Source organism: Apostichopus japonicus, chromosome 8, assembly GCF_037975245.1.
Source record: "Apostichopus japonicus isolate 1M-3 chromosome 8, ASM3797524v1, whole genome shotgun sequence".
NCBI lineage: Eukaryota > Metazoa > Echinodermata > Holothuroidea > Aspidochirotida > Stichopodidae > Apostichopus > Apostichopus japonicus.
The window spans coordinates 40,743,858-40,807,419 of record NC_092568.1 but is presented as its reverse complement, the minus strand read 5'-3'; the positions used below and the strand labels follow the sequence as shown (position 1 = coordinate 40,807,419).

Genomic DNA, 63,562 nt, shown 5'->3' with positions numbered 1-63,562 from the left:
GTGGTCGAGTGGTACGGACTTCGGTCTGTGACACAAAGGTCCGGGGTTTGATTCCTACCTTCGCCTGCCTGATCGGTCCCTAAAGGACGTAACCGGTCATGAAGTGGAATTTTTCTGGTGTGTAAAACTGTTCACAAGACTTCCACGCAACGAAGTGGAAGTTCGAACAGCACTGGTGTGAAAACCAGACAGCAAAACTGCAGTGTGGTTTCGATGATGCTACATGAATACTTTTATATGAATGTGACACACTAGGCTGTAGGGAATAACCAGGATGAGCAGCATACAACATTCTAAGTGGTACAACAAAAAGCAATGAGATATGACAAACAATATTCACATTGGCAGCTGATGACCGAGATGGAAACTTTTCATGTATTCCGGATACCGATTGATCTCTACCTGCAAAGACAACAGGCTTCTTTTACTCAGCGTGGTACACCGTGACCCTACGTAAACGGCGCCTGGTCGTTTCCCCAACGTTAATATATCCAAACTTTTTTATTTTTTTTTAGCACTCAATCTCGGCAACGTGCAGCGACGTGCATGGTAACTCCATAAGTTACCGACACACTTAACTCAATGGTGATTTGATCGAGACTTCTGATTCTTATCTACGGATGCCCTTAAATTAATTTCCAATTGCCAACAGCCTCTCCTATTCTTATGAGGCGTAACGCACATGTTATCTAACAAGCTGGTCGGTGGGAGATACGGTAGATTGTAAAACAAGGTTTCCACAATTTGAACCCCGGTGACCGCAACTGACCTTTGACCTCCACCAAAAACAATAGGCGTCTTGTACTTAAAGTGTCACAGCTACATACTAAATATGAAATGGTCCAAGTTTGCCTTTTAGATATGAGCTATGTGTATCGGCTGGTAAATTTTGTCAATAAACTTGGCCTACCGCAGCAGTCACAATTTCAACGCAAAATAACAAAATAATACTGCAGTTATGCATAATTACTGAACTTTGACTTGATTCAAATGATAATAGATAAATACATTTCTTTTCATTGTTTGTAATTCTTTATACTGTAGCCTTATACTAACAAGCATGTATAAGTCATTGCAAAATATTCGAATATTTATGCTATAAAAGAAACAGTGTGAATTTCAAGTGGTTTGGCTACTTCCAAAAGCTGTAAAATCTCGGACATTCCGGGGCTTCGCTCCATGCACGCCTGCGATCGCTTCGGTATCGGAGTTGATGGTTGTTTGGTGGAGTTTTAGTTTGATACATGTGTAATCTCAGCTCTTCCTCTTAGATGTATATCATTTGTTGGATAGGTAATTGAGAAAACGAAGTACTAGTTGCGAAATCGCTGGCACTTTTAAAAACAACATGAATGCAGTATACTCTTTTTTATGTGAATATCGATATATCAGTATAATTATTCCATTTACACAGGAATGTTCAACCTACAAAACTGAACTGTACAATGCATTCATGAGCTGATATATATAGCTTAGTCTTGAGGGTGGGAGCATTCTGGACTGTCTGGCGGGCATTCCCACGTCTGAAATGTCTGGCAGTGGTCCTGCATGGTACCTGCGATTATGCCAAACATTTTCCAGTAGGTTCCATACGGTTAAGTCATGAGCTGATCTAGCTCATAGTTGGGTTTTTTTTTTTTGGGGGGGGGGGGCGGGGTCCGAATATTTTTTTCCCAAACTGAACTGACACTGAAATTAATTCCCTCGATTTTGATTGGCTCTCATGCGAGCCAATAGGTTTCCGTACGTATAGGTTATCAGGATATATACAATTAGTTAACAAGTAAAAAGAGACAGACATATCGTCAAATGCCTTTTTTTGTGTACACTCACTGGCTGGCACACACTCGCTCGCCGTCTTTATGGCCACTGCATATTTGACTAGGCCTATCATGATTCATTGACTGAATACATTTTGAATATATGATTATTAAACTAAAAGTATCGCAACTCCGAGTGTACACAAACACCTCGTACATATGTACATCGGCTACATGCATACAATAACAAATGCACTGTGTTTTATTGTGCTGTATACTATACAACACAAGCCTTTGAAGAAGATCCAAAGTCAGGCCATCTTACTTTTACACATTCTCCTACACAGGCCAGGCGCGTAGCCAGGAATTTGCCAAGAGAGGGGCGAAACTGTAGATTCGGCACTGCAAACTATCTAAGCGTAGCGCCACCATGTGTTGGCGCGAAGCGTACAAGACAATTTTGGCTGAAAATGCCTCCCAGGTCGCTGGAAATGGCACTTCCCAGGCCTTGTAAGTTGCATCTTAGCATTTTCTCTTTTGAAAATACTAGCGATATCATAAAAACATTAACAAAAATATATAAAATATTGTCAAGGGGGAGGGGGGTTTGCCCCCTTCGCCCCCCACCCCCCTGGCTACGCGCCTGGCACAGGCTCTCTAGTCGATAAGCAGTTTGCTAACAGTTTTATTTTATTTTGTTGTACAATAGGCTACATTACATGTGTTGTGTAGAGCATCGAGTACTGCCTATAATGGGCCCAGTAGTTGGGAATAGTTGCTTCATTGTGTTAAGAACACTATGTACTTTCGTTCATATATACCTACCACTGAAAGTTCTGGAAAGTTGCTAATGTGAATATCTTGTATTTTTTCGTGTTGATCATACTGATATTGACAGAGTATGGAGGGATCCATGTTGAATACTAAAGTATATCACGTGCTCGCTGAGAGCCAATCAGAATCGAGAAAATAATTTCAGTGCCAGTTCAGTTTGGGAAAAAATATCGCGGGCGGGGTGGTTGCATTCCGCAGAGCCTGGCGAGCTATAGCACTGAAAATGTATGACAGTGGCTATTCATGATACCTGGGGCTATGAAGAACATTTTCTAGTCGGTTTCATCAGTTTAACCCATGAGCTGATCTAGCTCATATTTGGGGACCCTTTCCTGTGACCCACCTGGCCACACCCACCAGAATGTGCCCATCCGACGTCCATTTCCGTATATGGGCATGTACATAAACCATTGCTATATACATGAATATTGGTTAAATTTTCAGATCGGCTGACCCCCTCTGGCCTCCCGGTCTAGTTAGTACCAATGTCATAATCGCTTCTGTTTAGGTGCTGAAACAGGCAAGCTAAGGATTATGTAATTATGTAGTTGTTCCGACCGCGTATCACTCACTACACAATGGTCAACTATTCCATGGAGTTTAAAACATGGAGCTCCATGTTTTACCTCCATGACTATTCCAATACACACAAATGGTCTTGAGACCTGTGCCGTTTATTGAGGTGGCGACTTTTAGGAATCGATGCGTTTGGTATCTAAGCAGCTCACTGTGAATCACAAAAACCTCTTAATCTGATGGTGAATTGATGGATGCTGTTAAAATGTTTTGATATAAGGGGCATACCCATGGTGTAGCAATGTCACGGACACACAGCTTTTGTTCAGTCGATGACATTGGAGAGGTCAAAGGTAGTATATAGGTCTGATAACCCCTGTAGACCACGAGGTAATAGGTCCCACGAATACCACAGGTCTGGCTGATGATGGTTACATTATTTGTTCTAAAAATGCCACTCACAATATACTGGATAGTGACCATTTCGTCCTATACACGATACTTCGATATTTGAAATATTCTTAACGTTCGTTGTGTAAATATGGTCCATAATAGAAGACGTATTTTCAGTTACCCTTGTGGGAACATTAACCCTCTGTGTAAGACTCAAATGGTATATTATCTCATCCCATTTCTTCCCCTGTAGTATATGTAAGAAGTCATGTACAAGTACTACAGGTATCATTGGCACCCGTACACAATTACAGCACAAATGTAAGCTCACATTCTCCATTACATTTAAAGTCATTAGTTTGTGGACAAATGTGCTGCCTATGTCAGTGGCGGAGCTAGGGGTATTGGTCGGGGGGGGGGTGGAATGGTCTGTAGGGGCGCTTGCGACACTATCTAAGAGCGCCACCACAGGTTGGCGCGGAGCATACAGAATTTTTTTGAGTGAAAATACTCCCTAGATCGCCGGAAATGTCCCTTTCCGGACCTTGTTAATTTTCAGATAAACGAAGAATAAATAGGTGTCAGAAAATTACACCAACAAAATGTGAAAAATGTCAATAGGTATTTGAGAGCGCAATAAAAAAGTCCATAATCGCGAATAAGTAAAAAGTGGTAAAAAACTGGAAGAGGCGCCAGCAGTCCATTTGAGTCCGTCAGGGAGGGGGGGGGGCATACGCCCCTCTGACTGTATGGACGCTCCGCCACTGGCCTATGTATTGTTGTGATATCAGAACTCACGCTGAAGCACAGACACAGATAAGGGAATAAGTACGAAACTAGCACATTGATGGTAGTTTTCACCAAGTGTCATCAACATACCAAGTGACCAATAATAAGTTCCTTTTTAACAAATTATTTTTTCTGTACCTTGTACGGTAATTCATTTACTGTAAAATATTTCTTATATATTTTCTAACTGCTCACTGATTGGATAGTATTCATGTGTACATTAAATCGACTTATATTGTCCGCATTCCTTCGCGAATTATGTCTACTGTGGCTTACCATAAATGTCCTCATTAATAGAGCTGCTAACATATAAACTGCGCATTGATTGGATAAGATTTAATGTCTACATGAAATCAAATTAATGTCAACATTTAATCGATTTAATGGAATATATATCGGCATATATTCAATATCTGCCAGTATATATTCGATTTAATGTCCGCATATATTCGATTTAAAGTATACGTTAAAGACACTGAAGACTCGCCCCAACCGCGTGCCGCCCTCAAAAAAAGTTAACTTTCCGTTCCCTGAAAGTGAAGTTTTTTTCTGGTCGCTACAAAATGCAGACAGTAATGAAACGTAATACCTGGTTATCTTTTATCTAGACCTGAGATGTCCATCGCTGCTATGTACACTGTGTTGTGGGTATTGACCGTATCTGCATGTATTGACTGTGCACTAGTGTCTAATTACCGACGGTAGCAAGCTGTGTGTGTATTTTCTTGGATCGATGGCGGTGTCTTACACTTCTGTTACACCTCATTCGAAACTAGGTCAGATTACCGGCATCAGACTTTTCTTTGTGCGCGAGTCTTCACTCCCTTTAAATAGAATTAAGCAAGTTCGTAGGAACCGGGGGGGCTGGGGGCGCCAGCCCCCCAGTGAAAAATGTGGAGGGGCGGAAGTATCATTCCCCCCCCCCCCCCCGCTCCGCAAGTCAGAAAACCCCTTTTTCATTTCCAAATGAGAAAAAAAATCTCATTTGGAGCACCAAATTGCATCTAAGGCCAGGTGAAAATACAAAATTAAGTTTACAAAATGGAGTGGGTGTTGAAGTGTGCTATATTGCACCAAATTGCATCTGAGGCCACCTGGAAATGCAAAAAATTCCAAAGGGGAGGGGGACACCCCCTCCCCTTAGATCCCTCCCCCAGGCCGGCCATCAGTCTTCAGCCCCCCACTCAAAAGTACCTTCCTACGCCACTGGAATTAAGGAATTGTCTGGTGGAAGATTTTGCTACATTTTCCTCATAGTTCTTATATTTTTCTTTCTAACCATGTGAAAAATGTCCCATTCGCATTTTCTTCTTATAAAATTGCCCAGTTTCTCACCTAAAGCACCGTTTGTTCGAATTTGGTGAAGGACGTAATGCGGACAAATAGGCAAAACGAACGACTTGAAGTTAGCACTCCCATTTCCGCAACAAATACACCCTCGCATGTACACGCACAGGTGATTGCCTATCCTATATTACGTGCACATCGCGAACGTATGTATACTGCGCCGCTTACCATGCCTAGTTCGTACGTAAATAGCATTGTACATAATACACTCTCACACTCAAACCACAGTTCAATAACTTGTATGGGCTACCAAACAATTCTTTAAATTCGTTATAATCGAATATATGTCCGCATATAATGGGTTTATTGTCTGTATAGAATTAATGCAGACATATAAAATGCCCCCAGATTGAATAACATTTCATCGAATTAAAGTGTAACGCGAATTATGTCCTTGGTGGCCTTCAATAATCGTGATCTAGATACAAAGTGCTGGGGTCAGGCCGGGTTAATCAATCCGAGGTGCTATGTCCACCAGAACCCCGGGAGACAAACAACTGTAACTGATTGTCGAGTTGTCATTTGATTGTCACTATATTACCAGGGAGCTGCTACTCTTATAATAACACTAACTCCCTGCCATGGTCACACAATATTCGCGTTCGTCATTAACATCAGGGTCAAACAAGAGTTAAATACAACAGGTAATCACTTTGCACTAAAGCATACACAGAGATACACGTGTCTTTGTCATTAATACATCATGGCGGCGAACAGTACTAATGGAGAGGTTCAGAAATCAAACTATCTTGACTCTATTTCTGGAATAATCAAGCAAGACCAAGATAATCAGGGCCAAAAAGTAGCTCAATTATATGACGACTGGACAACATCATATGATAAGGTGAGGTATAAAAGCAGAGATTTGAGAATATTGTATTCACACTTATTTCAAGATCTTTAATTATGACTATTCCAATATAAATAGTTTGTTCATTAAAATCTCAATACGTGTTTGCTGATGAATTTCGGAAAAAAACTTCCGGAGCAGATTGAATGTTTCTTATTCCAATGCACTCTGACCAGGTGGGTTTAATGGGGAAACGCTGTCGCACTCGAAAGAAAGAAATTTATTTTCTGTTGCCCTAATGAGCGAACGAGTTACCGTAAAATCACAGCGACCGTCCATATCAGCATGTTCATTACACAAATATAACCTGTAAATACTTGTATCGTCCACTTGTCTGTTTGACCCAATTTCACGGAGGGAACGTCTGAAAACAACTGCTAGCCACGAAAGTGAAAGTAGTCATAGGCCTAACGGTCGTAAATGAAACATAGAGATTTGATTGGCGCGTGTTCTGTTGGGCGGGGCTTGCAAATTCTGATTGTACATTGTGGACTCTACGGACTCGCTAATAAACCTGGCGAAATTTATTCAGCTCAAAATGTGTGACGACAGATAACTCAATAAAAATTATGAGCCTAGCAAATGTTAGGTCATTCTCTTGAATAGTATATTTCTTTCGGCTTTACCGACGTAGCTTGCGAAATTTTGTTTTAGTTCCTTTCATTGCAAGGTATAAACAGGTGTTTTCAGACGTTTCCTCCGTGAAATTGGGTCAAAAATACGATACGAGTATATATATATGGTGACATTTGTGTAACGAACATGTTGATATGGGCGGTCGCAACAGAAAATAAATTTCTTTCCCTCGATTGCGACAGCTTTCCTCCATGAAACCCACCTGGTCGGAGTGCATTAAAATAAGTAACATTGAATCTGTTTCGGAAGTTTCTTTTGCGAAAGTCATCAGCAAACACGTATTGAGACTTTAACAGAAATTGCAACGATAATGCCGCTGAACCCCATTTGGTAATCTAACCATTGTTTTCATTTTCCATGTCAGATGCATAGATTTAACAAACTGGTGTCTTGTTTTTGGCATAATCTCTCTTGGTTTCCACAATTAAAATTCGAAAGACCGAAACGTTATTAAGAAACTGTACTTTCCATACTAGTAACATACTCGAGGAAAATATGATGTGATCTATATAAAAGAATTTGACACCTCATCACCATATCAACCGATTGGAACTTCAAATTGGAAGATTCAGTTTTCTGCAATCTCCACAGAATTTCCTCTTTTTCGAAACATTTCATGTTGAAGACTGAATGACTCATGTTATAGAATATTATATAAATCCCGTCACATGGAATGTTTACAAATGTTTACAAATGCTGTTCTGTCGTTTATATGAACAGTTGTCGTTGAGATACTAAAGTTTGTAAGACAACATAAACATTTAAACTTGGCTTGTAATGAGGAGCAGACGTCAACACCATCATTTTAGCCTTACATGAGATTTCCAGAGATTTGTCAAATTTTAAAAGTGAATATGGTGGAGACTTCAAAGAATATATACTATAGCAACCAAACAACGTTTCTCTTGGACTATCAAATTATCAAGGTAGAAATTCTGCCTAAGGTTACAAATAGATTTCATTCCAGTTTGCCAGTGTTTCGTGAAGTTTGCTTATCACAAGCATTTCAACCACACAAAGATAATATTCTGATGACCCGATTATGATTCTCACGCTTAATTGCGATACAAAATATGACATATATATATGAAATCTTTGCAGGACCTCGAAAAACTTAACTACCGAGGACCACTCAAAGTGGCTTCTATCTTGGCTGAATTCAGCGACAGTAAAGATATAAAAGTACTGGACTGTGGATGTGGGACTGGTTTAGTCGGAGAAGCGGTGAGCTATACAGTTTTAATAATGTTAAAACATTTGGTCGGAGAAGGATCTGTAGCAATCAACTCCATGCAGTGTGACTCCGTTATCAACTTCCTGGTCATAGTATTGTGTGTATGTGTATGTGAGAGTGCTGTGACGGCTATAGCTTTTAAGCATGGTATGTCATCACCACAAGATGGGTCAATGTAAGGTTGATGTTTCATGATGTGTAGATGTGCCCTATCGTTTTAGGCTCCCATCTCACGAATATTATGATGTATGGGCGGGCCTTAGCAAAAAAGTCTTAAAATGGCATACTTGGTATGGTGATGTAACTACGCAGTAAGTATACATGTTCATGAGATCATAAAAGTTGACCTCATGAATATTCATGAATGTATATGTTTCTAAACTATGTCACTAAATGGACTTTGTCAACATGATAACTGATTTCTGGTACCTACCTTTACATGTTAGCATGCTCAAAAGATAATCCTCTTCATTTTGGTGTGCACAAGTTCATCAACATGTACGGCTTCCCACACTATGAATATGTGTTAAAACGATATCTCAATATAGGTAACCTCTGCAGTTCTCATATGTGGCATGTGGCTTCCCCATAATTAGTACCAGAACCTGATTGTTTTGGGTGGAGGTCAAAGGTAATTTGGGGTCAGCAGAAGGCAACATATGAAACTCTCAAAACGTTGTATATCCAGAACATGAACATCAAAGGAGCTCACATTTGCATGGTAGGATAGACGTATGTAGTGTTAAGCTTTTCCACAAGTTGGTGTAGGTCAGAGTTCATTTAACGTCACCAGGGGTCAAAACTTGAAATCCTTGTAAACACAATATAACAAGAGAGGGAACTTTATTGGCTTTCATATTTTGCATGTGGCCGCCCTATAATGAGTACAAGAACCTTATTGTTTTCTTTATAGAGCCTTATAAACAAGAACCTTCTTAACACGTTATTCCAAGATAGGTTACCGTACATCACAAAGGCCTAATGTGGCATGTAATTTTCAAATAGTTATAATGATTACAAGAACCCTATCATTTTGGGTGGACTGGTCAAAGGTCATTTGGGGTCAGCAGAGGTCCAAATGTCAAAATCTCAAATGGATCTCATCAGGCTAACGATTACAAATGCAAATTTAATTGTTTTGTGTGTGATAGTGAGCATGCAATATAAATTACCAACAACAAACCATGTCCCTCTTTCTTTCTGTCATCGTTGTGGTATTATCACACAGGATTCCCAGTCATCAAACCTTGTAAGTCAGGGGTTCCCTAACTGGGGTGCATGAACCCCAGGGGGTGCGTGAGTCCATCCCAGAGGGTTCGTGGACTACTCTGACATCCACAGGGGGTTCGTGTGTGTGTGTGTGTGGGGGGGGGGGGGGAAATAAAGTTAGGGAAACCCTGATGTAAAGGCTGAGTCACTTTAGATTGTTACTGCTCTCCATCTGCAGTATGAACTTCAGCTAGGGTTATAGCTTTCAAACTATACCCCTCTGCTGAATATGTAATGTATTTACAAGCAAGAAACCGCTAGATGGGGTTTCTCCCTGGTATCTTTTGGGAGGGTGGCATCACGCATATACCAAACTGGCCTAAATCCAACAAGTATGTAGAATATCAATCTCCGCATGTTTGCTGTGCAGTCACTTATGTATAACGCCAAAGGTCTCTTGTTGTTGGCCATTGTGCACACACCAATATAATAAAATGTCAGAAAGCCATATATACTATCCGACTATACATGTCTACAGTGCTTTTATTGATACAACACTCCAAAGGTCACTTGATCATAGCCGGTTCAATGTCTGACTTGTGCACGTGACCGAAATGTCAGGCTAGCTTCTTTCAAGTTGAATTCTAAAAGCATATTCCAGGGCTAAAGTTGAATACTTAACAAACTTGCTGTAAACACCCGTTTTTTGGCTATTATATGAACATTATAAACAACGACAGAAATAGCTGCCACATGAAAATAATGACTTTTGCACGAATCGTTTGAACTTTGAAGGAATGTTTAGCGCCTTTTAACATAAAATGTCAAAGGTCATGAGGATGGTAATACTCAAGGCGCATGTATACTTCGAACTTGGTGAGTCGGAGTGGTGTCGTCATAGTAACCTGCAGTCATTTGTAAAGTTTGCGATGAGATCTGCATCTACATGAATTCCCTACTTGTTCAAGTATGTTTTCCACGTTTTTAGTTGAAAGATGCTGGCTTTACCAACGTTTCTGCTGTGGATATATCGCAGAAGAGTCTAGACATTGCTGAGAAGAAAGGGATATACCAAAAACTTGTTTGTGATGAAGTTGGAAAAGAGTGCATGCCGTTCATAGACAGTAAGAAAGAACATTTCAATGATTCGTTCACCGTATTATTCGATAGAATGTATATCTGATATACTATTGTTTTCCGACAATAAATATTAAACTCTGATCATAAGCAGACCTCTACCAATATATATTCTGCTGAGTCTGTTTTTGTAAATTGTAAATTGCTAATCTTTGAACGGATGATTATAGTGCTCTGCTGTTCATATAGGAATGTAAAAAGAACATGTTTTGGTTGAATTTGAATTTATGAAACAAATGGATTAACATTAAAGTTATAGGCCTGCTGTCAGGAACAGACGTCATAATTCATATAGCCTTAAATGAGCACTTTAGAGATTTAGAGCTGAATGGTTTGAAAACATAAATAAACCGGAACTGTCAAAGATATCCTTTACACATAACTTTTATAGGATCTGAACATAGTTCCGGGGTTGGGTTCTTCTCGACAGTGGTGTATTAGCCATCCAACTACCCCAGTGTGATCATGGGCGGCGATCCTGGGGGGGAAGGGGGGGATATATCCCCCCCATGAAAATGGGTGGAGGGGATGTAATACACCATATCCCCCCCACCAAATGCCAGGGATAAGAATATTTTCATGCCTACATTTATGCATCATCGTGAATGTACGGCTCTTTTTTAGCTCATTTCTCGCCTACCATAAACGCAGTGCGATCTTTTCAAATAAAGCGTCTTTATAAAGCAAGAATAGTTGACTGTAGGCTTCATTGGCCCATAACAACAAAAGGTATTATTGCACCCACGGTATTGATATAGTACATATATGCACCCTCATAGTATTCATATAGGCCAGGGTTGTCCAACCTTTTGCAGAGGAGGGCCACATGGAATGATTATGATGAAGGAGGGGCCGCATGAACCCTACGCTCGATTTTTCGCACTGATTTATTTTCCTTCCTGATAAAACAGATGAATAAAGTCCAGCCGCCCCCCCCCCTCCGCTGAGAGTGTCACACAAACTGACCTGTATGCAGTTTTTTGGACCCAGAATGTTCGAATGATTGATTATATAGCTTCAAATTGTTATCAATAAATCTGCTCACTAAAATTTCGCACCGTACAAGCATCTCTGGCGGGCCGGACGCAACCCTGCGGCGGGCCGGACTGTGGCCCGCGGGCCGTAGGTTGTACAACCCTGATATAGGCCCTATAGTAGGCCTACACACGTACATGTTCCCTCGAACAGCATGTTACCAGGGTAATGCTTAATACACGTTTCACCTGGATGCCCTAGCAATCGGTACCTAGGAATGTAACTATGTGTAATTGTGTATTGCATGTGTATAGGCCTATAATAGCCTGCATGAGGCCATTTTCTTCATCGAATAATATAAAAGGGCTCTCGAACATTCTAACGTAGCGCCTGAAACAAGATTGACAGGGGCAATTTTCCCAAAATAACACCCGAAATTAAAAAAAAAAAAAAAAGTATTTTGGATCCTGATTATGAGATATTTCGGACATGATATCCCTATTTTAAAGTTGGGTATATGCCGCTTGGAAACCTCGAGAAGTGCCGTTTCCGGCCATCTAGAGGGTTTGTAAATCCCAAAATTTTCTTGTACGCTTCGCGCCAACCGATGGTGGCGCTACGCTTAGATAGTCAACAAGGTCATATCCCCCCCACTCGGAAGTACGGATCGCCGCCCATGAGTGTGATCATGGAAGGCAACTTTCAATAGAAACAGTCCTCCCATTGCTCTAATCTTACACTCCTTTCATGTGTAGGTTCAGAAATGTTCAGAAATGTTCTCCTCATAATGGAGAGGCAAACTCATTTCCTAGATCCATCAACGTGCCTCAAAAAGTTGTCCTTCTTTATTCAGATAAATCTATTGCTATTTGAAGGCACTACCTTATTGGTTGCTAGGGAGCAATTTATTCTAGTACTAGCGGCGAGCCGTGAATTTTCGTACAAATGACCTTAAATGGCTTTGCAATCCGTACATTGTATTCGTACGACTGCATGTTGAATTAGCTGACATGTCTAACTCGTAAAATGATAAGACTTTATACATTGTTACTATGGTTACCTGAATCTGTGTTATGTCGCTTTTTTCGTTTGTTTTGGTAATTTCTAATTGCTTTTAAGAAGGTAACATTTATGCCTGTGCTACCTGGTCCTACCAGGCTAAGCACCATTCGCCTACAGCCTGTACTCGGCATGATTCATTTTTCTGTTAAGGCTACCACGTGTAATTATTGTAGTGCGGCGTGTGCGCTGCAATATTGGCATTACTTGACAAGTGAACGATACCTATACATGACTGGACTTTGACACTTAAAGTTTCATTTTGTCTCTGTATGCATATTTGCAGTTTCAGAGGCCTAGCTGCCTAGCCAACTTATTTAAGCCTCTCACGGCGCTCACAGGCGCCCTCACTTTGTAGGTACCTACATGACCACACCCCCCTGGTGTGTTGTCCGCCCCCCCCCCAAACAACACCATGAACAACTGAAAAGTTCTTGCTAATACTGTAAGCACTCCACGCACAATACGATACTGCGTATTTATTTATTTATTTGTTTGCCACAAAAGTACAAAGTGGAGGAAGTCTTCCATAAAGCTTAAAAGCTTAACAATGTGGAAGACTCCCTGAAGAAAGAAAAGAAAAGAAAAGAAAAAACAAAATATATATATATGTGTATGAATACATACATAGATATACAGGCGCGTATCCAGGGGGGCGTTGGGGGCGCGCGCCCCCCGGGTAAGAAAATGAGGAGAGAAAAAAAAAGAGAAGAAAAAAGGGAAAAAAGAGGGAGAATAAAAGAGGAGGAAGGAGAGGAAGGAAGGGAAAAGAAAAAGAAGAAAGAGAGAAAAAGGAGAAAAGGAGGGAGTAGAAGATAAACGCCAAGATACCGGGAAGAGAAGAGGAACAGTCATAATTACAGCACTGATCACTATCATATACACAGGGTAGCCAGTGACGAATCGAGGATTACGGAGGGGTTGTGCGCCTCACCCTTCCCCTTACACCGACCAACTCCAATTTTGACGTTTCCATTTTTCCTCTCTCACTAATGTAGATATCTTTATATATACCGGTACTATATATGATAACGAGAGTGTGTGTGTATGGACGCCTTAAATTGTACAATTGTGCTATGAAACCAACTGTGGCTGGTCTCGAACTCGACCGAGTCGTCGGGGAACATGACGAACCCATCACTTCTTGAGATTGTTCCCATCTGCATGAAAACGCGCGCCCACAAACATACGCCCACCCCTCTAATCGCTTCCCGATGAGTTACGAAACTTAATTAATGACCTTCGCCCGTAGTACCAAGACCTTGACAAAATCCGACAACACCCCACTTCATCGATAACAAGTGATCGGGTATATTAGTGACGTCTAGAGGTCGTGCAACTGACCTACATAGAGTGTGACCACTTCCGACTTTGCAATTTCCCAAGATCAGGCCCCGAAAAATCCAAGAAATCCCAAGGGCACTGTACTGTATGGATATCTAGCAATATCTAGCGATAGGGATGAAAATCCTAAGATCTTCCCTTAACTGAAGGCAGATAAAGAATCGAAGCCTTCAGTGTGTAATGAACTTGAAACTGTGCGTCTTTCGAAATGAAAAGAATGTGGGGCAAATTAGCCTAACTCCTATGGGCTCAGACCGTGCTAACCAGGTGGCCCCGACCAAAAGGGGGCCCCGCTATACTGAAGCACAGAAAAAGGGTATACCTCTTTGGATAGGGAGGGCCCGTTTTACTGGGAAAGAAAAACTCATGCAAAGACTGAACAAGACAATATACATATTTTCACGTGATACGGAATACGGACATCATGATCATGGGCTCATTGGGTATTAATGTCTGTGTCGAGCTAGTTATGTTATTTATTATTATAATCGAAAACGAAGTATATTATTTAAAACCCAATTCCAGCCAATGTTGTACTGAGTACAACATCGGGACATATGATTTTTTGAAATATTCTAAAACAATAACCCACCACCCAACAGACTTGAAACTGCGTTCATTTGAAAAAGAAGGCAGGGCTTGCATATAAATATAATATAAAAGGTAAGAATAAAGATGCCTTCGGTGTATCTGGTAAGTAAATAAGCACGGGAAATTAGGCTTAGATGGAGACAAAGTTTCAGCCGAAATTAGGTTTATGCTAAGGTTTGATTACTGTATTTGTACAGTAGTCTCCATTTTACTCCATACAGTATAGAGGGGCACTTGTCCACTCCCCCTGGAAAATCACAAATTAAAAAAAAAGTTAAGCATTTGACATTTCAATGATTTCCCCCAACCGACAGTTCTCTAGTTATGTTCATTGCATACGGACCCATAATGCATTACTGAAATTATTGAAAGTCAAAATCCTAAGACATGAGATCTCAAAATAACCGATGTGTAAATGCAACTTGAACGGGAAGTGTCTTTTCCGACGATCTAGGAGTATTTTTTGGCAAAGAAATCGTTGTTCGCTCCGCGCCAACCGATGGTGGCGCTCCGCTTAGATAGTATCAAGTAGTGTGTTACACCTTTATGACCTACTGACTCCCCCCCCCCCCCTTGTAGACATTTCTGAGGACGCCCTTGCTTAGACCTCCTGATAGGGGCCCCTTTGGGCCAGGAGCCCGCCAGGCTCATCGTTACACCCGGGTGGAGCATTACACTATAAACAGATAATAGTTACTTATTTCAGTCTCCTTTCAACTATTCGAAATTTTAAAGCAAACAGCAGATATCACATCATATCAGTGAGCATGAAAATGGCGCTCCGGGATGAACAGCCTCCAACTGTAGATATGTGTAGTGTTCGGTTTCGGAAATATCTGGTATTTTTTCATTTCCTTCAACGAAGTTTATTAGTAGCCGTTATAAGAGGTTTTAATAGATGTACACCAATAAATTAACTGTGTCTGAATTTTCGAAAATTCCCTGACCACCATTCTTCATCATTATTCCCTCCTTGCAATTTTGACCGGTCTGTTAGGGGTTGAAGGTTTTCCTGTATTGGTTGTCCACAGATGAAAGTTTGTGCAACATTATGGGTATGTTTTGAAGTGAATTTATTCACGAGAATTTGTGAATTTTCAAATTCTGAACAAATAATGGGCTTAAAACCTTGAAAAGTGGGGCTTACGGGTATTGTGGGCCGCGACGTAGAATCACCTACAAAAAGCAATGATCCACAGGAGATGCGGTAAGGTCGAACATGATGTGTGACTGGTGACATCTTCAAAACGGTTATGGATGAAGAAAACTATTGGGAAATTCTTGGTTCTCAGGCAGAAGTGTACATCTGGTTGGTCATTTCAAGCCCGAGAAGTGCCATTTCCGGTGATCTGGGGGGGGGGGGTATCAAAACCAGAAATTATCTTGTACGCTGCGGTGGCGCTCCGCTGAGATAGTAATTCGCGCCCCCCCCCCGGGTTAAAAAATCCTTGATACGCCCCTGATTACCATTGACATAATCATGATGAACACCCTTGCTAGCTTGGTAAATTTGGAACTATTTAATTATTCGCCCGCCTTGTCAGGTGACTGCACGTGATGTATCTTCACATGTCAATCATCACCAAAATTGGAATTTGGAATATGTTAATGAGCTACATCGATGATATGTCGATTTAAATTGGTATATGTCAAATTGAGTTGCTAGAAACTGGTTTAAGTCCAAGGCAATTGACTTCTACCGATTTAATTCGACATATCATCGATTTAAACTAGTAGATGTCGATTTAAATTGACATATACCGATTTATTTTACATATCATCGTTTTAAATTGGTATATGTCGATTTAAATATGTCGATTAAACTGGTATAAGTCGAATTAAATTGGTATATGTCGATTTAAATTGGTATATGTCGATTTAAATTGACATATACCGATTTAATTCGACATATCATCGATTTAAACTGGTATATGTCGATTTAAATTGACATATACCGATTTATTTTACTTATCATCGATTTAAATTGTATATGTCGATTTAGATCGATGATATGTCGAATTAAACTGGTATATGTCGATTTAGATCGATTATATGTAGAATTAAACTGGTATATGTCGATTTAAATCGGTAGAAGTCAATTTAAGCTGCTGGAAACTAGTATATGTCGAAGGAAATTGGTATATGTCGATTTAAATCGGTATAAGTCGATTCCCCACAATTTGAGACTGATTGCCCGCCATAGTGCTGTACTATTTTGGTAGGTTCTACTGCATACACCACTGCGCATAAACGTAAACAGTATACTGTATTCAAATTTCAATCATCTATACAAAGGATTGGAAGAATTTTGGTTCTTTTGAGAAGTTGCGTTTTTTTTTTTAAAGAAAGAAAGAAAGATATTATTCCAAAAAGTACGAAAACATGTTATTGGAAACCTGCTCAAATACCGAATCCTGTGTCGTTGTACTCTTGTTTACACAATTTACACGTTGACACTGAGGGTTATATCTACGATTTGTGCAAACAGATGAATATTTTTTTCAACTCCCTGGTTTAAAGTTGCAGGTAAAACGGCATGTCTATTAAGTGTTTATATGAATGAGGAATTGTTATAACGGAACGCCATTACTCTTTTAGAGATGTGTAACCATTTTCATTAAAACTTTCCTAGCTTCCAAAATTGTTATTATTTTGAATTCTTATACAATAACTCATACTTTCATTTGTGGCTTCATCATCTGTTACTAACAATGTGTTCAAATTTGTTGTATCACAGTGTTCTTGTGTTTAATTGTTTCTACCTGCAGGGTAAGTTGCATCACATAATTTAAAAAACAAAAAAGCACCCAAGGTTACAGTTTACCGTTAATCAATGAATCACAGGTAGTGATGTGTCTGTTGTATAAAGCTTTACAAGATTGATTGCCCTACACAACAAACAATAACAACACCACTGAACTGAACAATGTGGCAACAAACACGTATTTAATGTAGATCCCACCCGTACAGTATACCCACAAGGAAATGTGTAATACCCACACGTGTATAGTACGCGAGTCCAGTTTTCTGCACTCGGACTTTAGACCAATTCCAATTTGGTATATCATCTTGCTTGGCAGATCTCTTATTTCTTAAGTTTACTCTTTGAGTGTCCAGAATGAGCACTTATGTAAGGAGTCAATGCAGTCTTACACATTTAGCCACACATACAATGAATATCTTCTTGTTTAAAGCAAATCATATGAAGCCAATGCTTTGATTGGTTGCTGCTATTCGTCATATCGTAGATTCTTTGGCATAAACGATAGTGGCTTTGTAATTTATATGGAGACTGTGTGTAAACGGTAATTCTCACAATATAACTCCATTTCAATTAGATCCTTTCATTGTTCAAAGCTGTTTCAAAGTTATGGTTACAAAGATAAAACGGTGATCATTAGATGTCATTTTGATCTTAGTAATACAGTGAAAAGCAGTGTGATGTGACAAACAATAATTCACAATGACACAGACTGTCCTGAAATGACCATTGACCTCAACAACTGGCTTCTTGTACTAAATGTGATACATCAAAATACTAAATATGACATCTGTCCTTGTTAAAATATAGTGATAAACAATGGTTTCCACAATTTGACCCCTGGTGAACTCAAACGAATATACGACCTCCGCCCACAACATATCACAATATCACAATATTGGGACTACTAGCCCCCTTCACCATCTACATGGCTGGCTGGTGAATGCCAGCTGAACATACACTCTCAGGCGCGTATCCAGGGAGAGGCGCTGAGGCGTGCGCCCCCCCCCCCCGGGTAAGAAAAAGGGAGAGAAAAGAGAAAAAAAAGGGAAAAAAGAGGGGGGAAATGAGGAGGAAGGTGAGGAAGGAAGGGAAAAGAAAAAGAAAAAAGAGAGAAAAAGTAGAAAGGGAGAAAGGAGGGAGCAGAAGAAAAACGCCAAGACATCGCAAAGATGGTGGCGCTCCGCTTAGATAGTACTTTGCGCCCCCCGGGTTAGAAAATCCTGGATACGCCCCTGATAAAAGTACAAATTAAATGTTCGATATATATATATAGTAATTACATACAGGTATAATTTAGTTTTAGTCGGTAACTAGCTATTATTTCCTTACACAGCCACTTCTTAAAGGATGTGACTGACTTTTTACTCTTTAAATCGTTCATTAGAAGATTCCATGTTTTTGTTGCACGGTTTTGTAGGCTTAAAGTTCCAGGCAAATGCCTGATAAATTTACAGGCAAATGCACGTCCAATTGCATTTGGAATTACCTCAGGAAGTAGTAGTGATGTAGGGGTTGACGGCAGTAAGGCATCAAGTCATTCTGACAGTGGCGCCTGACTGAATCAATGTTGGTTATCCAGGATAATACAAGCGCCATGTTTATTCACTGGGAGGGTAATATTCACTGTAAGTTTTAGGAGGTCATTTTAGAGACAAAACCAGAGTGTAAACATTGCAATCCAGAGTGTTAAACATTGCAGTGTCGGTTCCGTTGTCAGCTTTATGGAAATTGCAGGCTTGTTTGATTCCTTGTTCGAAGGCAACATGAATCTATGCGGTGGTGATGGCGTGTGTGTGTCCGCTTGTATGTGTATGTGTGACGACTGAGGTTGCGAACATTGTTACTAAAACAAGAGTAAATTTTGGATGAACTCCATACTTTACGTCCGGTTCGTTTGATGTCAAGATAGATGACTGCCCTCAGTTTCGTTTGGACGGCATTTCTTCAATCCACGTGCTTGGAAGATCTTACTTAATGAGGTTTTTCCTAATTCGGTCAGCTTTGTTGCCTGAGTATGATCTGATGACTGCTATGCCATCGTCCCTCTCATAACTATACTGGTGACGTCGACCTGTTACTCAAGTTCATGTACTATAAACAGCCCAACTAGCTCATACACCTCTGCTCCGTCAAAAGCAAGCATCCATTGAGACATCGACTTGGTTATGGCAATGCCTTTGTAGTTATTTAAATAGTGATATGCTACATATATATCTGATACTTTTGAACATGTAAATCAGTCGTTCTTGATTCTTCATTCTCAATCATGACGTCATATATCAATACTTTGTTAAGCTGGGATAAGCCTACACATTTATAGTGTGTGGATTTGTATTGATAATCTTACGGTGGTCCTAAAGGGACAGACGAGTTGTAGACTAACTGTGCAACGACAACACTACACATTGCGATATCATTTTCGAGTTGTCAAGACACGCCGCGCGCAACGCAGCTACTCGACAATTTGATAGTTTCGTTAAGATGTCACGTTAGCGCGTCACTTGTCAACTACATGCACAGAAGCATACACATTTGTCGAGCTTTCGCGTTATTATAACACTCTAAGACTATAACTCGCCTGTCCCTTCAGAACTACCGTATATTCTACTACGTTAGGTGTATAACAAGCAGAATAATCACTAATGGGTCCCAATTACGGTGAACGGCGTCAATGATATAAACTGTGGTGGAACGTTTCTCCGAAGTAAAACATTCTTGTTATTATCATTATTTTATTTAATTTATTATTTCCTTTAGATGAGTTTGACGCACTGGTTTGCATTGGATGCGTTGGGCCGTCTCACATCAGCCCCGTTGCGTTTCGCGAATGGGCTAGGATCGTGAAACCTGGTGAGAACGTCAAATTTGTCGTTATCGTGTTGAAATAAGTTCTCCGGTCAGGGTGGGAGGAAAGCTGGGGAAGGCATTTCGGCGAGGGTGTGTGGGTTGAAAGTTTGGTATATTTTCCCAACCTCCTGCGACGTGCAGGATTAAAATTTAAACAAAACACTTGTCCGCTGCCTCGTCACTTTGAATTCCATCCCCACTCCCCATCCCCCACACCTACGATTACCCTCATGGAATACTCTGGTTATCTTGATAGGCTACTTCAATTTTCAGAGGAGCTCATGCGTAGATAAGACAGCTTGCCCTTGATCGTTGTTCTCTATAATACGCACGAAGGAGAAACTAAACTGGGAAGTCTTATCATATATGAAATAGTTTAATGCATAAATATCCACGTTACATAGGCATAGGGGCCCAATTTGTTTTTGGGGGAGGGGGGGGGGGAGCTGTAACGACTTGCCCGAAAAATATAACCAAAATCTTCATGTGCATATCATATAGGCATGCATCGGTTATTACACCGCATGCCAATAACATACAATCATTTGCCGTGTTATTATACCCTCCCATATTGGTTATAACTATTGAGGAAGTCGTTACAATAATAATGATAATAATAATATCAGTTTAACCGTTGAAAAACACATGCAAATTATATTTCTTTCAGTAGGTGCCCGAAAAATTCTCAACATATTGCCCGAATTTTCACAAAAGTCTTGGTTTGGGGGGGGGGGGGCTGCATCCCCCAGCCTCCTACGCCTATGAACCTGCATGTAGCTAACTATACTTTGACTAAAAAGATGTATTAAATAAACATATGGAAACTTCTGCGCCATTGGTTTTGTATTAATCGTCTCATTCAAAGTTAAGAACTGAACAATTAAAATAATGATCTAGCAGGAGGTTTGGGGCTGGGGAGGAGACAAGTCACATGATGTACATCACAATGAATTCATTATCATCGCTCCAGATCTTTGTTACATTACAGTGTGGTTTACTAAGGAAACCAAGGGTGAATAGCGTACTGAAACACGATTACTTTACTGGGTAATAACCCCATCTCACCCCTGCTCTGAAACAAAACAACAACTATGTACTGTTATTAATGGTTCAAACGAACTTTATCGTCTGCATTATGAAAGAATTAAGAGTGACGACATTTCAACTTGTTTTTTCCCTTCTATTTTTAGGCGGTGTTACCGTATTTTCCGTACGTCATTGCTACCTCCGGGTTACTCAAGGGGAAGAAGAGTTGCATTCAGAAAGGTTCGCCGAAAATTTCAATGAGATGTTGGAAGAATTAAGAAGCACCAAGAAAATGGAACTAATGTCCAAAACAGATGTGCCCAACTTTATGGGAACCACGGCTGCATGTATTTACGCTATGAAAGTGCTATAGGATGCATGACGTGTTCATGAGTAACTACATACCTGAAACGAAACGAATGCTGAGCTCCTTGATATGTAATTTTGTTTTGCTCTGTACCATGTACGGGGCCTCCAATGTAAAATTAAGATGATAACATTACTCTCCTTTTACACGACTGCCATACAATCCTATTTAAGCAACCTAAATTGCATTCCAATTATTTATCATTTCAATTTAAAAAAGTCTAGGGATGGTGATATTTTGGTTTACTTAAACCAATCTGGCTAAGCCCATGTTGTACTAGCCTAGCATGACTATATGAAATAGATGTGTTTATGTTGAGTTCAACATTTTCTGTGTCACATAAAGTACATGGTATATGAATCAATCGGTCATTATCTAAATACATGACATCATTCCAATCACCGCCAAATTCACCGATTAGATTAGTCAGGTAGTACAATACTCATTTCATTTCATTTTCATTTCTTTATTCCAGTATAAATTTACGGAGAAATTTATAAATAGGATAAAAATATAACAATATACAAAACATCAAAATACAGGTTAAGACATATAAAAGTTTATGACACACCCCTCCCAATAAATGACTCTGGAAGAAAATTCCTTTAGATACCTGAACAGCAGCAGAGTCCCCATTTAGATACTAATCTACATCACAGTGCATCTTATGTGTAAACAAAGGTCTATGGAGGTGTTCATTTATGATATAGGGATTACCACACACCATCACATACAGGATCCATCCAGCTTGTGGCTAAAGGTGTCGTACCACAACTTGCTCCCATTGACTTACACCGTAACTCGTCGATTTCCAAGGCCACTGGAGTATAGATAGACGTCTTCAACAAACATGTCCTTCCCATCACATGATAGCTGTTGGCTTGGGGCTTGGACTACCACAGCACGTCCAGATTTCGCCACCATGACAGTTTAGGTTTTGAGCTAGAAGAGCACAAAGGTTAGCATAATGCTCCCCAACCCATATGTCCGCTTTCGGTGCAGAATCTGATTGTTTCATGGTCCATTAGCTTTCTAAGATGCCTTAAATTCCCTTCGGTTCTCCAGATGATTTGACCATCTGTAGTTTTATTTCATCCTCATCAAATATCCAAGCATAACAAATGATGATGAATCAAAAACTGCCAATACAATACTAAACTTTCAGACTGATGTACACTTACCTAATTGTGGTACGTTACCTATACAGAGTGTGAAGCCATGACCTTATATATACTGAGTGAACAGAAAATAAACAATGGAAAGAATGATCATGTGACACCCGAGTTTAGACCCCGAGTTTAGAGTTCACCCGAGTTTAGAGTTCAGCCCCCCAATAAAAAAGTTGAGGGGGCAAATGCATGATAAGCCCCCCCAATATTTACCAAGGCTCCGAAACGTGCATCTGCCCATTTTTCAATGCATACTTGTCGATCTGTCCGATGCACACGTATACTCTATAGGTGTAATAATTTTAGTAATTGCTGGGGGACCCTCGGCCCGTCCCCTGGCTATAGACCACATTGTCACCCCAACCGCGTCTTCACGCCCCGTGAAAAGTGGAAGCAGTCAGTGTGAGTACCGGTAAGCGTAACACAACTTCGTCTTAGGCCAATGACTTGCCTCATTTCGGCCAGTTCTCCAACATCCCCTTACTTAGTGGCGGAGCGTCCATATATACAGTCAGGGGCGGATGCCTCCCCCCCCCCCGACGGACTCAAATGGACTGCTGGCGCCCTTTTCAGCTTTTCACTACTTTTTAATTATTCGCGATTTTTGACTATTTTATTGCGCTCTCATATACCTATTGACATTTGTCATATTCTGTTGGTGTAATTTTCCGACAAAATGGCGACGACACCTATTTATTCTCCGTTTATCTGCAAATGAGCAAGGCCCGGAAAGGGTCATTTCCTGCAATCTAGGCAGTATCTTTACTCAAAAATTCTCTGTACGATCCGCGCCAACCTGTGGTGGCGCTCCGCTTAGATAGTGTCGAAAGCGCCCCTACAGACCATTCTTGCCCTCCCTGACCAATACTCTAGCTCCTCATCCCCTTACTTAGTGGCGGAGCGTCCATATATACAGTCAGGGGCGGATGCCTCCCCCCCCCCCGACGGACTCAAATGGACTGCTGGCGCCCTTTTCAGCTTTTCACTACTTTTTAATTATTCGCGATTTTTGACTATTTTATTGCGCTCTCATATACCTATTGACATTTGTCATATTCTGTTGGTGTAATTTTCCGACAAAATGGCGACGACACCTATTTATTCTCCGTTTATCTGCAAATTAGCAAGGCCCGGAAAGGGTCATTTCCTGCAATCTAGGCAGTATCTTTACTCAAAAATTCTCTGTACGATCCGCGCCAACCTGTGGTGGCGCTCCGCTTAGATAGTGTCGAAAGCGCCCCTACAGACCATTCTTGCCCTCCCTGACCAATACTCTAGCTCCGCCACTGCCCTTACTACACTCAAAAACATCTTTGCGAGTACACTACGAGTAATAGCTACTCTCTTAAAAAACCATCGAATATACAAATTACAATGTTTTTACAGACTTTTACGTGCAATCTGAAAAATTGCAGGCTTGAGACCCATATTTTAGGGCTAGTAGACCGGCAGCCCAGTGCACTTTGATCAACGAACGAGGTACCAATATCTGAGTTTTGGAACATTTGTGGAAAAACCCAGTATATCCAAAAGTGGTCGCTCTGCTGCATGTGGCCCCTGGGGCCGGTTAAAGGGGGCCCAAAAATGCATCTGATCAAACGAACGAGGTACCACTTGAAACCAATGTCAACTTAATGCATGAATGCCACAAAGTACTGAATGGCCCATGCCAGACAAATTTTCTGCTGCTAAGGGCCCGCCAGACGCCCCTAAATATGGCCCAAATGCCCATTAGCGTAGCATTGACCCAGATTAAATATGCAAGGTATCACTCAAAACCGGTTCGGAATGTTTGGGTTGATCTTACAGACTATGGAAATCATCATGCCAGACAAATTTTCTGCTACAAAGGGCCCGCCAGACGCCCCAAAAGGGCCCCTAAAAATGCATTTGATCAAACGAACGAGGTACCACTTGAAACCAATGTCAACTTAATGCATGAATGCCAAAAAGTACTGAATGGCCCATGCCAGACAAATTTTTTGCAGCTAAGGGCCCGCCAGACGCCCCCAAATATGGCCCAAATGCCCGTTAGCGTAGCATTGACCCAGATTAAATATGCAAGGTACCACTCAAAATCGGTTTGGAATGTTCGGGTTGATCTTACAGACTATGGAAATCATCATGCCAGACAAATTTTCTGCTACAAACGGGCTAACAGACACACTAAAAGAGGGCCCCCAAATGGGCCATGATCAATCATAGTTGGTACCACACAAAACCAATATTAAATGCAAAGGTACTTTCCACAGAGTAAAGAACTGTCAATGCAAGACAAATTTTCTGGTCCCACCAGATAGAAAGTATAGGTGGCCCAATGCGGCCCTATATGGGCCTAATGAATTGTATATCGATGCAGACTATATGTGCCTTGTGACATGACATTTGTAGCATTCCACAGAGTAAAGAAATGCCAATACAATACAAATTTTCTTCTGCAAAGTGCCCACCACATGTAAAAAAAAATATACAGTTTAAATAGTTAAGATACCACAAGAAACCAATCTATAACAATCAAGAACATCCTGAATTATTCAAATTCCTTCCCGCTACATAGGCCAATGGAATAATGAGATTAGTATACTAGTAGGTGTATCAATTACTGAACATTTCATTGAGCAAAACAAAAATGACGCGAACTCAGTCTTTGAGGGAGATCCTGACAGTTATAATGCATTCTCAAATCCATTCTTTTTCCTTTTATCCATTCTTTTTTCTTTTATCCAGTCATTACTTTGTATCGTGAGCAGTGTTTAACTTGGCAGTTACTTTGTTTCGCTGGAAACACTGGAGCAGAGTAAAATCAGTTTATGTATTGTAAATAAGAAACCCAAAATCATTTTGTATCTTGAAACACTGTGTTTACGTTAGCATTGTAAATCTACAAAGTTTAAAATCTTGAGAAAGAACGCTTAAGTGTCATCTTAAGACATACATGTAGTCGAACAAAAGAGATTGTTTTGTTTCTTAAGCTCAGACAAAGAAACAATTATCAAACAATGGTGAAAATGCTTTATAACGTGTACTTAACGATAAAGGTTTGGGTTGAAACTGTCCAATATGGTTTATGAAAGATACATAATTGAAGCATATAAATGTATATGTACCTTTATGCTAGGTACACTCTTTAAAGGACTTAAAATGCTAAGATTGAACAAACAAATACTGATATCACCACGTATGACTCCATTCCTTGATACAAAATATAAAATGGGTAATTGGCCTATATTACTCCATCTTGGTCTTTTAGAACTTCCATCATTACACTAATTCAATTCGAATAGCTTGTAACAAGTCCAACAAATAGATGTGGCATCCATTTTTCATAAATATGAATGCTAGATGAGGGTTTTTGTTTTCATCTATGAAGGAATCTTTTACCTTTCAAGAAAGTCATCTTGCTAGTTTAAAATGTACTAAAATCATAATTGGCAAAGATAGTAACAAAAGATTACTATGTGATTACTCTGAACATGACACATGTTAGGTTCGAAGTATAAGAACTGAGAATTCATGTCTCTTGACAGTGATTAAACACTGGAGTGTGTGATGTAAAAAGACACTGCATTTGCCATTCAGACAGATCTCAAAAGAATCATTAGTAAGTTTATGAAAATTAAGTATTCCCATGAACTTGATTCTAAAAAGACATTGGAAGCTCAAATCTATGTTTCATTGTCGGAGTCATCACTCCAAGATGGTTCAGTACTTGAATCATCGGCATCAAACTCGGAAGCCACGTCTGGTCGGCTACTTTGAAAATCTTCGCTCAGTTCCCCCTCTTGGAATAGATGATCTGGGAGAGCCGGTCCCTCAAACCAGTCAGGGCTGTAGCACCCATTCTTGCTCTTCCAACCGTAGTTCTGTGGATCCAAGCCAGGCAAGACTCTTCCTCAGAGTGTTAGAATTATAATGTGGGGAACTGTAATTTTTGCCCAGGCCAGCAAATCCCAAAATATTTAGAGGCTTAGGTGAAAGTGTTATCTTTATTTTGCTTAGAGCAGCGAATAGTTAAATAAGATAAAACACTGGTCTTGTGTACAGTAACTCCAATTTATGCTGGAAACAATATAACCATGAGCTTGAAATGTCATGTTACAAGGCACATATATCCAATTCTTTAGGCCCATATATAGGGCCACATTGGGCCACCTATTCTTTCTGTCTGGTGGGACCTATGCAGAAGAAAATTTGTCTTGCATTGGCAGTTCTTTACTCTGTGGAAAGTACCTTTGCATTTAATATTGTTTTTGTGTGGTTCCAAACCGGTTTTGAGTGGTACCTTGCATATTTAATCTGGGTCAATGATACGATAATGGGCATTTTGGGCCATATTTGGGGGCGTCTAGCGGGCCCTTAGCAGTAGAAAATTTGTCTGGCATAGGCCATTCAGTACTTTGTGGCATTCATGCATTAAGTTGACATTGGTTTCAAGTGGTACCTCGTTCGTTTGATCAAATGCATTTTATGGGCCCTTTTGGGGCGTCTGGCGGGCCCTTTGTAGCAGAAAATTTGTCTGGCATGATGATTTCCATAGTCTGTAAGATCAACCCGAGCATTCCAAACCGGTTTTGAGTGGTACCTTGCATATTTAATCTGGGTCAATGCTACGCTAATGGGCATTTGGGCCATATTTGGGGGCGTCTGGCGGGCCCTTGGCAGCAGAAAATTTGTCTGGCATGGGCCATTCAGTACTTTGTGGCATCCATGCATTAATTTGACATTGGTTTCAAGTGGTACCTCGTTCGTTTGATCAAATGCATTTTTAGGGGTCCTTTTGGGGCGTCTGGCGGGCCCTTTGTAGCAGAAAGTTTGTCTGGCATGATGATTTCCATAGTCTGTAAGATCAACCCGAACATTCCAAACCGGTTTTGAGTGGTACCTTGCATATTTAATCTGGGTCAATGCTACGCTAATGGGCATTTGGGCCATATTTGGGGGCGTCTGGCGGGCCCTTAGCAGCAGAAAATTTGTCTGGCATAGGCCATTCAGTACTTTGTGGCATTCATGCATTAAGTTGACATTGGTTTCAAGTGGTACCTCGTTCGTTTGATCAGATGCATTTTTTTAGGGGCCCTTCTAGGGCGTCTGGCGGGCCCTTTGCAGCAGAAAATTTGTCTGGCATGGGCCATTCAGTACTATGTGGCATTCATGCATTAAGTTGACATTGGTTTCGAGTGGTACCTCGTTCGTTTGATCAGATGCATTTTGGGGCCCCCTTTAACCGGCCCCAGGGGCCACATGCAGCAGAGCGACCACGGCAGACATCCACTTTTGGATATACTGGGTTTTTCCACAAATGTTCCAATACTCAGATATTGGTACCTCGTTCGTTTGATCAAAGTGCCCTGGGCTGCCGGTCTATAGGTATTCGCAGAATAAAACACTCGGAAAGTGCCGTTTCCGGCCATCTGGGGGTTTAAAAAAATCAAAATTTTCTTGTACGCTCCGCGCCAACCGATGGTGGCGCTCCGCTTAGATAGTCTCCACACATTAGCCCCCCCCCCAATAATTTTTCCGTTCCGCCGCGCCGGGTTGGGGGGGGGGGGGGGTTGGGGGAGGGGGGGGGGGGGTAGGTGGCACGCCTGGCCGAGCCATGCGAGCCGGCTCCTGAAGGTTAGCAATCATTTGTGTTTTATTGAAAATAACAGACTAAGACTAAGTGTTAAAAGACAAAATAATACAAGATAAAATATGTGGCAGGCATTGCAAACTAATTGGTAAAAAGAGGTCATTTTACGACCAAGGCAGGTCGATTACGTAATCTCAGGAAACTCTTCCATGATAGCGTGCTATAGTTGGGGTTTATATACAGCATACCTTTCAGGGAATGTTGTTAACGTTTTGATCGTATATTCATATTTTAGGTATTATATGAATGGTGGTAGGCCTATGAGGAAGTGCATACAAATGTAGCAAAGATATTTATGAAAATTGGTTAACCTCTCCGTCCATTGTTTTGCCCACCTAAATACAGCGCATCTTTATTTTGGAATGCTTTAACTTTTATCAATTGATTAACTCATATTTATTTATTCACTTTCAAATTTCGGTGAACAAAAATGATTTCGCATGTATTTAATACAAAAGGCGACGCCGGCCGATAATAAATCCTGGAGACCGTTATAAAACTTAAATCCATTTTGTCATTAGTATTATCCAGATTTGAGTCGGGGCAAGAGAGAGTTACACGGAGGGAAAACCTCGGAAAAGGAGAGCCAAGTGAAGAAGAAGCCTGCACTTAATTTGCTATAACTTTACACAGTCGAAAATCAGTCAACTATACAATAAAAGACATCACTGTACACGTTAAACGTGGTAATACATTATCATACTAATGGCGGAAACTCAGGACGGACGACATCACTTATAAGCAAAGCCGCGAAAATTCTCTTAACATCAAAACATACTTTAAATGTGATTACAGTCACATAGTAGGATTAATATTCGGCATAACTTTTTTTCTAATATGGTTGTGAATGAGTGGAATGGTTTGCCTGAGAAAGTTGTACTTGCAAGTAGTGTCAATGGGTTTAAGAATGCTTTTGACAAGCACTTTAAGCATTGTAATCGGGTCTGAGTGTTTGTGTCTTCAATTTTTTTCCCCTCTCTCTATAGGGTCCTTGATGGGGACTTAAGTGTCCCTCCTGATCCCTTTTTCTACTAACCTAAACTAAAAAGATAAACAATGTAGAGTTTGTCAAAATTTAGTGTAAAACCGAACAGGCGACATTGGTGGGGAAATTATTGTCTCGCCATCGTGGTAGCGGTAGATGACGTCTGGATGGAAATACGAATTGTTTGTCAGAATAAAGTTGCAATCTTTATGATATTTAAATACCTTATTTCAAATCTTAATGATTAAATAGAAGAATGCAAACTTAATATTTGGACCTAAAGGGATTTTTGTTAAAAGGAAGGTACTTCTCCATATCCAATGTATATTTATATCGTAAACATACCAGGAAAAGTATTTCGAACTAAAAGAATTGTCTTGAAACCATGAACAACAAATCTCTTCGCCAATTTCTGTCACTTCACCAATAAAGCAAAATTTCTGGGCTTACAAGGATTAAGCTTGTTAACACCTCAATTCAGAAAAGAGCAAACAGTTATGATGGTAAAATGAAAGATACCCCATTCCCCCTTCCCGCAATTGAATTGATCCAAACGTGTTACTTTGAGCAACAGGGTCTTCCCAATTTATATCTAATTGCTAACTCTTTCACTCCATTGAAAGAGTAAGCTTAGATTACACGGTCGTCACTAATCTCAGACTAATACCCATCTTCAGAGTGCACCCCTGGTGAGTTTTATTAATTTAATATTATATCTGACATACCACTTGCTAGACATTCATTTCTTATTTACGGCTTGGCATGCCTCAATGTAAAAAGTGATAATTCTGTGTAAATGTTCAGATTCAGAGACCAGAGGTGCACTCTGTACAACCATAACACTTGGCAGTTATACAATGCTAGTTTATACGCATTCACACACCAGTAGAATCATTGTGGTCGAGTGGTACGAACTTAGACACTCGCTGGATAATTAGCCTGCCATTTTACTGATGAAAATTTGTAACATTCGAGACGTTTTGTGCGCAAAATATGTTTGGTACATGCTTGGACTAGCGTAAGGATGACAATTAATGGTATGTTGCGTCACTTTGGGGAGATACTTAAACGCAATATGCTCCTTTAAAGTATTGTTGGGAGCAAAGTGTGGCTTTATCTCATGCTATTTGGAACGTTACTTAACGGTTAACAATTAGCCTAGGTAAACACACATTTATCCCACGGAGTTGTAAGGGCATAGCTACTCCCTGTTTATGTTGCGAACCATTCCACACAGCCTGGCAAGCCAGTTGCGTCGCCAAGGCTTGGCCTGGGGCACGTGCCCTCCCAACAAAAATCGTCATCCCCCCTCGAGGTGCCCCACAGATCGATTTGTAGTTTAAACAAAAATACTCAAACAATTATTTTTACAAAGGACGAAACGTTTATGTTCATCAGTAAAACTTATTTCCATCGACCATCACAATAACCATGTCGTTTTCTCACTAACAAGGTCACAGAGGCCCGGCGGGAACCACTAGTGCTTAAATTTCACTACCACCCTGCATGAATTTCAATTTCAACACTCTTATTTAAAAACATTATCAAAGCAGAAGGGTTAATTTCCATAGTTTGTATAACTTTTTTAATCCGCCTCAATTAAAAACATAAATATCGAACAGACTAAGCCCGAAAATTCTTGAACATAAAGTTACATCAAGTTGCACCCGATTGCATCAAAGGACCCTTAATTAATAATTGCTTGTACCCCCTCACATTAGACACCTCCCAAGGATGACATTCACAAATACATGTTGTGCCCCCACCCCCAATTAAGTGCTGTGCCCTCCCTGTGCCCCAAGATTGAAATGTCTGGCGATATCACTGAGGCCAGCTTTCACTCTGATCTCTTCCTTGGATAACTTTAACTCCGCTTGGCTATTTATAGCCGCAAACGTCATAACATCGCCCGCGCGTTTTCTCTGGTGTCGTATATCCTATAACAGTCAGGGAAATTCCGACATGTTTAGACTAACTTGACTCCATGTACGAGTACGCCGCAAATGCGTAAAGTGTGTGGGTAAGAATCGTGTTTCGTGAGGGATTTTTCCATGGGGTAATGTCGCAAGGTGAATTCCATGGTCTAACGCACATTTATACAAACACAAGAGTGTCGTGATGGAAATAACGAACTACCTTTGCTCCTCATGTTTCGAACAGGCCTGAATGAGAGCAAAAGTATATTATACACTATAGTAAGTTCATGCGCATTCTCCTTAGTAGAACATGTTTTGCTCGAGTTATTAGAATGTACTATAAAATAACATATCCACATTAACGTTTAGGACTGAGGTTATCATACATTTCATCTGAAAGGAGGTATTAAGGAAGTTAACATTTACTGCACAATATCTTGAAAATCGGTGGAAAGTTATAGACACGTAGCTAGCACTCACTTTTTTCCATGCTCCAATTTGACCATGACATATCAATCTAACCTTTTGTCTGAAATCTATGGCCAGCCGTATGGGACAAACACCGCATAATATATTCTCTTATTAATACGAATATATACGCGTATTAATTCGAACATATGCGCGTATTAAATCAGACAATAACTGGCATGACTTATAGCTTTCACCCACATTGTAGCCTCGCCAGTGCAATAAGTGAGCCTTTGCAAAGCTAGTATCTATTGACGTACACACAGGCCCAAACTTACCTGATCTAGACAACAGAATGAGTTAATACGTGTATATTTTCGAATTAATACGTGTATATATTCGAATTAATTCTCTTATGAATTCGAATTAAAACGTGTTTATATTCGAATTAATACGCGCATATATTTACGCCTTATAATTGACAAATAATATATACGCGTATATATTTGAATTAATACGCGTATATCTTTCTTCTTTCTTTCTAGCCTATTTCGCTCCACTGCAGGAGGAAGGCCTCTTCATCGATTTTCCATTTCCATCTGTCCTGTGCTCTCCTTTGCCATTGAACACCTGTAAATTCTCTGAGTTCATCTGTCCATCTTCTACTCTGCCTGCCTCTCCTTCTGACACAAGTTCTTGGGGTCCAGTTGGTAATTTTCTTTGTCCATCTGTTATCATGTTGCCTGGCCAAATGGCCGGCCCATCGCCATTTCTTGACTTTGATTTCCTTTATGATGTCTTGGACATTGGTTTTCTCTCTTAAGTTTTGGTTGGTTACTCTGTCTCTCCTTGTGACTCCAATCATGATTCTTTCCAACGCCCTCTCTGTCACTCTCAACTTCTTTTCCAGTTTTTTCGTTGTTGTCCAGGTCTCCGCACCATATGATAGTACAGGAATTATGCACTGGTTGAAAACTTGTTTCTTCAGTGATGTTGGAAGGTCCTGGTCACGGAAAATGAAGCTTAGTTTACCAAATTTGACCCATGCTAGTTGGATTCTTCTGTTTACCTCTCCCGGTGTTTCATTGTTGAGGGAGATCCTTTTGCCCAAGTAGATGTAACTGTCCACCTCTTCTATCTCTATCCCCTGTACTGTAATCTGGTGTCCTCTTATTCTGTCACCCATCATTACTTTAGTCTTTTTGATATTCATATTGAGTCCTGCCTTTCTGCTTTCTCTGGCTAGTTCTTGCATCATTGTCTGCAGCTCTTGTGGTTGGTGACTTAGAAGAAGTATGTCATCAGCAAATCTCAGATGGGTCAGGTGTTCACCATCCACTGCAATTCCTTTTGATTGCCAGTCTAGATTCCTGACGCTATTTAAATATCTAGATTAATATATCCGCGTATATATTCACATTAATATACGCGGATATATTATGCGGTGTTTGTCCCACGCAGCTGGAAAATTTTTCAAGTGCCTAAGGTGCTTAAATGTAAAATAGTGATACTTAAGCCCGGGTCACATCTGCGCGATTCAACACGCGATTCAACTCGCAACTAAAATCACGCGAATCAGAAAAGTTGCTTCTGAGAAGTTGCGCTGATTAGGACATTGCTCTATTGCAAATCAACCCAAATCGACGGCGCAACTTTTGAGTTGAATCGCGCAGATGTGACCCGGCCTTAAGAAGCACTTTTTAAATCAATTTTATTTTCAAAAGAGCACTTTTCGAAAGAGTGCTAGGCTAGATCGATCTAGCATAATCCACTTTACACTGACCTACCTGAAATACTGGTTAGTCGGCGTTCTGCGACTACACTCTTGACTAAATTTTGTTTTTACAATTTTTTTACTAATAATGTGGGATATTTTCGAAATTCCTGAACATTTTGACGAATCGGGGACATTTTCGGGGACACTTCTTTATCGGGGACAGCACACTGTAATCGGGGACTGTCCCCGAAAACCGAGAACGTCTGGTCACCTTAGCCTAAAAGATTGTCTAAACTCTATGGGGTGGTGCGTTGTACTAGAGATATATACAGTTTTATTTAACATCATGTTACGGAAGGAGTCCCTTTTTGAAAAATCAAGAGTATACATGTAAAATGGTGCTAAATTTTGCAACCGTATTAATTTGTTAGTGACATTTGACTCATGTAGAGTTAAACCCTCCGACACCCCGGGAGGAATGTGTGGAACGTAATATCATCAGCCCTGGGATGATTTTGCTTGACTAAAGTTAACGAATTAGCTAACGCTTGGCAGCTTTCAGTTGTTTTCGGTTTCTTTGTCGCTAACATAAGTGAAAGCGCTGGATGGTCCGGGGAAGTTTATATTCTATTTTTAGCTCGTGTAGTCTGCAACTGAAATGTTTTGGGGAAGGTCCGGATGTTTAAAAGAAGCTCTTTTTTCGAGAGCTCCGCCATCGGTAAAACTGTTTGCTTGGTGAGCAAGGAAAGCAGAACGACGGTAGACTTACAGAAGTGAACACCGCGATCTTAGCCTCTCCTGTTTAAGAGACAACAATATTAATCTAGACATGGCTGCCCACGCAGGAAACAAGGTAAGTGCCGTGGGAAAAAGACAATATGTATAGTAGGCATATACCTTTGATTTGTCTACATTGGGCTAGCTAGCTCTTTCGTGTAAGCGATAGCTGCAATACGCGGTAATGAATATTAGTAGACGTCTACTAAGGCTCACTTAATTTCATCTATAGTAGTATAGGCCTAGTACATCAATGTACGTAAACACGAACGAAACAGGCGGGTGTTTTTTATTGTCTGATGTCATGTGATAGAGAAGATTTGATTCGTTGATTTTGAAATATGAATAAGAAATGGTGCATGCATAATTGTTTGGCCAACAGAATTCTTACGAAAAGGTTAATTACCCGTTAATTGGGGTTCGCTGAGTAAACTATTCTATCAAAGTAATCTCGCTTTCATCATCGCAAGCTGCTGATATGTAAATCAATGTAAGTGACAATGGAATGCTAAATTTCCAGATAAACGCAAATGAACCTAGACCTACATATCACATCTCAAGTTTCACCAAGCTTTAATTTTGGAGTTGTCGTCTTAGACTTTGATCGCTGTTAACCCTAAAGAACCTTTGATCTCCGTCAATAGCTCAAATACGCTCCTTTGGCAAGCCGTTTTAACATTTACCCAATAACTTTACTTGAGTGAATGTATTCAACTTAAGTGAACTTGTATTTCACTTAAAATGCATAGATGGAGGCGAAACAAATTCTTTTGTTTGGTTGAAACTAAATTATTTTAGTACACAAACAATACTGTGGTTCCCGTTTAGTCGAAAGGGACAGTAATTTAGAGAAATTTGATGTCAAATTTATCAGATTCTCACTGATTAGAAATGTGATGCGTAAAACGCATGATCGTACAGGTCACCGTGTGACGTCATTGTGCGGAGTGTACTGCGAACGCGACACAATAATAATGGACTTTCCACGTACATTTCGTAAGAAAGTGAACCTTTTATTAACGTCACTCTTCCAATAAACATGCAGCTACAAGAGAAGTAAATAGTTGTTAGAATTGTTCACACATTTGATATTTAATTTTGGGTAGCAATTCTTTAATTAAAAGTAAATTATGGTTAAAAAACTGCCTCAACGTCTGGTCATATTTCGTAAAATTAGTTGCTTTTATAGGCCAGTATACATACCGTGCCATACGACCTCGGGGTCTTGCCGCAATCAAAATGCCTGCCTTGTGAAAAATGTCGACATCTCGGGTATTTCTTCATTTATTAATGTAATTAATCGTGTTTGCAGTTAGTTTCCAGTCAGTGGATGCAATATTAATTGAATCCACAAAATATAAGGCTTTGGGTATTTTTCGGTCTCGCTGCCATAAAGCAAGGCTTTCAGAAAGTCACAAATGCACAAGCGAAGGGAACACCACGGTAAAAAAAAAAACGTCTGATAGATCCCATATGCCATATACTAGTTTCAAAAGTTAATACATGCGAAAAGTTTGACCGTCTCAGTACAAAATATACATGCCTACAATACATATCGTCCGTACGTGTTAGTGTGCATCACCAACTTGGCTACGTGCGTATAGTGTCTTGTCCTTGTTCTGTTAATTAAAGAGAAGTCACGCAGGGCCTTTTGTGCAGTGTACCACGGAACACCAAAAGGGCATGTATTATGTTGTTTACTTGTATGCTGTCTGTTTAAATTTTGTTGTCTCTTTTGATGTTGTTGTCTCATTTAATGGTGTTGTCTCCTTCGATGTTGTTGTCTCCTTTGATGCTGTTGTCTCCTTCAGCGTTGTTGTCTCCTTTGAGTGTGTTGTCACCTTTGATGTTGTTGTCTCCTTTGAATCTGACGGCAGTTCAATTTTACGACGTCAAAATACGTACACAAATTCTTAAGAATTTAGTGCTGTCAGAACTAGCCAAAATGTCCGAGAGAGACCGACTAGCCCATCTTGTAGGGCAAGGTTATACGGGCAAAATGAAAGCAGAAATGATGGAAATCTCTGTTAAATTGGTGAACGAAAGTTTTTCAACCTAAGAAAATGAGATATATGTTGTCAAGTTACAGGCACGGACCTAGCCTAACGTTAGGTATATAATATATTGCCTTAATTATTATAACCATAGTAGTATTTAGTATATTATTATTAATATTAATATTAGTTTAGGTGCAACTGCAAGGAATGTGAACCAAGTGGGCTTTGCTATCCCATTGCTGATCATGCCTCATGAGTCATTGTGGTGTTTGGGGGAGGGGTCTAAAAAAGATATCTCTTCATTTGAAATAATACAGACTAAATACTGTTTCTCTTCTTTACACTGACTTTACGTATACTGTTTCCTTCTTCCTCATTATTTTTTAAATTTGTTTCACTTTCTTTCCTTGTTTTTGGTTTCGATGATAATCGTAACCTATGCATTCATTATGGCGTATGTGTGGGTGCGTGAGTGCGTTTGTGACACCCAGCTTGTAAACACGATATCTCAAGAAGGGAAGGTCAGACCAATTTTATATTTAGTGCGTAGAAGTACCACATTATTTAGCCTACCCTACAAACTTTTTATGCAACGGTTCTGTGAAAGTTACATATACAATTTATGTAACGTTACATTACGTAAATCGGAAACAGACATGCAACTTTGTGGACGCACATGCTTGTAACAGTTTCGTAATATGTTACGTCACCTAATAAAGTAACCGTTAACATAATTGTTACACAAAATGTTTGCATAATAGTAATGATCCAGTTACCTAACATGTTATGTAATATGTTTTGTAACATTTGGTTGTATAATTTTGTAACATACATGTAACCTTGTGGACGCAGGGGCTTGTAACCGTTTCGTAATATTTTATGTCACCTAATAACGGAACTGTAACAGAATTGTTACACAAAATGTTTGCATAATAGTATTGCTCCAGTAACCTAACATGTTATGTAACATGTTTTGTAACATTAGGTTATATAATTTAGTAACAACCTCGTGCACGTACCAGCTTGTAACCGTTTTGTAATATTTTACGTCACTTAATAATGTATCCATAACAGAATTGTTAAACAAAATGTTTGGCATCTCGATAATCAAACTGTAATGATATTGTTCCACAAAATATTATGTAACGTAGTGAGGTAACTGTAATAGTATTGTTACACAACAGAGTTGGTAAATTGATAACCAAATTGTAATTTTGTTGTTACAAAATATTGTATGTAACTTATAATGTAACTGTAAGAGAATTGTTACACAGATAGTTTTCTATCTTAATAACCAAACTGTAATGTTTTTGTTAAATAACATTTTACATAACCAGTTAACATAACTGTGACAATATTTTTTACACAAAAAAGGTTTGTATTTTGATAACCAGAACTGTAATGTGTTGTTACAAAACATTTTATTCAGTTTATAATGTAACTTCAACAGTTTTGTTACGTTAGTATGTTGATAACCAAACTGCATTGTTATTGTTACAAACATTCTATGTAACTGTACAGTCAGTATTTTTACACAAAATGTTTGGTATCCTGATAAACAAAGTGCAATCCAGTATTGTAACAAAAGGGTATTTTATCTAGATAACTAACTAAATTTTGATGATTTTGATGAATAAATTTTTTTTTACCCTGGTAACATAATTTCAATATAACAGAATATTAAAAAAGTTAACAAAATGCAAGGTTTCAATTCAATCATTTATTCAGAAACATTCATAAATGCCTAAACCAACTTTCTGTATACTGGACCAGTCTCGAATGCAATTCGTGACTGGTCGAGTGTATAGAGAGGAGAATTGCTTCAGGATCGAAATGTTAGACAAACACTGGTTTGTTGCCGTGGCAATCATGAAGTCATAATTAAAAGAAATGAAGACATGGTGTAACGTTGCCATGAGTATATGCAAATATGTTTATTATGTTTCAAATTGCAAAAGAATACTGTACAGTATATATAGCCTACTTGCAAGTAGTTACAGCAGTACATTACATGTTTTCACACAAACCGAGTCTTAATACACACTGTACGTACTTCTTAAATCATCCAGCTAAATACTTCGAGTAACATGAATGACATAGGGATTAATTTTGAGCTTAATTTTGAGCTAGTGCTAATGTCAGCGGTGCTTCAACGAAGAACCGAAGCGTAAAGCGTCCAATATTGACACTATAACAGAAGAAACCGAGTCGCTAAGCCTAGCAATAACGTAAGCACTAGGCCTACTACTAGTACTACTTCTAGGAGTAACGACATGACTGACCAGGGACTAGGCCTAGCGATCTTTCAGACTCACAATAACACTGCGGTTACTACAAGTCCAAACCTGTCGAACAATCATACAATGGGGCTCGGAACCTCTTCAAAAACTGCTCATTCTCAGGCCCAGTAAATGTTTATTTGAACAGTTCATCTACCGACCTGGGATAGACGAGTTCTACTCAAAAGAATGTTAGCAGCATGCAACGTTGCTATCCTAACAGTTGTAGCGTTTACGGACTTTCCAGGACACACACAACTCAGCATCTGTTTATTGCGCAATTTGACCTGGTAGGTCAAAACAAAATTAAAATTTAAGACCAAACGATACCGCTTCATTCGTATTTTTTCACTCTTAATGTTCGTCGGAAGAAAATGCTGTAATACATGAAGTGACTATTACCTCATTCAGGAAAAAGATCAAGGGAGAAGTTGATAGATGGAAGGCTACGGAGTCCCGTCAATTCTTAGTCCACACTGGTCCATTAGTCTTCTAGCCAAATACAAATGAACCTTTACCACAACTTCCTGCTGCTTTCTGTTGCAGTTCAAATTCTGTTGTCACCAATGCTTTGTAACCAATCATCATTGATTGATTATTCTGAAGAATTATTAAAACTGTTTGTTGCACATTTCTCCAAATTGTATGGCAAGGAAATGGTAGTGTACAATGTACATAGTGTTTGCTTCATCTTGCTGATGATGCACGTAAATATGGTCCACTAGATAATGTTTCTGCATTTCCATTTGAAAGTTATTTGGGCACATTGAAGAAAATGGTGAAAAAGCCATCGCTGCCACTGCGACAAGTAGTTGGGCATCTGTTGAGAAAGGGGGGAATTCAGAAAAGCATGAAGAACAATATCCTCAAACAAGAACAATCAAATGGGCCAGTGCCAGAAGGACATTTAGCTATGTCACAGCATACCTACTTTTATCACAAAGATTTGAATGTCCATATAACTCTTTGCACTGGGGACAATTGTGTTCAAATAGGGAATAATGTGTGCCTAGTGCAAAACTTTTTTGTTACCAATGATGATTTGTATGTGGTTTATCGATCATTCACTCACAAGGAAAATTACTTTAGCTATCCCTTGTGAATCAATGTGTATAGGAATTTTACAAGTTGACAATATAAGTGAAAATCTACAGGTATCACATTCGAGGGAAATTTAAAAAAAAAATATGTACTTTTACCGCATGGAAATTGGTTCATTGCTATGCCTATCCTACATTAAAGAGCAAGTTTATATTAAGGAGACTTGAGGCCAGTTACTGTTAGTTTAAGTTTAATGTTATACATTTTTACACTTCATTTACTTGCATATATGATCATCACTTTAACATAAATTAGAAAAATTATATTACTCAATCTTAGCATGGACCCATTGTATCATATTGTGGAGTTTACGGACTCTAAGGAGATAGCCATCATCAATGAGAAATGGATGGTTTCTGAGGGTACTTGTTTGTGGCCCCCTTCAAATCTTCAGCAAGTTTGGCAAAGGCTCTGAAGACTACCACAGAGCCCGGGACAAGTTGAAAGGCTTTTAAAATAAGAAAACTATATAACAAGTAAGTAAAAATTATGTTAAATATAATTGAAGGGTGTGTCTTCATACTCTCTATTTGCCCCCATTTCTAAGTACTGGTTTAATACTTGTTGCTAATATGCTACACAGCCCAGCCCAGAAGTTTGAGATAAAATGTTGGAGAACAGTAAATGAATGAATGAATGTAGTAACCACCATTGAACGCAATGTTTCACCACGATGGGCTATGAACTCACAAGTGCTCTGTCCATTGGTTACCTAATCTATAAGGACCCCCCCCCCACCCTGTCTCATGCCCTTTGTTTATCCTTCTCATTTTGGCTGGGTTATCCAACTGTTTCCTGATATTTTTCAATTTACCAAGAAATACAAATGCCTATAATTACAAAATCGTCCCAGTTGTTCAAATGGTATATACTGTGCCAAACTAACAGTGCTTCAATGTTGCATCATGTTACATGTAGAAAAGCTTCAAACTGAACTACACACAAACATTATGCACTGTATACATTTTTCCCAAAAGGCCAAGGCCCATATTTTAACCATCAAGCAACTTTGTGTAGATTTAATGGTTTTGTCAAACTGCAATGTGTGACTGTAATTCATATAAGATAATGTAATCATCTTTGCAAAGTGCTCAGCAGAGCAGTAAAATTGGACCAAGTTGATAAGTATCATCAATGCCCTCCAATCATTTGGGATGAGACTTGCCTGAAATAAACAACATAGTATCAATCAAGCCATGCGGTCAGTCATTAGATTACATTTTCTCCTGGTTTATTCATGTGATTATACTTATAACTGCTCTTCGTATTTTCCTATTGTCCCTAGGGGCCATCTCAAGAAACCCTTTGACAAAAACAGCAACCCAGTCACAGGTGGAAGCAGTCATTAAATTATGGCTAAAACATGCTGCAGACCGGACTGATGCCCGCAAGGACAGGCAGGCACAACAGCCAGATTGTCAGCTTGATTGAAGTCAATTACTTTAACTTCAATATAAATCCTTTAATATTTCTATTTGCATTGTGATTTCTAATTGATACCCTAACTCGATCATCTTTCCATTATCAATATCAAGACTGCTTTCACATTGTTAACTTTAGTGTGACACTTTTGAACTGTCATTAAACTGTTCCTTTCACTAGACATGCCTTGTAAATTAGTACTGGCTATATTATAGTCTTCTAACACATTTTGAAGACTACAGCAGTAAAAGTAATCAGTAAAAAGTTCTTGCAGGGTGTACATCCTTGCATCAAATGCAATTCCATTCTCCTAGTGAAAGATATTTTATTACAATTCAAAGTAGTCCTTAGCCCCATATCAGCCCAAAGTGCCTGCATGACCTATAAACTACAACTGGTGATATTCTGTTTGCTTCCTGGCTCCTCCAGTGCCTTTCCCAGAGGATGGTGCTACTTTTTTACAAATTAAGAGTGCTTAAATACAAATGGTGAGTTATTATATAAGATTGGTAGTGACCAGAAGCCATTCTGGCAATTTTGTTACCCCACCATATTTTTGGTGACTATTATCAAGCTACCACCCCCAGTTTAAAGGTAGTCTGTATATTCCCCAAATTATAGCACTTTATAATTGCTAGACATTTCAAAAATTATTTTCCTGGAGGTCGTTATTCTCCAAATTGTTCTCAGACATTTTCTTAATGAACACCCAAGATGAAAGAATTTCTCAGTGGGGTAAATTTCTTCCAAGGCGGTAATAAGAATCAATTTAAGAATTATGACCAAAGGTGACCATATTTAAATTTCTGGCATATTTCGCGGAAATACTGCAAACCTTTAAAATTAGCACTGTTACATGCTGGTCGATACGCAGACCGACTTTACAAAAAAACAAAAAAAATCTTTCAAAGGAAATCCTGGCCTGAACTTTAATCTAAGTTAGAGGGTGTTGGGATTCAGGCATTAGCCAAATAAGCTACAAATAAAAATAGTATATACAAATATTGTACTGCAACTATATACCAACTGCTATTGAAAACATCGGTTGATACTTGATAGGTTCACGGCATATGCCCTTCCTGTACAGGATGTAGTGTTATCCAGGGCATGACCAACTCGGAATCTTATTTCTACTCTGGTATATTGACTAAGGCAACTGAGGACGAGTAACATGATGATTAAACAACTGATGGGATAAATATGTACTTAACTATCAACTCAATCGATACTGCTCATTCCGTGTTTTTGGTAGCACGATATCTTTATTATTGCGTATATTCCCGTATTTATTGGAAAAAGTTATTAGGACGGAATGAGATCCGTAACAAGTGTTTTGAGGCGGTTTACACCGGTGTGAAGTTAGATACTTATTCCCCGTTCCTCGTTCGACATTCGCGAATGAGTAACTGCTACCGATTCAGTTACGTATTCGACAATGGTATCGACGTAACACCTCTGGCAAGACAAAAGCTTTCTTACAAGATGTTCAACATATGGTCGTGGAAAGAGGTTTATCTATGGCCCATGGGTCATATGAACTCCGATAACTATGTAGAAGGGTACCATAACAGGCGCGTATCCAGGATTTTCAAACCCGGGGGGCGCGAATTACTATCTAAGCGTAGCGCCACCATCGGTTGGCGCGCAGCGTACAAGAAAATTTCTTGTTTTGATAACCCCCAGATCACCGGAAACGGCACTTCTCAGGCTTGAAATGACCAACCAGATGTACACTTTTTGCCTGAGAACCAAGTATTTCCTAATAGTTTTTTCCCATCCATAACCTTTTTGAAGATTGTCAACCCGGCACACATCATGTTCGACCTGATCGCATCTCCTGTGGGTCTTTGCTTTTGTAGGTGATTCTACGTCGCGGCCCACAATACCCGTCAGCCCCACTTTTCAAGGTTTTAAGCCCCGTATTTGTTTAGAATTTGAAAATTCACATTTCTCGTGAATAAACTCACTTGAAAACATACCCATAATGTTGTACAAAATGTCATCTATGGACAACCAATATAGAAAAACATCATTCAACCCCTAACAGACCGGTCAAAATTGCACGAGTAGAGGGAAGTGTGATGCAGAATGTTGGTCAGAAATTTTCTAAAATTCCGACACAGTTAATTTATTGGTGTAGAAATATTAAAACCTCTTATAACGGCTATTATAAAACTTGGTTGAAGGAAATGAAAAAATAGCAGATATTTCCGAAAACCGAACACGACACACATAGGCGTAGGAGGCGCGGCGGCAGTGGCGGAGCTAGGGGTATTGGTAAGGAGGGGCGAGAATGGTCTGTAGGGGCGCTTTCGACACTATCTAAGCGGAGCGCCACCACTGGTTGGCGCGTAGCGTACAGAAATTTTTTGAGTAAAGATACTCCCTAGATCGCCGGAAATGACCCTTTCCGGGCCTGGCTAATTTGCAGATAAACGAAGAATAAGGTGTCATCGCCAAATTACAGCAACAAAATGTGAGAAATGTCAATAAGTAGATGAGAGCGCAATAAAAAAGTCAATAATCACGAATAAGTAAAAAGTGGTGAAGAGCTGAAAAAGGCGCCAGCAGTCCATTTGAGTCCGTCAGGGGGGGGGGATCCGCCCTCCTGACCGTATGGACGCTCCGCCACTGCGCGGTGGGGGTGCATCCCCTAATTCGCCATTACTAATGTAAAAGAGAGTTTTGACATAATTGGACCTCCATGTTTTTTATACATCTACATGAGACATGTCGTTGTTTACATTAGCATCCCGCGGTATACTGCGCAATTTGAACGGACCAAACGGTACATGATGGCATGCGATGTAATAACCGATGCTTGCTTATATGATATTGACATGAACACGTTGAACGCGCGCGAAGCGCAAAAATTTTTGGTTATTTTTTCAGGCAAGTCGTACAGTTTTGAGGCTTTTCATCCTGGAACGCCATTTTCATGCTCACTGATATAATGTGATATCTGCTGTTTGCGTTACAAATTCGAACACGAGGGTAGCGAGGAATTTGCCAAGGGAGGGGCGAAGCCTGTAGGCAAATTATCTAAGCGTAGCGCCACCATAGGTTGGCGCGAAGTGTACAAGAAAATTTTGCCCGAAAATGCCTCCCAGATCGCTGGAAATGGCACTACCCAGGACCATTTGTTAGCGCGAAGCGTACAAGCAAATTTTGGTCTCCCAGATCGCTGGAAATGACACTTCCCTTGTAAGTTGCATCTAAGCACTTTCTATTTTGAAATTACTTAGCGATATCATTTAAAAAAAATGCTGAATGGGGGGGGGGCGGGCGGTCGCCCCCATCCCAAAATGCGTCATGTTCCCCGACGACACGGTCGAGTTCGAGACCAGCCACAGTTGGTTTCATAGCACAATTCTACACACGCGTTATGATAGACCATATATAGTATATATATAGATCATTAGTGAGAGAGGAAAATGGAAACGTCAAAAAATGGAGTTGTCGGTGTAAGGGGTAGGGTGAGTCACACTTTTTCGAAATCATTGATCCGTCACTGGCTACCCTTCAGCGCTGTAATGATGTCACTGTTTCTCTTTCTCTTCCCGGTGCCTTCGCGTTTTTCTTTTCCTCCCTCCTTTTCTCCCTTTTCTCTCTTTCTTCTTTTTCTTTTCCCTTCCTTCCTCTCCTCCTCTTTTTTCCCCTCTTTTTTCCTTTTTTCTTCTCTTTTTTTTCTCTCCTCTTTTTCTTACCCGGGGGGCGCGCGCCCCCAACGCCCCCCCTGGATACGCACCTGCATAATGCATCTTGCCCGGTCCAAATAGTTTTTGACCAACTAAAATGACCAGTACTTCATCAGCTCTTAAATTAATGTAAAAAAATTACTTTAGGCCCTAATCAAGACTAGTACGCCTTGGACCACCTTACCAATGGGTCATATGAATTCTTAACACATTGTAGAAGGATACCATAATGCGTCTTGCCCGGTCCAAAGAGTGCTTGACCAATTAAAATGACCATTAAATCAACATTTTTTTTAAAATAAATGTAACGGGAACTGAAATAAAAACATTTGGGCCCTAATCAAATCCAGCACGCCTTAGACAGCCCAACCAATGGGTCGTGGGAAATCTGAGGACCTTGTAGAAGGGTAACATAATGCGTCTTGCCCGGTCCAAAGAGTGCTTGACCAATTAAACTGACCATTAAATCATTACTTCATCATCGAGTGTAACGGGACCACGAAAAAGCTTTGGGCCCTAATCCATGCAGCACGCTTTGGACCACCAAACCGATGGTTAACATGAACTCTAAGGACATTGTAGAAGAGTACCATAATGCGTCTTGCCCGGTCCAAAGCGTGCTTGACCAATTAAACTGACCATTAAATCATTACTTCATCATCGAGTGTAACGGGACCACGAAAAAGCTTTGGGCCCTAATCCATGCAGCACGCTTTGGACCACCAAACCGATGGTTAACATGAACTCTAAGGACATTGTAGAAGAGTACCATAGTGCGTCTTGCCCGGTCCAAAGCGTGCTTGAACAATTAAACTGACCATTAAATCATTACTTCATCATCGAGTGTAACGGGACCACGAAAAATCTTTGGGCCCTAATCCATGCAGCACGCTTTGGACCACCAAACCGATGGTTAACATGAACTCTAAGGACATTGAAGAATAGTACCATAATGCGTCTTGCCCGGTCCAAAGCGTGCTTGACCAATTTCGATGACCATTAAATCATTACTTCATCATCGAGTGTAACGGGACCACGAAAAAGCTTTGGGCCCTAATCCATGCAGCACGCTTTGGACCACCAAACCGATGGTTAACATGAACTCTAAGGACATTGTAGAAGAGTACCATAATGCGTCTTGCCCGGTCCAATGCGTGCTTGACCAATTAAACTGACCATTAAATCATTACTTCATCATCGAGTGTAACGGGACCACGAAAAAGCTTTGGGCCCTAATCCATGCAGCACGCTTTGGACCACCAAACCGATGGTTAACATGAACTCTAAGGACATTGTAGAAGAGTACCATAATGCGTCTTGCCCGGTCCAAAGAGTGCTTGACCAATTAAACTGACCATGAAATCATTACTTCATCATCGAGTGTAACGGGACCACGAAAAAGCTTTGGGCCTTAATCCATGCAGCACGCTTTGGACCACCAAACCGATGGTTAACATGAACTCTAAGGACATTGTAGAAGAGTACCATAATGCGTCTTGCCCGGTCCAAAGCGTGCTTGACCAATTTCGATGACCATTAAATCATTACTTCATCATCGAGTGTAACGGGACCACGAAAAAGCTTTGGGCCCTCATCCATGCAGCACGCTTTGGACCACCAAACCGATGGTTAACATGAACTCTAAGGACATTGTAGAAGAGTACCATAATGCGTCTTGCCCGGTCCAAAGCGTGCTTGACCAATTAAACTGACCATTAAATCATTACTTCATCATCGAGTGTAACGGGACCACGAAAAAACTTTGGGCCCTAATCCATGCAGCACGCTTTGGACCACCAAACCGATGGTTAACATGAACTCTAAGGACATTGAAGAATAGTACCATAATGCGTCTTGCCCGGTCCAAAGCGTGCTTGACCAATTTCGATGACCATTAAATCATTACTTCATCATCGAGTGTAACGGGACCACGAAAAAGCTTTGGGCCCTAATCCATGCAGCACGCTTTGGACCACCAAACCGATGGTTAACATGAACTCTAAGGACATTGTAGAAGAGTACCATAGTGCGTCTTGCCCGGTCCAAAGAGTGCTTGACCAATTAAACTGACCATGAAATCATTACTTCATCATCGAGTGTAACGGGACCACGAAAAAGCTTTGGGCCCTAATCCATGCAGCACGCTTTGGACCACCAAACCGATGGTTAACATGAACTCTAAGGACATTGTAGAAGAGTACCATAATGCGTCTTGCCCGGTCCAAAGCGTGCTTGACCAATTTAAATGACCACTAAATCATTGCTTCTTTAATGAGTGAAAAGGGTCCACGAAAAAGCTTTGGGCCCTAATCCAGACCAGAACGCCTTGGACCACCTAACCGATGGGTCATATGATTTTTTAAGACAGTGTAGAAGAGTACCATAATACGTCTTGCCAGGTCCAATGTGTGCTTGACCAATTTAAATGACCACTACATCATCACTTCTTAAATGAGTGTCCATCTCATATGTTATGTATCGTGCGTTTAGTGTCAACCGGTAGCATTACAAATTGCACTTTGGACCCTCAAGAAATGAAAAAGAGAGAACTCGTTTTAAGTGCATTCCAATTAATGGCAGAATGTCTATATACATGGCCAAATTCTGTCGGAAAGTTTTACAATTTAAAAAAGCCTCTAAATGACTTCCGAATTCATCGATATGTTAGCATATAACACTTTAACTTACTCAAATCACTTACGAAATTTCAGCCTAATCAAAAGGGAAAAATTGCAATGTGGCAGATATTTGAACACGATGGCATAAAGCGACAGCATCTTTCTATGGCTGTAGCAAGGCCGTAGCAAGGTTGTAGCAGGCTTGTAGCAGGCTTGCACTGTCATGATAGCCCAATGAAGCTTATGAAGCTTACAGCCGGAGAAACAATCAAAGAAATAAACCATCCCCTATATAGGCCTACCAAGTACCATGAATTAATGGTACATGCAGTAACGTGCAAACATTGAACAATATCACTTTAACTCTCCTAACGTGGGTCAGAGACATTCGTAGAAGGAAAGATATTCCGATATTTCATTCATTTGGGAAAACAAATGCAAAAAAGCAGTTAAACTGTCAACATGCTGCAGATTATTTCAGTTATCTATCAATTTTAATGGTTCGACGCAAGGGAGCAATCACGCTATGATAAATATGAACTCTCAGCCTTTTAAAGGTATTCCATGGACGTTAAATGACGGTAGGCAGTCAGCTCGTACATCGGTATCAATTAGTTCGAGCCTAATGTTCAAGCGCTCTTTTACGAGAGAAAACTTCTAGGAAACATCCTGAATGAATCATTCAATTACAATCAGAACGCATGGTCCTTTATTCCGCTCCTTCAAATTTATCTTATGAAGTATTGAGTAATAGTGTATGGAACATCTTTGCACATAGATTGGTAAAAGTGTATCAATTCTACCAGATTAAAGTAATTTGGCATGAAAATTTTTCTTCTGCAAGTACATTTCAATCCAATCAGAGAATAAATGGGGAGGGGTGGGGGGGGGGGGGTGTGGATATTAAGCATGTAATATTTCTCTTGACTCCTATACTTCCATAATTGACTCAGCATATAGCCTAATTGATATTTACCGAAGAATTAATACATTAAATACAATTGTAAGTGATTAGAAAGTGTATTTTTGACTTAAATTAACAAACGCGAAATTGACCTTAAATCTAGCACTTTTGCTAATGGATTGAATGTGTTTTGTGTATTGTGTAAAATTTGTATAGCTAGATACAGGGACGTAACTAATGCATGATGATTGGGGGTTAAGTGGCTGAAATTCCAACTGGATGGGTTTTGGAGCCAGAAAATTCCGACTGCTGCCTTGTACCCCCCCCCCCCCCCCGCACTATACTCGTCAACGATACGGTCAGTGTCAGTCAGACACCCTATCTTTCGCGACTGCACTTTTGTTCCAAACTTTTCTAGGTACATTTGTACCACTGGCCCTCACTTTACAAACTTATCAATCACTCTGGTTAAGCGAGTAAGCAACTGAGTACAAGTTATCTGCTTGATAAGCTACATAGACTACTGACTAAAAAAGCTATGTTAATGTAACAAAGGGGAAACTTTTTTTCGAAAATTATATTCGACGACATAGTGAATTACCCAAAAATACAGTGCTTTTTCCTAGCGGGCTTAATATTATTTTCTTGGGGGTGGGGGTGGGGCTATTTATCACTCACATGAATAAAAAAAACATTGTTCACTTCATTCCAACTGAGCATTTGGAATGATGTGAACAATTAAACATTTTGCAGAAAAATGTTGAGTTGACGTTATACGATAAGTTGTCAATTAAACATTTTGCAGAAATTTTTTCAATTGCTCAATTGGAATGAAGTGAACAATTGAACATTTTGCCAAAAATGTCCAATTGACGAGATAAGATAAGTTGTCAATTAAACATTTCTCAGAAAAGTTTTTCAATTGTTCTTATGGAATGAAGTAAACAAATGAACATTTTGCAGCAAAAAATGACTAATTGACGAGATTTGATTAGTTTTCAATTAAACATTTTTCACAAAATTGTTCAATTACTCATTTAAAGCAAGTAAGCAATGCAACATTTTTCTGTTTTTTGATAACATTTTATCTTGTTATCTAAACAATTTACAGAAAAATTTCACCTTATGGGGCAAAGTTTTTCTTATGTTGATGGCATTTTTAAGCTTCCGTAGATTAGCATTGAGCGTTTTAATAGTATATGTTGTGCAGAAGTTCTATTAGGCATTTTTTTTAGAGTATTCAAAATCATACGAAGTTTTGTATGGTGGAGTATAAAGATCGCGACATACAATTTCTGATTGTGACAAGGAAATCGTAGCAAATATGACTGATTCAAGGTCAATTTTGACCTAAAATTTTAGGTCACTACAAGAATATTTGAAAATTCGAGTGCGCAAGTCGGAAAAATTCGAGTGCGACAGTCGGAAATTCCGACTGTCGCACAAAATGTTTCCAACTTTCGTCAGTTTTACCAAGATTGGGGGGGGGGGGGTTGGGGATGAGACACCCCACACCCCCCTCTAGCGACGTCCCTGGCTAGATTATGGACGTTATAATTAATAATTAGGTAGAACTGAATGAAAGGAAATCAACTAAAAAATCACACTAACTCTGGTCTATGTTTAGTTGGAATAAACCCAGTTAGACTTCTTATGGTGGATCTGCCTTCTACACTCCAAGAGAAACTTTCTATTGAAAAATCGCTAAGAGAAAGAACAAGCACATGCATGGGAACACGATAAAATCAAAATGCATAGAATGCCACTATAGGGTAACTTGGATGGTTCATTACCAACTATGGCTAATGGAGATCATAAATAAATCAGAAAGGGATTTCGGCATAAAATATATGTCTTGGTAGACCTATTTCACTTGAAGACTATTTTGCTAAATAAACTATTAAAGTCAGTTTATCTCCGCTTGACCCGAGATGACTGATTGTCTGTTTATAGCTCCATGGTCAGCTCTAGAATGTAGCAGTGGAATCTTTCAGAATCTACGAAGGGGGTTAAAACGTTCAAAACCACTTTCAAGAAGAGAGGCAAGAACACTTCTTTGTTCTTTAAATCTGTAAATATGTGAACGGTTGACGGGTGAAATGAATAAAAGAAATAAAATTAAGTTCTATAAACGAATAATTAAAACAAAAACGTTTTCAGTTCGTTGCCAGTCTACAGAAATCACTTCATTCTGAAAATGTAGTTGCGCTAAGGCCCTCCCCCCCCCCAAAAAAAAAGAAGAGTGCGCGTGTGTTTCTCCGGAATGGGAAGGAAACTTTGTATGCTGATGATTGTAAAGCACCAATAAGCATTAAACTTGCGCGCCAAAGGTGTTGCTTTTGTTTTGTATCACCACACTGGTACAGACGTAGAGTTGAAATTCAAAAAAGAAGATATTGATGAATCTACTGGATAATGATTGTGCATTAGTCGTTTGTATTGGTCAAATACTCTTTGGACCGGGTAAGACGCATTATGGAACTCTTCAACAATGTCCTAAGAATTCATAAGACCAATTGGTTGGGTGGTCCGAGGCGTGCTGGTCTTCACAAGGGCCTAAACATATTTGCAGGTCCATTAACATTCATTAACGAAGTAATGATTTAGTGGTCATTTAAATTGGTCAAGCACTCTTTGGACCGGGCAAGACGCATCATGGTACCGTTCTACAATGTTCTTGGACTTCCTGTGACCTATTGGTTAGGTGGTCCAAGGCGTGCTGGTCTTCATTGGGGCCCAAAGCTTTTTCGTGGTCCCTTTACACTCATTGAAGAAGTAATGATTTAGTGGTCATTTAAATTAGTCAAGCACTCTTTGGACCGGGCAAGACGCATTATGGTACTCTTCTACAATGTCCTTAGAGTACAAGTTACCGATTGGTTAGGTGGTCCAAACCGTGCTGCATGGATTAGGGCCCAAAGTTTTTTCGTGGTCCCTTTGCACTCATTTAATAAGTAATGATTTAAAGGTCAGTTTAATTGGTCAAGCACTCTTTGGACCGGGCAAGACGCATTATGGTACTATTCTACAATGTCTTTAGAGTACATGTTACCGATTGGTTAGGTGGTCCAAGGCGTGCTGCATGGATGAGGGCCCAAAGCTTTTTCGTGGTCCTGTTACACTCGATGATGAAGTAATGATTTAGTGGTCATTTAAATTGGTCAAGCACTCTTTGGACCGGGCAAGACGCATTATGGTACTATTCTACAATGTCTTTAGAGTACATGTTACCGATTGGTTAGGTGGTCCAAGGCGTGCTGCATGGATGAGGGCCCAAAGCTTTTTCGTGGTCCCGTTACACTCGATGATGTAGTAATGATTTAGTGGTCATTTAAATTGGTCAAGCACTCTTTGGACCGGGCAAGACGCATTATGGTACTATTCTACAATGCCTTTAGAGTACATGTTACCGATTGGTTAGGTGGTCCAAGGCGTGCTGCATGGATGAGGGCCCAAAGCTTTTTCGTGGTCCCGTTACACTCGATGATGTATTAATGATTTAGTGGTCATTTAAATTGGTCAAGCACTCTTTGGACCGGGCAAGACGCATTATGGTACTATTCTACAATGCCTTTAGAGTACATGTTACCGATTGGTTAGGTGGTCCAAGGCGTGCTGCATGGATTAGGGCCCAAAGCTTTTTCGTGGTCCCGTTACACTCGATGATGTAGTAATGATTTAGTGGTCATTTAAATTGGTCAAGCACGCTTTGGACCGGGCAAGACGCATTATGGTACTCTTTTACAATGTCTTTAGAGTACATGTTACCGGTTGGTTAGGTGGTCCAAGGCGTGCTGCATGGATGAGGGCCCAAAGCTTTTTCGTGGTCCCTTTGCACTCATTTAATAAGTAATGATTTAATGGTCAGTTTAATTGGTCAAGCACTCTTTGGACCGGGCAAGACGCATTATGGTACTATTCTACAATGTCTTTAGAGTACATGTTACCGATTGGTTAGGTGGTCCGAGGCGTGTTGCATGGATGAGGGCCCAAAGCTTTTTCGTGGTCCCGTTACACTCGATGATGTAGTAATGATTTAATGGTCAGTTTAATTAGTCAAGCACGCTTTGGACCGGGCAAGACGCATTATGGTACTCTTCTACAATGTCCTTAGAGTTCATGTTAACCATCGGTTTGGTGGTCCAAAGCGTGCTGCATGGATGAGGGCCCAAAGCTTTTTCGTGGTCCCGTTACACTCGATGATGAAGTAATGATTTAATGGTCAGTTTAATTGGTCAAGCACGCTTTGGACCGGGCAAGACGCATTATGGTACTCTTCTACAATGTCCTTAGAGTTCATGTTAACCATCGGTTTGGTGGTCCAAAGCGTGCTGCATGGATTAGGGCCCAAAGCTTTTTCGTGGTCCCGTTACACTCGATGATGAAGTAATGATTTAATGGTCAGTTTAATTGGTCAAGCACGCTTTGGACCGGGCAAGACGCATTATGGTACTCTTCTACAATGTCCTTAGAGTTCATGTTAACCATCGGTTTGGTGGTCCAAAGCGTGCTGCATGGATGAGAGCCCAAAGCTTTTTCGTGGACCCGTTACACTCGATGATGTAGTAATGATTTCATGGTCATCGAAATTGGTCAAGCACGCTTTGGACCGGGCAAGACGCATTATGGTACTCTTCTACAATGTCCTTAGAGTTCATGTTAACCATCGGTTTGGTGGTCCAAAGCGTGCTGCATGGATTAGGGCCCAAAGCTTTTTCGTGGTCCCGTTACACTCGATGATGAAGTAATGATTTCATGGTCAGTTTAATTGGTCAAGCACTCTTTGGACCGGGCAAGACGCATTATGGTACTCTTCTGCAATGTCCTTAGAGTTCATGTTAACCATCGGTTTGGTGGTCCAAAGCGTGCTGCATGGATGAGGGCCCAAAGCTTTTTCGTGGTCTCGTTACACTCGATGATGAAGTAATGATTTAATGGTCAGTTTAATTGGTCAAGCACGCTTTGGACCGGGCAAGACGCATTATGGTACTCTTCTACAATGTCCTTAGAGTTCATGTTAACCATCGGTTTGGTGGTCCAAAGCGTGCTGCATGGATTAGGGCCCAAAGCTTTTTCGTGGTCCCGTTACACTCGATGATGAAGTAATGATTTAATGGTCAGTTTAATTGGTCAAGCACGCTTTGGACCGGGCAAGACGCATTATGGTACTCTTCTACAATATCCTTAGAGTTCATGTTAACCATCGGTTTGGTGGTCCAAAGCGTGCTGCATGGATTAGGGCCCAAAGCTTTTTCGTGGTCCCGTTACACTCGATGATGAAGTAATGATTTAATGGTCAGTTTAATTGGTCAAGCACGCTTTGGACCGGGCAAGACGCATTATGGTACTCTTCTACAATGTCCTTAGAGTTCATGTTAACCATCGGTTTGGTGGTCCAAAGCGTGCTGCATGGATTAGGGCCCAAAGCTTTTTCGTGGTCCCGTTACACTCGATGATGAAGTAATGATTTCATGGTCAGTTTAATTGGTCAAGCACTCTTTGGACCGGGCAAGACGAATTATGTTACCCTTCTACAAGGTCCTCAGACTTCCCACGACCCATTGGTTGGGCTGTCCAAGGCGTGCTGGATTTGATTAGGGCCCAAATGTTTTTATTTCAGTTCCCGTTACATTTATTTTAAAAAAATGTTGATTTAATGGTCATTTTAATTGGTCAAGCACTCTTTGGACCGGGCAAGACGCATTATGGTATCCTTCTACAATGTGTTAAGAATTCATATGACCCATTGGTAAGGTGGTCCAAGGCGTGCTAGTCTTGATTAGGGCCTAAAGTAATTTTTTTACATTAATTTAAGAGCTGATGAAGTACTGGTCATTTTAGTTGGTCAAAAACTATTTGGACCGGGCAAGATGCATTATGGTACCCTTCTACATAGTGATCGGAGTTCATATGACCCATGGGCCATAGATAAACCTCTTTCCACGACCATATGTTGAACGTAACTGAATCGGTAGCAGTTACTCATTCGCGAATGTCGAACGAGGAACGGGGAATAAGTATCTAACTTCACACCGGTGCGGTTTACTACTGTGAGTGTGACGACGCCTTATTGTTTATGATGGAGGTCAAAGGTCAAATTGTGAAAACCTCGTACGCGTGATATCTCAAGAAGGGAATCATGGGCAGACCTCATATTTGGTGCTTAAGAGTACCACGTTGTGTAAAAGAAGCCTAGTGTTTTTGGTGGAGGGCAAAGGTCATTTGGGGTCACAAGGGTCAAATTGTGAAAACCTTGTAATCACGATATCTCAATACTGAAAGCTTGGCTCTAATGTAGTGTATGGAAGTATCTCAAGAGGGAAAGTCAGACCAGTTTCATATATAGTGTGTAGAAGTACCACATTTAGTACAAGAAGCCTATTGTTTTTGGTGGAGGTTAATGGTCATTTGGGGTCACAAGGGTCAAATTGTGAAAACCTTGTAATCACGATATCTCAATACTGGAAGCTTGGCTCTAATGTAGTGTATGGAAGTATCTCAAGAGGGAAAGTCAGACCAGTTTCATATATAGTGTGTAGAAGTACCACATTTAGTACAAGAAGCCTATTGTTTTGGTGGAGGTTAATGGTCATTTGGGGTCACAAGGGTCAAATTGTGAAAACCTTGTAATCACGATATCTCAATACTGGAAGCTTGGCTCTAATGTAGTGTATGGAAGTACCACATTAGGTTAAAGAAGCCTATTGTTTTTGGTGGAGGCCAAAGGTCATTTGGGTCATCAGAGGTCAAATCGTGAAACCCTTGGTATCTGTTTATACCATAAAAATATAAAACAAAGCACAGCAGCATGCCTCCTATGATACGGAACGTTATTTAAAGGTATGCTGTATTGGCCCCAAATATGCTAGATATTCAAATATGGTCAACCCTAGTCAAAATTCTTAAACTGTTTGAACCTTCGAGGAAATTTCCCTTGTGTGTTTCTTAAAATGTCTGAAAACAATTTGGAGAGTAAAGACCTCCAGGAAAGTACTTTTTGAAAACCTGCTAACAATTATAGCGTGCTATAATTTGGGGCCTATACAGACTACCTTTAAGGATCTAATCAACCTAGTTGCTCAAGCTCCTCTGGACCTTCTCAAGTAGGCCTAATTCTTATCCTTGGCAATACATAGGGTGCAACCCTTCAAATCTAAGCATATGCCTACAAGGCTACTGTACTATTCCAGTCCAGATGAGGCCTAACCAACTGCTTATAGTAATAAGAGCCTACATTCTATTGACCTACATAATTTATACAAGGTCCGTGCTTAGCAGATAAATTGTCAGTTTGAAAAAAGCAACTTAAGCATAATGTTACTGTTATAATTTTTAGACCCCTCCCCCAATCACCACAATGGCTCATGAGGCATGAACAGTAATGGGATAGCAAAACCCACTATGGCTCGCATTCCTTGCAGTTGCACCTAAACTAATATTAATATTAACAATAATATACTAAATACTACTATGGTTATACTAATAAAGGCTATATACTATATACGTAACGTTAGGATAGGTCCGTACCTGTAACTTGACCACATATATCTCTTTTAAAAAGGAGACAACAACATCAAAGGAGACAACAACATCAAAGGAGACCACAACGCTTAAGGAGACAAAATCATCAAAAGAGACAACAACATGATAAAAGACAGCATAGAAGTTAACAACATAATACATTGCCCTTTCGGCGTTCCATATTTTGGCGTTCCATACCTATAAGTGTTTGTTTCGAAGTGCGCTCAACATATATTCGCATGCAGATGGTGGGAAACCCCTACAAAATTAATCCAAAGCCTGCGACATTTTTCGTCGGTTTGATGACTATAGGAAACGTAAAGAAACTCAATTATTTGGTTTTAGTAGTGTTTTGCAACCTCCTACTACATAATTCATTGGCATTTTAATTATAACAGCATGACAGAGTGTCGTATCGGCGTAGTGTTAGTGCTGAAGTCAATGGAAAGGTACACGTGTAAAGATTCATTGTAACATAAATTATTTGAACGGATTAGAGGATGTCGAAAAACCACCAGCTATGTACTTTTACTGGAATTGAATTGTACTTAAGTCTAATTGCATTCTTAAGTTAACTTGAGACAAATCTTGTCCAATTTCACTTTTAAAGTAAAATCGAATTCTACTTACGCGAAATGTCATTTTACTTAAAGGCATTGAAGACTCGCCCCAAACTGCGTGCAGCGAAAAAAGTTAACTTTCCGTTGCTTGCAAGTGAAGTTTCCTTCTTGTCCCTACAAAATGCAGACAGTAATAACACGTGATACCTTGTTATCTTTTATTTAGACCTGAGATGTCCATCTCTGCTATATTACACTGTGTTGTGGGAATTGACCGTAGCTGTATGTATTGACTGTACACTAGTGTCTAATCACCGACGGTAGCAAGCTGTGTGTGTATTTTCTGGGATCGATGGTGGTGTCTAACACTTCTGTTACACCTCACTCGAAACTAGGTCAGACTACCGGCATGAGACGTTTCTTTGTGCGCGAGTCTTCACACCCTTTATGTGAAATTGATTTCTACTAACGTGAAATACTTCGAGAAACTCGAATTCCACTTCAGAGAAATTTTATTTTACATCAATTATTTTTTCAATTTCCATTTTTCAATTTCACAAGAAAATGAGACCAAGGTCATTCAGTTCAAACCAGAGCTAAGTCCAAAATCTTGTTTCTGTTCCAAAATATTCTATAATGTCGCTATAATGTCGCTGATGTTCTATAGTTAGTGACATACAATGGTCTTTTCAAGTCAGCAAAAAACCTGTGGACTCGTAGACACTATAAGCATGATATCTTAACAAGAAGTTGCAGCAATCGAAACCTCAATGCATTTTGGAATTTTCTTGTTTTGTCACGTGACAATAACTGCTACACCTACTGAGGACACATATTGCAGGGAGTTGCCCTAGCAAATCCTTGCATAATGATAATTAAGTCAGTGTTTAGGAACTTGAGGGTCGGAAGAGTAATCAGTGACGTACAGTAAGAAGCTATCTACAAATGGGGGAGGCGGAGAGAGCAGACCGGTGGCCAGTTTGCGGATCTTCGCCGGAAGAATGTTCCCTTTTGAAATCCTGCGGTGGTCCAGACGGGACACTTTTTCCAAACAATTCGTCTTTTTTATCTGAAATTTAATTCATGTTTTCCTCAGATTTTCGAGTAATGTAGTTAAATTTCGACATTGTTTTGGACATTTGAAATTTTTCTTTAAATTTCAATTTGTAATACCGACATTTTCTTCTTTTTTCCCTTCAAAACTTTCGATTTTTTTTTTACATTGTCGTGCCATCAAGTTATTTCCTTTTTCTTTTTTTCCTCTTACAGTTGTCCGTCGCAGAAGATGTGAATAGTTTCTCCGTTGAGTTGCAAGAGTTGCCGAAAAACATGCGGATATTCTCACTGTGTCTTAGATCTCTATATGCGGAGAATGCTGTGGGTTCTGATGCAAACAAGGCCACTGGTATCAATGAAATCCGTGATCAGACGAGGCGAGACGCCATCGTCTACGTGAAAGGGGTTTTGCCTCTGTGTACTCAAGTGGTAAGATGCATCCAAGAGTTCTTTGAGTACTATGAAGGGCTGGAACTAGACGAATGGAAAGAATGTCTTCCTGATATCCTGGAAGAAGTGACCGGATACCAGCAATGCTGCACCGAGATAGTAAGGATGCACGAGGAGATGATGGTTCCCCTCAAGCAGAGACAGGATGAGGCGAAGGTGTTGATCTCTAAGCTTAAGGATCTTAACAAAACCCTCATGGAAAAGAAAGCAAAACTGGAAGCAGAAGCTGCAAACTCAAAGGCGTGGGCCTTTGGACTTGCGTTTGTTCCAATTGTGGGTGCAATTGCTAGCCCTCTTCTCAATATGAGCGCAGAAACTGACTTGGCTAATGCGGTGGCGGAAGGTAAGCAGTTAAGCATCAATGAGGCAGCAATCATGATCGTTAGCGATGCCCTAATTCCAGCACTCTCCGCTTTCCTGGGTGGGCTTAATGCTGTTGCAGGTTTCTTCAATATAATGAAGGAAGAGCTCACTACTTTCCACAGCAAAGGGGAAAAGGCAGTTGAAGACACAAAACGGCTTCATTACACAATGATGAAAAGGAAAGCAGTGGAGATAAAAGGAAGCTGCAAAGAATTTTACGCCATGATTCCCGGAGTTCGAACCGACCTGCAGTGCATTCAAGAGAAGCCAGATGACCAGAATTACGTCGATGAGTGGCGAAGCAAGCAGCATGAAGAGATTAAGAAGAAATACCCTAAGAGGCTCCCAGGCATGCTGAAAAAACTGCTCAAGAATTTTGAATCAGCCGAGGGGTCTCAACAGCTTGCGATTGAGTAGTAGGTGCCTTGCAAGTACCTTTAGATGCACCTTGCAAGGTGTCGTTTCTAGTGAATCGTTCATTTAAGCACTTCACTACTTACGTTGGAGCTGAATAATCTACTTGGTAAATTTTAAAATGTCGACAATATCTCTTTTAATTATACCGCACTGCTATAAAAAAAAATATTGCTAAGCATTTAATCTTCATTTGGTCACTTGTATTAGTTTGGTCAATCACACTATAACTCACACAAAATGCTATGAGGATATGATTTTAGCATATACAGTTGCAGACAGTTTGCAACAAATTTGCGAAGCCATCAGTTTCAGCCACGGGACGCCTTAATCCATCTAAAACGTTATTCAACCCAATCATGTAAAATCCGTTGTTGAAAATGGTGATTGATTCATATTCTTGTGAAATAAACTGACTTAAACTCAATAAGATCACCGAACTATACAACAAATGTAAGCGATAGAGAATCGTTGGAGAATTCTCTCACTGAGGTAACAAAGATCTCTTGGGAGTGCGCATGACTTTCCAATTTATTATTAAAATCTTAGAAGCGTAAACAAACATATGACATTTCCTTTTCATTGGAAATTAGTCTCCTCGTAGAGAATTGACTTCAATGCTCTTCCAATATCAGATTGGCCTTCAGATACTGCTTAAACTTACGATGTCAAAGGTCATTGCCATTCATCGCCTTTAAATTGTCCAGAAATTAATTAAACGGTTTATTTATGGGACTCGTTTTAGATAAGCGCGTAAATGTCTCATCTTATAAGAGGGAATCGTATACCCGACGTCTGCGACGCTGATGACAAATAAGGAGGTTGTTATACATTCGTATGCGGAGTTCATGGAAAAGGAGGAACGACAGCGATACTTGAAGCTGCTCTTGTTGTTGTTATTACTATTATTATTATTGTTACTATGGGTGACGTACACCGTGCGCAGTACAGAGAATGTTTAAGACACGTGATCTGTGTCATATCTGCGGTAGTTTATAAGCTCCATTTCTGGTTAGTCACGAACGGAATAGCTTTTCACCGATACGAGTAACCACCTGAGAACTGAAGTATCTCAGAGGAAAACCAGTTTTCGCTGCCTACCTTGCAGTCAGTAATACAAAGATAAATGACGATCCGGAACCGATAAAGGGGGGGGGGGGGTGGCGGGGTGGTGTAACCCGCAAACGTTCCTAAAAATAAAAAACAACAGGAGTCATCATTTTGTTTTTGTCTGAAAGATAATCGTGAACAAGTGCAGGCCATGAGGGGGGGGGGGGGGAGACCGAGTGAAAAATAAAATTTATGTTCATTCACTCTTCTTAGCCAAATGCATTCACAACAATCCAAATTTGCAAATCATTGTCTCAATTTGCTGGTGCCAGATGCATTCACATCTCCTCATTTGAAACAATCATTCCTTCGCCACCGTAAAAATCATTTGGTTTCTACATGAAAGTGTAAAACGTGCTGTAAGTTAGTGGAGCAAGCAACATTGATCTTAGGGATATCCTATGAACTATACTACCTCTAGAGCTTACACGTGTAGCTTAATTATGATGTCCAAGCTATGGCGTATATACTTCAAACTGAATGTTTTAGGTGTCGGTGAGTGCTTCACCTTAACCCAGTACCGGAAGCTGCCTCTTTCATTGGCAATATTGTTTACCGGCAATGACTTCAACAAAATAACAACTTTTTAACTCATTTTTTTCTTTTCGGATTTGATCTTCAATGGGCCTTCTGTTGCTTCTGGATGCCCCCACCAACTGACTAACATAGTCATAGTGCACTATGTAGACAAGAGCAAGAACAGTGCTCAACACACATACATTAACTGACGGCTATTCACAATGTATACAACGGGCTTTGAGGTAAAAGTCAGTTTAAATTTCAGCAAGTTTTGTCTGATGTCATAAAAAAAATATCATTATCATTTATTTTCTTAGTAGCGACTTTCTACGATACTAAAATTTTTTAAAAGGATTAACAAAACCAAATGCAACCCCACCCCTTCTGCCCCCTCATTAAAAAAAAACATGCTATGAAAATAGAAAGTGGAAGTAATAAAAAACAAAACCAAATAAACATACAAGGTACCAACCAAATAAAATCCTATGGATCATTATTACAATATTACAAGTAACTATTTACCAGTCACACATATAGGCCGACAACGGTGGTACATTGATTGTTGTATTGTTTTCCTTTCCTGACTGAACAAGCGCATACATCGAAATGCAATTTGAGGCTCGCTTGTAATTGGCACCATAACACTATTGGTGTGATACAACGACTCCTGTAAAGCAGGACAACTCTATGGTATTCTTAACTTGCCCCAAGTCTTCAAAAATGAAAATGAAAACACCCAAATGTGGCACTGAATAACCAAAAATAACGAAAGCATTTCATTTAAAGTATGATAATTTGAGTGAATGAGAGCATTAGTCACTTCCGAGAAAACAAGCCTTCCAAGCTTCTCGATACCGCATACTCGCTGAACATTCTGGTCTGCGAGTTAGACATCACATAGTAAAAGTTTCTAATTAATTGAATATCCGAAGAGTGACATGCCGTGCTATACGCAATCTAAATTTAATTCAATTTGTAACATTGTTTCAAACTAAAGCAAAGTATATCTAACACCCTTATGTACCATAACCGTACTCTTGACGTGTAAGTATTTGTTCGTTCTCAGTTTTGAATTTGCGCCACCCATCATCGTCATTCGTCGTTCATCTATCTTTACATCCTCTGTTTAAGCCAAAAGGAACAACTTTTACAGTCCTATTCGTTTCGATTCTTGTTCATTTATACAATAACTTTATTCTACATGAATACATTGCTACACAATACACTGGATTGTTTGCCAACACGGGGAGTGAGTGACAGGAGAATGAGGGTATCGTTCTCAGGTCGATGGGGTGTGGAAGGAGGGAGAGAGTGAGGAGGGTGAGGAGAAGGATGAAAAGGATGTCCATTAACATCTATGATTTTACAAGAACTGAACTAACTTCAGAATGGCACAATTATGTGCAAAACCTCATATATTCATAGCTACCTCTGGTAACCTGGTAAATGGATTGACGGAAAGTAAGTTCAACAAGCGAGAGAGAGAGAGAGTAAGCAGCATAGATGTATTCATTGAGTATGCTACAGTAAAAACCACGTGGAAGCAGACACGGACAGAACAGATCGGCAATGGAAAATGCCGCAATGTCGAATTCGGCAAAGTAGAACGGCGTTGACAGATAATAAAGGCAACATATATAGTAAAGAGTAGACGTCCTTCTCGTTGGGTGGAGTGAATAAAACTAACTCAATTCAATTAAAGCTATTGCTAAAGAGGAACTAGCACGGCATAGCAATTACGTAACACTGTGTATTACTACATTTCTTTTAAATGTTAGATGTCTCATTGATACAAAATGAAACCATATAGCGTTGATGTCAGCATGAATATATATATATATATATATATATATATATATATATATATATATATATATATATATATATATACATATTTAATTACATTTATTTGTACACACTGCGTGTGACAGCGCAAGCGTTTGTGAATTTTTCTTAACTTTGAATTTTTTACGTGAATTTTAAAATGTCAGGAATAAAATCAATCCCAGATAGTCGATATTCATATATCAGATGAAAGAACCAAGAAGTTATGTAAAAGTGAAATGAAAAGTTTATATGATAAACAAATTTCTTGTAAAAAATACAAAATTACTCTTACATAAAGAAACGACAATCCATGAAGATACTTCTACTGAGGGATAAAATAGACAGAGAGTAAAACAACGCAAAATGTTTGTGGAACACTTCTTCATTTCGCTTTGTTGCGCAGAGTTTAATTTTCCCACTACAACAATAGCAACTCCCTGGTTCCACAGATACCTCACATCGATGGAGGAGGTTCATCCGTAGATAACTTCAACGATGCCGTTGTCGGAGCTGCAGACGGAAGGAAGCAACGAAATGTCCTAGACTTGAGTGGAAAGTTTGCTATGGTGCACCCCCCCCCCCCCAGATCGATCGATCAAATGAAAACTTTTTTACAAATGACGAAACGTTTATGTTCATCAGTAAAACTTATTTCCATCGACCATCACAATAACCATGTCGTTTTCTCACTAACAAGGTCACAGAGGCCCGGCGGGAACCACTAGTGCTTAAATTTCACTACCACCCTGCATGAATTTCAATTTCAACACTCTTATTTAAAAACATTATCAAAGCAAAAGGGTTAATTTACATAATTTGTATAACTTTTTTAATCCGCCTCAATTAAAAACATAAATATCGAACAGACTAAGCCCGAAAATTCTTGAACATAAAGTTACATTTAGTTGCACCCGATTGCATCAAAGGACCCTTAATTAGTAATTGTTTGTACCCCTCCCATTAGACACCTCCCCAGGATGGCATTCTCAAATACATGTTGTGCCCCACCCCCAATTAAGTGCTGTGCCCTCCCTGTGCCCCAAGATTGAAATGTCTGGCGATGTCACTGAGGCCAGCTTTCACTCTGGTCTCTTCCTTGGATAACTTTAACTCCGCTCGGCTATTTATAGCCGCAAACATCATAACATTGCCCGCGCGTTTTCTCTGGTGTCGTATATCCTATAACAGTCAGGGAAATTCCGACATGTTTAGACTAACTTGACTCCATGTACGAGTACGCCGCAAATGCGTAAAGTGTGTGGCTGATGTGCCTTGATTCTAAGAATCGTGTTTCGTGAGGGGTTTTTCCATGGGGTAATGTCGCAAGGTGAATTCCATGGTCTAACGCTCATTCATACAAACAAAAGAGTGTCGCAGGGGCGGATCCAGGGGGGGGGGGCCGACCCGGCCCCGGCCCCCCCTTTTTGGAAATCAGTTGCGT

The 63,562-nt window shown here is 40.0% G+C and overlaps 2 protein-coding genes across 2 annotated transcripts; both read left to right on the top strand.

Moving 5' to 3' along the window:
• Positions 1-6,171: 6,171 nt before the first annotated feature.
• On the top strand, positions 6,172-26,083 carry LOC139972022 (methyltransferase-like protein 27). Its single transcript, XM_071978883.1, has 5 exons — positions 6,172-6,483; positions 8,227-8,349; positions 10,557-10,692; positions 20,196-20,288; positions 21,476-26,083. Exons 1-5 carry the CDS (start codon positions 6,343-6,345, stop codon positions 21,682-21,684), a joined length of 702 nt encoding a protein of 233 aa, XP_071834984.1. The 5' UTR covers positions 6,172-6,342; the 3' UTR covers positions 21,685-26,083.
• Positions 26,084-34,105: 8,022 nt separating this feature from the next.
• On the top strand, positions 34,106-62,483 carry LOC139972021 (uncharacterized). The gene is made up of 2 exons (XM_071978882.1): positions 34,106-34,358; positions 57,652-62,483. Exons 1-2 carry the CDS (start codon positions 34,335-34,337, stop codon positions 58,666-58,668), a joined length of 1,041 nt encoding a protein of 346 aa, XP_071834983.1. The 5' UTR covers positions 34,106-34,334; the 3' UTR covers positions 58,669-62,483.
• Positions 62,484-63,562: the final 1,079 nt, after the last annotated feature.

What these genes read in the sequence shown, in the direction of transcription:
- LOC139972022 (XM_071978883.1), top strand. Translation starts at nt 6,343, where the DNA reads ATGGCGGCGAACAGTACTAATGGAGAGGTTCAGAAATCAAACTATCTT. An exon ending in GGACAACATCATATGATAAG is followed by an intron (nt 6,484 to 8,226) that starts GTGAGGTATAAA and finishes AAATCTTTGCAG; the next exon opens with GACCTCGAAAAACTTAACTA. An exon ending in GGCTAGGATCGTGAAACCTG is followed by an intron (nt 20,289 to 21,475) that starts GTGAGAACGTCA and finishes TTCTATTTTTAG; the next exon opens with GCGGTGTTACCGTATTTTCC.
- LOC139972021 (XM_071978882.1), top strand. Translation starts at nt 34,335, where the DNA reads ATGGCTGCCCACGCAGGAAACAAG. An exon ending in CTGCCCACGCAGGAAACAAG is followed by an intron (nt 34,359 to 57,651) that starts GTAAGTGCCGTG and finishes TTCCTCTTACAG; the next exon opens with TTGTCCGTCGCAGAAGATGT.